The sequence below is a fragment of the Theobroma cacao genome, chromosome 4 (genome assembly GCF_053813885.1).
Source record: "Theobroma cacao isolate CCN51 chromosome 4, ASM5381388v1, whole genome shotgun sequence".
In the NCBI taxonomy this organism is placed as follows: Eukaryota; Viridiplantae; Streptophyta; class Magnoliopsida; order Malvales; family Malvaceae; genus Theobroma; species Theobroma cacao.
In genome coordinates this window covers 21630315-21702403 of record NC_142642.1, presented here as the reverse complement: position 1 = coordinate 21702403, position 72089 = coordinate 21630315, and the positions used below count along the sequence as shown (strand labels likewise).

Below are 72089 nucleotides of genomic sequence, written 5' to 3'. Positions count from 1 at the left end.
TATCCAATGGCTCACCACCTAGCCATAATCCATGACACATATTCCAATTAAATTGTGTTTAACAGTCATAAGCTATTTTAGGCTCGATATATATATGATATGAAATGACAAATGCACGAACAGCCCTCTAGACCCGGTATTGGCCTAAGTCAATTTTTCATCGAATAAATTGGCCAATGAGTCCAATTTCACTCCAAATCAATCCATTTCTCATTTAATACCTTAATTTACCACATACCATTTAAATAAAACGAAATTCAGCATTAGAACCCTCACAGTTCCTAATAGAAAAATTCGGTCATTTGGTGCACTAGCACCGAAAATTTTTCTACATAACCGTTTCACCTTAATTCATCATTTTTCAAGCCATTTTCCTTGAAATAAAAACAATCCCCCATTGATATTCAGCCCTCATGGTTCGACCAACAAGGAACCCTAGAGAAATTGAATATTTCTTTTGTGTTTTTGTTCATAACCATGCTTAACTATCCCTAAACACTAACATAGTCTAAAATCAAATTATTCCAACAACAATTTCTCTTCCATACCCATTTTTCAGAATTGAATTCATCATGATAAGTCAATATTCAACCATGGAAATCAAGAACAAAAGCATGGGTAAGCTAGGTATCAAGGAGAATTAAAGAAATTCTAACTTACCTTGCTTGTTTCCTTGATTTCTTCACTTTTTCTTTGAATTTCCACCTAGGTTTTCTTGTTTTTCCCTTTGTTCTTCCTTTGTTCTTGTTGCTGGTTGCCTCGGCTGAATATGGTGAGAGAATTGGGGATTTAATGGGCTGATTTCTATTGAAAATAATAAAATAATCTAACATGCCATGTGTCACATGCTTATTGGCCCAATTTTTAAACTTTTTGACATTTTCTTCTTAATTTTCCACCACAAATATTCTGGTACTTATCCAATCCTACCACAATTAAAATCCCTTGGTCTTGACAAGTGCTGGGGAAAAAAATTTACCGATTTGCCCTCGAGATGGAAAAATTACGATTTTGCCCCTATACTCCGAAATGTACTAGAATCACATTATTTCTACTTTTGAACCTCAAATAACACTAATATTGATCAATATTAACCAAATGGGGCAAAAATTGTTTTATAAAAATTCCCATTTAGTCCTTTAGTGGCAAAATTACCATTTTGCGCTTGTGCTCAAAAAATATCAGGAATCATAATTTTTCATTGCTAAACATCATTTTATACTTCAATAATCATAATTATATTTCATATAACTATTCTTGATCAAATTTGATCAAATCTTGGCTAAAAATCTCCATATTATCATCAAATGGTAAAATGACCGTTTTGTCCCTAATCGGTGAATTTTCCTGATGGACTCGAAACTGGACCTTAAGCTCCGAATCACTATTCTAAGCCATTCTGTGAGTTTCAATATTTTCAAATTCCTCTTAGAATTTCTATTTGAACTAGTTCAGGACTCGATTTAACTTAGTTATACCACTCGGTACAATACCGTCTTTTAATCGATCTTGACAAGGTCTCACATTGAACACCCACCTCTTACTCGATCCGTTGGGAGGGGAAGAGGTCGTTCCGAACATCGTAAGCTAGATTCTATGGAAGAAGAATCGGCTGCGTCCACCATTAGGGCAACACCTGCTGTTGAGCAAGCTGAGACTTCTCCACATCCTCCACCTCTTTTGCCACCTACTGGTATTCCTGTCATGCCTTCTGAGGCGACTTAGGCATTGACAGCCTTCTTTACCGCTATTGCTGGCCAAGTTCAGGCTGGTCAAGATCCTCCTGCAACTCCTCTAGCTGCTCCTTTAATACCACCACCTCCACCTCCTATTCCACCACTAGTGTTGGATGTCTCTATTTCTAAGAAGCTTAAGGAGGCTAGACAACTTAGTTGCATTTCTTTTACGAGTGAGCTAGACGCAACTGTAGCCAAAAATTGGATTAATCTAGTTTCGAAGACACTTTTGAATATGAGGTTGGATGATGACATGAAGTTGATGGTGGCTACGAGATTATTGGAGAAGAGGGCCTGCATGTGGTGGAATTTAGTAAAATCCTGTTCCACTACTCCTCCGACTTGGTAAGACTTTCTAAGAGAATTTGATGGTCAGTATTTCACTTATTTTCATCAGAAAGAAAAGAAAAGAGAATTTTTTATTTTGAAACAGGGGAACTTAACGGTAGAGGAGTACGAGGCTTATTTTAACGAGCTGAAGTTATATGTGTCGGATTTGGTGAAAACTGAGCAGGAGCAGGCCAGTTATTTCAAGGAAGGGCTTCGTAATGAGATTAGAGAGCGGATGACAGTGAAAGGCAGAGAGCCGCATAAAGAGGTGGTACAGATGGCTTTAAGGATTGAGAAGCTCTCGAATGAAAGCAGGAGAATGCGAGCTGAGTTTGTAAAGAGGAGAAATCCGAGTGTATCTTCCAGTCAGCCACCAAAAAGGGGCAAAGACTCATCTATTTCAGGGAGTACTACCTCTATTTCAGTGACATCTCCCCGACCTCTATTTTCACAAACATAACAAAGGCCTCCGAGATTTAGCAAGTCTGCGATGACTATTTCTAGGAAGAGTTTCGGAGGTACTAATAGATGCAAAATGTGTGGGAAATATCACGTCGGGATGTGTAGGGGGCTTGTACAATGTTTTCATTGTGGTCAGTCTGGTCACATTAGGAGTGATTGCCCACAGTTAGGACGGACTACTGTAACTTCTCCATCTCCACCAGTTCGCATGGATATGTAAAGAAGAGATTCTTCTAGGTTACCATCGAGACAGGGAGTAGCCATACGGTCCGATGTGGAGAGTAACGCCCCGGCACATCCACCCTCTGGACCATAGACTCGTTTTTCGACAAGAGTTTTTGTCGTGACGGAAGACGAGGCACGAGTCCGACCTGGAGCAGTGACAGGTACAATGATTTTATTTGATAAAGATGCATGTGTCTTAATAGATTTTGGCTCGGACAGGTCTTATGTGAGCACGACATTTGCATCATTTTCTGATAGAAACCTATCACCATTAGAGGAAGAAATTGTAGTTCACACCCTTTTGGGAGATAAGTTAGTTAAAGACACTTGTTATAGAGACTGTGGAGAAATGGTTGGTGAGGGAGAATTTATGGGTGACTTGATTCCTCTAGAGATTCGAGATTTTGATTTGATATTGGGTATGGACTGGTTAACTGCACATTGGGCTAACGTGGATTGTTTCAGAAAAGAAGTTGTTTTTCAAACTTCGGAGGGAGCAGAGATTGTTTTTGCAAGGGAATGTTGAGTATTACCATATTGTGTAATCTCGGCCATCAAAGCTTTGAAACTAGTGTAGAAAGGGTATTTGGCTTATTTGTCACACGTGATCAATACTTCAAAGGGGGAACCTAAGTTAGAGGATGTCCCAATAATAACTGAGTTTTCTGATGCATTCCCTGATGAGTTACTAGAACTACCTCTTGATCGAGAGCTCGAGTTCCCTATTGAATTACTTTCGGGTACCACACCTATTTCTATCCTTTCGTATCGAATGGCTCCGATGGAGTTGAAAGAACTTAAAGTCCAGTTGCAAGATTTTGTGGATAAGGGTTTTATTCGCCCTAGTACTTCTCCTTGGGGAGCACCAGTCCTATTTGTAAAGAAGAATGATGGCACTCTTCTATTATGTATCCATTACCATCAGCTGAACCGAGTGACCATCAAGAATAAATACCCTCTACCACAGATCGATGATCTTTTTGATCAGTTACGAGGTGCTATGGTGTTTTCTAAGATTGATTTGAGGTCTGGGTATTATCAGTTAAAGATGAAGGAGCAGGATGTATCCAAGACTGCTTCTAGGACGCGTTATGAGCATTATGAGTTTCTAGTTATGTCGTTTTGTTTGACTAATGCTTCGACAGCTTTTATGGATCTTATGAACAAGGTGTTTCATCCATACATGATAAGTTCGTGATAGTATTGTTAGATGACATCTTGGTTTATTCGAAGAATGATGATGAACATGCTGCTCATTTGCGCATTGTGTTGCAAACTTTACGCTAGAGACAACTCTATGCTAAGTTCTCTAAATGTGAGTTCTGATTAAAGAAAGTGGTTTTCTTGGGACATGTTGTGTTTGGGGATGAAATTTATGTCGATCCCAAGAAGATTGAGGCCATCTTACAATGGGAGCGACAGAAAATGATAATAGAGATTTGTAGTTTTCTTGGCTTAGCCAGTTATTATCCGAGGTTTGTTCAAGGACTCTCGTTGATAGCTGCTCCTTTGACTCGTTTGACTCGTAAAGGAGTCAAGTTTGAGTGGGATGATGTCTGTGAGAGTCAATTTCAAGAGCTGAAGAACCGATTGACCTCTGCTCCCATTTTAACACTTCCTGTTAGTGGAAAAGAATTTGTGGTATACGGTGATGCCTCTAAGTTTGGATTAGGGCACGTATTGATGCAGGATGAAAAAGTAATAGCTTATGCTTCTCGGCAATTGAAGAAACATGAGACGAATTACCTTACCCATGATTTGGAGTTAGTAGCAGTAGTCTTTGCATTGAAGATTTGGAGGCATTACTTATATGGTGAGCATTGTCAGATTTTTACCGACCATAAGAGTTTGAAATACTTGCTCACCCAGAAAGAGCTTAACTTGAGACAGAGACGATGGTTAGAGTTGATTAAGGATTACAACTTAGTGATTGATTATCACCCTGGGAAGGCAAATGTTGTAACAGATGCTTTAAGTCGTAAATCCTCATCTTCGTTAACAACACTTCGAAGTTCTTTTTTTTTTTATATTACTTGAGATGAAATCTCCAAGGGTCCAGTTGAATAATGGCGAGGATGGAACCCTACTTGCTAGTTTCATTGTGAGAGCTTCATTGTTGAATCAAATAAGAAAATTGTTAAAATCGGATGATTGGTTGAAATAGGAAGTTCAAAAGCTACAAGATGGAGAAATTAGTGAGTTTAGACTCAATGATGATGGTACTTTGATGCTTAGAGACCGAATTTGTATCCTTAAGGATAACCAGTTGAGACAAGCGATTTTAGAAAAAGCTCATTCTTCCGCCTATGCTTTACATCCAAGAAGCACCAAGATGTATCGGACTCTCAAGGAAAGTTATTCGTGGCTTGGTATGAAATGAGACGTAGCAGAGTTTGCAGCAAAATGTCTCACATGCCAATAGATTAAGGCGGAACATCAAAAACCATCAGGTACTCTTCAGCTTTTACCTATTTTGGAATAGAAGTGGGAAAACGTGTCTATGGACTTTGTATTGGGTTTGCCGCGAACACAAAGTGGGAAGGATGCTATTTGGGTGATTGTGGATAGATTGAATAAGTCCACCCATTTCTTGGCTATCCATAGCACGTATTCTATTGAGAAACTAGCTAGACATTATATAGATGAGGTTGTGAGATTACATGGAGTTTCAGTTTCTATTGTGACAGATCGAGACCCTTGGTTTACTTCTAGATTTTGGCCAAAATTTTAGGAAGCTCTCGGAACTAATTTGAGATTTAGCATTGCCTTTCATCTGCAGACTGATGGTCAATCTGACAGAACTATTCAGACCTTGGAGGATATGTTACGGGCTTGTGTCATTGACTTTATTAGGAGTTAGGACAGACACTTGCCATTGGTGGAGTTCGCATATAATAATAGTTTTCAGTCTAGCATTGGGATGGCATCATACGAGGCTTTGTATGGAAGAAAATGCCGAACTCCACTCTGTTAGGATGAAGTGGGTGAGAGGAAATTGATTAATGTGAAATTGATTAACTTGACTAATGACAAGATTAAGATTATCCGAGAGCGATTAAAGATAGCTCAAGATAGACAGAAGAGTTATTCTGATAAACGGAGGAAAGATTTGGAATTTGAAGTCGATGATAGAGTTTTTCTTAAGGTTTCTCCTTGGAAAGGTAATAATTTGAAAATTTTAAGTATTAAATCTTATTTGATTACACAATTATGATAATTCGTGGTACTTATTGGATAATGAAAGGTGTGATTTGATTCGTGAAGCGACGAAAGCTCAATCTGAGATATATTGGACCCTTTCGTATTATTGAAAAGATTGGGCCAGTAGCGTATAGATTATAATTACCCCCGAAATTGGATCAGATCCATAATGTCTTCCACGTCTCGATGTTGAAAAAGTATGTTCCCGATCCCTCCTATATTCTAGAGACACCTCCGATTGAGTTACATGAAGATTTGAAGTTCGAGGTGTAACCTGTACGCATTCTAGATCGAAAGGATCGAGTGTTACGGAACAAGAGCATTCCAATGGTTAAAGTGTTACGAAAGAATGCTCGAATGGAGGAGATGACGTGGGAAGTTGAACATCAGATGAGAAACCAATACCCACACCTTTTCTCCAAGTTTGGTAGGTGAAATTTTGAGGTCAAAATTTTATTTTAAGGGGGGCAGTGCTGTCAAGCCCGACCTTATAAAATACTTGCCATGTCATTCATGTGATTAACAATATGCTTGCATACTTGGAAAGCCTCAAAAAATCGTCAAAAGACGGTAGTGTACTGAATGGTACAACTAAGTTGAATTAAGCATCGAACTAGACCAAATAAAGATTTTAAGATAAAATTTAGAATTTTAAATTCCAGAATGATTTAATATGGTGATTCGGAGTTCAAGAATCGACTTGGAGTCAAAATGGAATTTTCATGACGTAAAGGCAAAATGGTCATTTTACCACTCGAGGGTAAAATTGTACTTTTACACCACCCAACACTTGTCATATTCATAGATTTCATCCCTTAACATTTTATATGGTGAATAATTGTAATATTTTATGTGGTGGAGAAAGAAAGCTTAATTGTTAAGTGTAAAATGTGGACCAATGGTATGGTGACAAATGGCATGCTTATATTTGTTTATAATTTACATTAAAAACCAGCACATAAACCCTCCCAACTCATTTCTCTTGGTCGGCCAAAGGAAGAAAAGGGAAGAAAAGAAGAAAAACAAAACCCTAGCTAATAAATTCAAGAGAAATTCACAAAATTTCAAAGAATCAAGTGACAAAAGGTAAGATTTTTCAATTCTAGCTTGAGATCTATCTTTCCTAAGCATTCTTTCTTATTTTCATGGTTGAAATTCGTGATTATATGATGGATCACTTGCTGGCTGAACATATAGAGAGAGGTTTTGATGGTTAATTTAGTTAGATTTCAATATATTCTAGTGTTTTTAGTTAGTTAGTGATGTGTAGCATAAAATGCAAACAAGAAAAATTCATTTTCTTCCATCACCCTCCATTGGGTGAATCTTCCCTATGGTGTGTTGATGGTGGACTTGATTTTATTTCAAGTGATTTGGTTAGAAATTAATGATTTATGGTGCAAAAATCAAGTGGGAAAAACCATAGTGTTCATGCACCCACCATGGCCGAATTTCCCAAGAAGAAATGTGAAGATGATCTTGTTAAATTTTATATTACTTGGCTTGAGTTTGATGATTTGGAGTATTGGGAGGGAAATGGAGTTATTTGGAGTTAAATTGGACATATTGGCTAATTAATCGGGTGATAGATCGAATTAGGCCAATACCGTTTTATTTAGGTACACAATTGAATTTATGTAGAACACCGTGTTTAGACGGTGATCCGAACAATTCGCATTTCATTTCAAGTATTCATATAGAGCCTAGATTAGTTTTATAACGGTTTAGCACCAATGTGGTAAATTGCTTGATTATGCATTATGTTTAGGAGGTGAATCCTCCGGTAAGGGCAAAGACGTTGTACCCGAATACCGAGACTAGGAGACTTCGACTCCCGATATTGTGAGTAACCTTATTTTCGTCTTAATTATCTAAAGTATGTTTTTATCTGATTTTGTAATTTTATGAAAAATGTGTTTAAATGAAATGGTTTTATAAATTGCTTTGAAGTTTAATGATGACTTCGAAATGGAGTAATTAGAGACTACTTACTGTATTGTAAATTATGTTTTGAATTGAATGGCTTATGATAATGTGGGCATGAATGGCTGGATGGGTATTTGTGTTGAAAATGTATAAACTGTTGCTTGCCTTGATAGGCTGGATAATGATAAAATTATCATGTCATGCTGTTGAATTTTTATTGAATTGGTGAGTTATAGATTGGCCACTGCAGTGGCGAGTTTTGTGGGCCAACCTATTAGAGGGGCACGAAATCCAGTTATATTCTTACCTCGGTCGAAGAGACGCGTAGGGTATCTCCTGGGGTAAAGTTTAGAGTTCACTTCACGCCAAACCACCACGTGAAAGTGAATTCAACCAATGCCAAAGAACGACAGTGCTTTTCAATGTAAAATTGTGTTTTGTGCGTATATGACTTTTTAACAACCTTGGCGGACTCGGTTAGATGCCTCGACCAAGGTATCCTTGAGAATGAGTTTTGGCACGAACCAAGTTTTTAAGAGATTCATAAGCCTCGTTGTATATTTTGGATGAAATGTAACTAGCTTAGATGATTTGAAATGTGTTTTGATGTTATGAACCATTTTATGATGATCTATTTTAATCATCTCCATTTACTCGGCTTTAGATATTTTATATAATCTCATCACCCTCCTTTCCACCCATTTCAGGCTCAGGATAGTTTGTAGATAGCTGATATCGTCGAAGGCTACAGTTAGCTTTACTTCCTCAAAAATCGTAAGTTCACAGCCTTCGTTCACTTTTGTCATTTAGGGGCCCACGTGTCATTGTAAATGTAATTACATACATTGACTATCTCTATTATAGTATGTATGAATTTATTTTGCTTTTACCCTACAAAAATTCCTTACAGATAACTCTATAAAAATTCTTTTATAAGAAAATGGAATATTTTATTGAATATTTTTATTATATTCAAATAGTCATAATTTCACTTTAAATGAATGTTTTACATATCTAAACTTATTTTTTATTATGAAATATATGTTTTGCACTAGCATACTACATTATTAGCTGGTTTCAAAATTTTTGAGGAAAAATGACCAAAATACCCCCGATAGACCAAAATTATTTTTTTTATTGTTTTGGTTTGGAAAATAGCTTATAATCTTTTAAAATATGATATTAGCAACTGTTGCTCGTAAGGGAGGTGAGAAAATTGATATTAAGGCCTTGCGAGGTTTTGGCTGGCATTCTGGGTAATGAATGTCTATCGGGACATCGCGACGGTTGTCAAAGGCTCGATGAGAGTATCGGGTCGTGACACTTTGTGACTCACACATTATTTCCCCATTTATATTTTTTGCAGATCAATGCTATCACTTTTGATAGTTGCTAGTGTCACTAAGACGTGATCTGTTTCTTTTTTCGGTAAGTGACCTAGCATGTCAAGCCCTACTCTATAATATATTTGCCATGTCATTCATGCATTTGACAACATGCTTGCATACTTGAATACCTTGAAAAAATTGTAAAAAGTCGGTAATGTACCTAATGGTACAACTAAGTTGATTTAAGCCTCGAACTAGTTCAAATAAAGATTTTAAGATGCAATTGAGAGTTATTGAATCTTAGAATGACTTAATATGGTGATTCGGAGTTCGGGGATTGATTTGGAGTTAAATTAGAATTTTCATAATGTAGGGGTAAAATGGTCATTTGTTCACCCGAGGCCAAATTTGGGATGGTGGATGAAATTTTGATCAAGTTTGACTATTTGGAACATAATTTGAGCTTGAGAAGTGAAAAATTTTAATTCCGACAATTTTTCAAACATAAGGGCAAAAAGGTTATTTCACGTGTCCACAAGAATGTAATTAGAATTTTTAGAATTTTACACCACCTTGACACTTGTCAAACCCATGAAATTCATTTTATACTTTGGATAATTGAGGGATTTTATGTGGTGGAGAAGAAATGCTTAATTATTAAGTTATATGTATGGACCAATCACATGGTGACAAGTGTCAAGTTTAATATTATTATATTTTCCTTTATAAACACAATTAAAACTCTCCCATCTCATTTCTTTGGGCTGGCCAAGGCAAGAACAAAAGGGAAAAAGCATAGAACAAACCCTAGAGAAGAAAATCAAGAGAAAATTTATTGGATTTCAAGGAATTAAGCAAGTAAAGTTAAAATTTCTTAATTCTAGCTTGTGATCTACCTTTCCTATGCATTATTTTTCAATTACCATGGTTAAAATTCAAGATCTCATGAAGGATTCATGGCTGACCGAATTTAGGGAGAGAAGATTTGATGATTTATTTGGTTAGATTTCAAGGTATCTTAGTGTTTTTAGTTGTTGGTGATGTTTAGCATGAAAAACAAGCAAGAAATTTCATGCCCTTCACCCACATTCCTTGGCTGAAATTTTCAAGAGAGAAATTGGATAATGGACTTTGATGAATTTCATGCTATTTAGGTGTTTTAGTTATTTTATGATGTAAGGTGTAAAAATCAAGCATGAAAATTACATGTTCTACACTAAACCTTCAATGGCCGAATTTTACAAGGAAGATATTGATGATGGATTTTTGTGATATTATATATTATTTAACTTGTAATTGATGACTTGGAGTGTTGGAAGTGGAATCAAGTTAATTAGAGTTGAATTGGATGTATTGGCCAATTAACCGGTGTATAGATCAAATTAGGACAATACCATTTTATTTCAATACATAATTGAAGCTACGTAGAACACCATATTTAGATAATAATCCGAACATTTGACATCCCATTTCATGCATTCATATAGAGCCTAAATTAGTTTTATAACGGTTTAGTACAATTATAGTAAATTGCTTGTTGTGCATTATGTTTAGGTGGTGAAACTTCCGATAAGGGTAAGGAGATTATACCCGAAGACCGGGACTAGGAGTATTTCGACTCCCGATATTGTGAGTAACTTATTATTGTCTTAATTATCTAAAGTAGTTTTTATTCGTTTTTGTGATTTTATAAAAAAATGAGTTTAAACGGTAAATCCTTATGTTTTATAAGTAAAATGTGATTAAATGAAATGAGTTTTATAAATCATTTTGAAATTGAGTAATGATTTTAGAAATTTAGTAATTGGAGACTGTTTGATTGTGTTGTAAATTTATGGTTTGAATTGAATGGCTTATGGTGATATTGGCATAAATGGCTGAATTGGAAATTATGTTGAAATTATATGAACTATTTGTTTTGCCTTAACAGGCTAGGTAGTAATATAATTGCCATGTCATGCTGTCGAAACTTTTATTGATTTGGTGGGATATTGATTAGTCACTGTAGTGGCGGGTTTCCATGGACCAACCTATTAGAGAGGGGCACGGTAAACCCGATTATATTTTACCTCAGTATGAGAGGCGGAGGGTATCTCCTGAGGTAAAGCTTTAGAGTTCAATATATGCTAAACCACCACGTGAGGGTGAACTCAGCCAATGCCAAGGAACGACTATGCTTTTAAACGTAAAAATGTGTTTTATGCATATATGAACTTTTCTTTAACAGCCTTGGCAGACTCGGTTGGATGCCCCGGCCAAGGTATCCCCGAGAATGAGTTTTGGCATGAGCCAAATTTTTAAGAATTTCATAAGCCATATTGATTATTTGAGTGAAATGAAATTATTTTATTTAGTTGAAATGAGTTTGAACCGTTATGAATCATTGTACGATGAACTATTTTAAGTTGTTTCCATTTACTCAACTTTAGATGATGTTTGTTTACTCACTGAGTTTATATAAACTCACCAACCTCATTTCCACTCATTCCAGGATCAGGACAGTCCGTAAATAGCTGATTACGTCAATGGTTATTATTAGACTCGCCTCCTCAGAAATTGTAGGTCCACAGCCTTTGTTACCTTTGGTCATTTCGGGGCCCACACGTAATTGTAAATTAAATTACATACTCTGGTTATCTGTGTTACTATATATATGGATTATTTTGCTTTTACGTTACAAAAATTATTTACTCAGAGTTTTATAAATATTGTTTTATAAGAAAACGAAATATTTCATTTAATATTTTTATGTTATTCTATTAGCTACAATTTCACCCTAAATGAATGTTTTAGACATAAAAACTTGTTTTTAGTTATGAAATGTGTATTTTCCCCTATAAATTATATTTTCAATAGGTTTTAAAATTTTTGGAAAAAATGACCAAAATACCCTTGTATGACAAAAAATATTATTTTATTATTGTTTTGATTTGGAAATAGCTTATAATCTTTTAAAATATGATATTTAGTAATTATTGCTCAAAGGGGAGGTGCGAAAACTGATATTAAGCCTTGCGAGGTTTCAGTTGGCATTTAGGGTAATGAATGTCTATCGGGACATCGCGGCTGTTGTCACGGGCTCGAGGAGAGTACCGAGTCGTGACATAGCAGTCCCTTGCAGCCTAGAGGTTGAGTCATGTTCAGTTGACGAGTTTGTCTTTTATTTCGTTTATAAATAATTATTGCATTGGAATGTTAAGCCATTGTGTGGCAAGTTGCTTTTATGTTAATATGTGAGTATTAAGGATGTTAAGCCATGAAATGGCAATTTATTTTTAGGAGATTATGTGAATACTATAATGATGGCCTGCGAGCCTTTATGAACATCTGGATGCCTCCATAAATTTTATGTTAATTGATTTGAGTACATATTTTATGAATGTGAAGCATGTACATCTTTATGTTGAGAAGTCTATAATCGTTTACTTACACCTATGCATCGATGCTTACGTTTACGTTTGTCTGTGCTTATATGTGATTGATGATTGATTAAGGTTAAGAGGCTTGCTTGGGCGTAGTGGGATATATCCATCTAAGTCCATGCGTTGGTCACGATCCCTCTAGAAAATGGGATGTGATAGAGCTAGACAAAGTGATCTTCATGTATGTTGCAACTTTGTCTCTTAGCTTTCTAATGGTTCAAGAATTGCTTCATTTGGAGTTCTAGAGTGGGAGTTATGCTCAAAATACCATGACATGTACAAACAGGATCTGAACTCCTTAAACACCATTCTTCACTCAATTATGCCTTATTCTTATAGAATCATAAAAATATATAAAAACTAATAAATAATAATTAAACTAAGATAAATAAACATAAAGTTAAATTAACTTAATAAAATAAACTAAATAGAAAAATAACTAAAATAACTAAATTCTAATTCAAACTCTAGAACTTTGCTAACTTTTAGAACAATTTGAGATAAAAATAATTCTATTTTAGAGACACCCCAAACTTAAAAATTTTGCTAGTCCTTGAGCAAAAGAAAAGAAAACCAAGAAAATAAAAAACTTAACGAAAAGACTTTTCAAGATATAAAAATTCACCAAGTTATGATTTTCTAATTTTTCCTCAGAAATTATCTCATAATTCCAACTTAGGGTAAAATAAAAATAATCTTCAAATTCATGCATCAATTCTAATGAAAGCTCACTTTCTAATGGACTTCTTGTGTGTGTGCGAATAATCTCTTACAAAGAATATCATGCAATTCAGATTGATTTATACTAAGTCCAAGCATAAATTAGTATTTGTTGGTCCCATTGAACAGCCAGAGGGGCATGAATAGCACTAAAATTTTAATGTCAACTCTTTTTAGCTTGTAAAGCTCTTAATCAACTAGAGGAAGGAAGGTTTAGAACCTGTTTGAATTACAAAACACTAAGTAAGGAAAGGCAGAGAAAACTAGATAATGCAAGAGTATATATAGTGGTTCAGTCTTTTTGTCATATATCCATTACCTTGATCTCCCAATCAAGGATTTTCAACCCAACTTCACTATAGTAGTGGAATTAATAACTTCCACCAAGCTTTTAGAAGGTGAACTTTTAAACCAAGCTCTAATCCCGTACAATATCTTTTAAAGTGCTTCCAACACTTTAACTTCCCAAGAAAAAGGAAGAAAAAAAAGTACAATTGATTACCTTTACAAATATAGAAAGATTACAATCAAGCTCATGCACTTAATCAGAAATAGGAATGAAGAACAGGTGTTTTTTGTGAAGGTTCTTTGCCTTTTTGCTCAAATTGGCTCTTAGTACTTCACTCTCTTACTTCTTTGACTGTTAGACCTTCCTTTTATACATAGGGAGACAAATTTTTCTATTCAAGACAGTTTCTAGCCACTAGAAACAACTCTGATGCCATTTTAGCTATTTTTTTGTCCTTTAGTGTTTAAACACAAAAAGGTAGACAGAGTTTCGTTAACTAGTTACTAGTAGGCTCTAACCGATTAGCCCTTCTCTGACTTGCACTATCTCGTAATGCTATTCATTATGTTAAATGATGAAAGGAGACTCTAACCCATTAAGAAATCTCTTTTTTCATCTTGCAAACTTCCTTTAATTGGTTAATCTTCCCTTTAACTGATTGAAGCTTCACTTCCTTCAACCTTACCGATTAACATCAGCTTTAATCAATTAGAACCTCTTTGAATTTGAATTTCTCCATTTTGGCTCCCTCAACGGTCAAACTTATTTCAAATTTAGATTTTGGCGCTTGGAGGTTCTAAGGTCTTGTGCTATAACCGATTATAACCGATTAGCATCTCTTTGCTTTCAACTTCGAGCACCTTTATATTTAGTTAAGCTTGGTGCTAACTAATTAAGGCTTTTTTATCTTACTTTACCTAGTGCCTAGTTATGCCTTGACTGGTTAAAGCTCCTTGTTCATCAGTTACTAAAGTTCTGTCTTCAATAATCACTTTCTTCTTTTTTTCTTTAACTAATTAACTTTTCTTCAAATTTACGAAGCATCTTGACTTGCCTTTAAATAAAAAATTTGTTTAGGGAATTAAATAATATCCTGCACACTTAAATAGTACAGTTAGACATTAACGAATAAGGAATGTTTTGTCATCATCAAAAACATATGGAGTCAACATATTTCACTTTTTTTGGTGATGACAAAACACTCATAGATTAAAAGTGCAATGTTTTTAAAACAATAAACTCTATGTGCAAATTAAAGGATTACCTTTGTTTGTGCATTGAAAAAAATAAAAAAATTTTTATACGTTTGTGCCTAAATTTCCACAATTATGAACAATATATTATCATCAACAACCACAATAATCCAACAACACATTTTAGTCAATATATTCATTCAATATATTCAGTAACCATAAGCATGCCACAAATCATGAAAGTTAACATAAACCCAAACAACCATAACATAGATATAAAGTCATAAACATGAACCCAAAAAAACATAGCTAATAGCTAAGTTTGTCTTCCCTAATTGATTACTTCTTAGCTAGTTCCTACTCCCTACTCTCTAATCTTTTCTCCTTCTTTTTGTCATTATCAAAAAAGGAAGATCATATTTAGAGGCTGAGGAGGGTGTGGATTCATCAATGCCAAAATGCAATTTAAAAGGTTGGGAAGAGGAGTTGGAGGAGGAATCAAAAGATAAGGATGAGAAAACAGAAGCTGATGAGATGATTTGGAGGGTTTCAGGCTTAAAGAGCTGTTTAACAGTGGTCAAGGCTAGTCTTGTTGATTTTCTTCTGTTATGTTAAATATACTTTGAAAGGACAAAAGGAAATGACCAAAATTCATTTAACTTATAGAGGATCATAGCTCTCACACTCCAAAACAATGTCAAAAGAGTTTGAAAGAGAAAACAAATGATAGAGGTTCTACAATTTGCATTATGGTCCAAATCTATCGATACATGTTTTTTATGTATTGATATATTTGGAAACGTATCGATAGATTCCATCATCTATCGATACATGTTCTTCAAAAAAAACAAAACCTAAAAGTCAAACTCAAATCTATCGATACATTCACAATTGTATCGATAGAATTGAGACAGAATGGTTACTGATCTAGAAGTATTGATACATTTCTAATATGTATCGATACATTTTCTATAGAAGTGCTCACTGTCTTGAAAGTATCGATACATAGACATATGTATCAATACATTTTAAGTAGAATGTCAAAACCCTTGCAAGCAAGTTCAAATGTATCGATACATCTCGATGGGAATTCAAAAATAAAAAGGCAATGTATCGGTACATACACATATGTATCGATACAAAGTGACCGTTGGAGCCTTGAATAAAGAGAAGAATGACTATTTTCACATTAAATGCACTCCCAACTACTCTTCAAGATCCAGCAACTATAAATACGAGCTTCTTCAGCATTTATGAAGGTTAGAAGACATGAAAGCATAGCTCAAGAGAGAAGAATTAGCTAAGTTACATTCAAAACCCATTGTACTCCTCTTAAATTCAAATAGTCTTCTAGTCAAGCATTTATTAAGCTCTCATCTTTTCATTTAACCACTGTACCAAATTTTCATTCAACCTTTAAAAGGCACATTTGCAGTACTTGCTTAAGTGGTTATACCTTAACCAATAGAAAAGGTAAAGTGGTTATGCTTTAACCATAAAAAGGTAATACATTGAATGGTTGTGCTTGATCCACAAAAAGGCAATGTATTATGTTTTGATTAAATAGTGGATTTCAAACTCCTTAGGGAACCTAAGGGAAAGGACGTAGACAAGGAAGCTGAACCTCTATAAAACACTCACATCAATTTCTCTACTATTTCTTTTACTTGAAATTCAATTCACTTTCATTGAACAATAGGTTAATTAAATTGATCATTTTCCAACTCAACATTTGATTTAATGAAAGGAGTTTATTTTCTTAAAAATTAAATGGTCTTTCAAAATTTTCAAAGTTGTCCAATTCACCCTTTTCTTGGACATTTTCACATTGAGCTTATTAATCTAAAATTTGGTATCAGAGCAAGAGCTAATTCTATATGTCTAATAGCCTTGAGTGATCTAAAAAGCAAAGCTTAACTTATCAAAATGTAATCCACTTCAACTGTTCTTGGTGAAGGGCATTCAACTCAAAGACTCTATTTTTCTCAAGTATAAACTATCCCTCTTGGAAGAAAAGAATGGAAATGTTCATTCAATCAGTTGATCTTAATGTTCGGAATGTTATTGTAGATGGCCTCTTTGTTCCCACCAAAGAAGTAAATGGAAAAACCATTATAAAAACTAGAAAGAATGGGATGACAAAGAAACGAAGTTAATACAAACAAATTGCAAAGCAGTCAATACACTTCTATGTTCTCTAAGTGCTAGTGAATTCAATAGAGTATCCATGTGTGAAACCATTAAACAAATTTAGGATACCTTAAAAACAACGTATGAAGGAACAAATCAAGTCAAGGAATTCAAGATAGCACTTCTCACACATGATTATAAGTTATTTGAAATGAAAAAAAATAAGGCCATAAATCAAATGTATAAGAGATTCACACACATAGTTGGAGGATTAAAGGCCCTAGGAAAAGACTTCCCAAATGCTCAAATAGTCAAAAAGATACTTTATAGCCTTCCCAAGTCATGGAGACCAAAAGTGACAACCATAGAAGAAGCAAGAAACCTAAAAAACTTAAAGTTAGAGGAACTTATAGGATTCTTACTTACATAGGAGATGACAATAAAATGTGAGAAGGCTTTAGATGATGAAAAGAATTAGGACAATAAAAGGAAAATAATAGCTTTAAAATCCAAAATTAAAGAAGATGATAAATATGTAAAAATTTAGAGTGATGAAGATGAGGATATAGCCATGCTAGCCAAGAGATTTAGCAAATTATGAGAAAGAGCTATAGGGGTAAAAGAACTCCTAGAAAAGACATGCCAAAAAGGGAACCTAGCAAAGATCACTTAATATGCTATGAGTGCAAAAAAATGGGGCACATTAAATATGAATGTCCAAACAAGAAGAGTGCCTCAAAAAACTTCAAAAAGAAAGCCATGGTGGCCACTTAGAGTGATAGTGATGACTTTTAAGATGAAGAAGATGAAGTTGTAAATCTTTGCTTTAGGCACTTGAGAACTCCAAGGTACATTCTACTTCCAATGATTCAAATTCATACACCTTAGATCAAGATTCATACCCATTTGATGAATTACAAGATACATATGATGACTTAGTATTTGAATTTGAAGAAAAATCATTGAAATACAAGAATATCATATCCAAGCTTAAAGCAAAAAATGAGTTCTTAGTCAAGGCAAAGGTAGACCTAGAAACAATAGTCAAAGACTTAGCGATTGAGAAAATGAGCTAAAAATGATGAATGAAAATTTGCGTGCTACTTTCTCAAAGTTTAACATGAGTCAACAAAAATTAAATGATATGCTAGAAGCACAAAGGGCATTCTTTAACAAAGAAGGAATAGGCTATGATAGGACTCAAAAGAAAAGTCATTTTTAAAATTCCTTTTTAAAGAAAATGTAAAATCTGGATTTTTCATTAACTGCATTTATTGTCATAAAGTAGGACACTTCACTTACACATGTCCTTTGAGAACTACGAATTTTAGAGGCAAAAATATCAAAAGTGTATGGGTTCTAGAAAGAACAAAGCCTCTACATGGTAAGGTAGTAAAATTGGAATGGTTCCGAAAGTAACCAAAGGCACTAACACATATGGACCCAAGAAAATTTTGGTACCCAAGTCAAATGTTTGATTTTGTTTCTTGTAGGAGGAGCTCATTTGCTTGAAGACAAGAACACAAGAAAAAAGAAAGTGGTATCTTGATAGTAGGTGCTCTAGACACATGATAGGAGCCAAGCAGTTCTTCAAGGAATTAAGACCAAAGAAAGAAGGTAATGTAACCTTTGGAGACAACTTAAAAGGTCACGTAAAAGGTATTGGCATAATTGGTAAAAATTCCTTCTCTTAAATTGAAAATGTTCTATATGTAGATGGTTTTAAACATAATTTGTTAAGTGTAAGTCAACTTTGTGATAAGGGTTTTAAAGTCATGTTTGAATCTTTAATGTGTTATGTTGTTGATATTAAAACAAATGAAACCTTATATGTTGGCAATAAACAAGGCAACACATGTCACAACCTAAATTTCGATCCATGACTGACGCATAGGCCCAATGGACATAGCCCACTAAGCCCAAGCAAGCCTATTTACATGATCTGTTCATTACTCCATCAAAATTATTGAAGTCATATTTCATAACTTTGAATCAAAATAATACTAAACATTTCCAACTCATAGTGGCATATCGATCAAGTATATATATATATACATTGTCTATAACATGTATCTTAATAATTTACATCAGGGTTGTCTATACATCTCAAAAAGAAAACTCGATTTCCAGCGGAGTAACCATAGCGAAGGTGCAGTTACTGAATGCCATTGATACATACAAAAGATGGATACAAGTCTACGAGGACACCTCGTCCTAGTTACCGGCTGCCTCTTGATATGAAAACATGAAGTTGAAAATGGTGAGTATAAACCTAGTGAATGAACAAGAAGGGAACAAGCAAACATTAAGGAATGTTTAACGAAATCATGAAGCATTCATTTTTCAAAACAATGTAATTTGTTTTAGTTCTTATTAAAACCCCTCATGTAAACCCCACATGAGTAAATCACTTTATGAGTCCATGCTCAACAAAGGATTTGGAGAGTTAAAACTTTAATAGCATTCATGCGAATCAAGTGCTGCAGCGAGAATGCCTTTCCGTTGCAGCGACACTTAACTTAAATTATCAACTAGCCGAGGGTTTCTCACCAAACCTCCTCATTTTAAACTTAATTCATTTATTCCTTCATGTTGGAAGTCCATGCTCAATTATGGCATCAAAGAAATGGAAAATAGGGTAGCAACCGAACCAAATGAGGAGCAAAACAGAAAGTTTTTCGCTGTAGTGAAATTTTTGGTCACAAAATAGAAAGTTTCTCGCTGTAGGTACAGTAACATTCTCGCTGCAGCAAGATTTTTGACCAACCTTACCCCTCCAACCCGAGAGTTTCTAGTTGCAGCGAGAAACAGAGCAATGAGAAAAAAAGTTTCCTTCCTTTCAAGAAAAAGCCATCCTGTTGAAATGACAAAATCAACATGAAACACATAAAGGTTTCCAAAGTTAAACATGCCAAATTCATATGTATTTCATTACAACCATATGCCATATATATATCAATCATCATACACACCCTCCCATCATCATCAGCTCATATGCATCGGCTTATGCGCACTCCCACTCGCACATAGCCAAGTCAGCATCGACTTATGCACACTCCTACTCGCACATAGCTAGGTCAATATCATTACACAATATTATTCATATATATATATATATCAACATAATATAGTAATACAACAATCCATAACAGCCACATGTCACACATAGAGACAATTTATCAAAGGCTTGTTCCCAAGGCACCCATTTTTAAGAAAGATTGAATAAGTCATTTACATTCCTAAAACTATTTTGAAATGCAAGTTCACTCACCGGTAATTGTTGAATCTTTTAGTCGACTCTAACTTCTCTAATTGTCCAAATGGGACGATGGGGCTTCGTTGGAACCTATTATCACATTAGCATCACCATTAAGTCAAGCCACATACTTATGAATTCTAAAAGCTTTTTCTTAGCTAGCTTCCATTGGCCATTAAATGGCTATCCATTTTCACTATCGTATCACTCAAAAGTGAATTAACAATCTCAATTACAAAGTATTCACAAGTCAAATCTCTAGTCATTCTCAACACTAAAATTTCAACTTTAATTTACTACTCACCTTAATAGCTTTGCAGCTTTGAAATTATTTCCAATAATTCTCCAAACTATTGTAAAGCTTCTTCTTTCTCTCTCTAAAACACCTAACTAGTGAGAGAAAGTATGGAAATAAGATTTTTCGAGGGTTTTAAAGTGAGAAAATGGAAGAGCACAAGGGTTTATGAAAGGGTGCACCAAAAGCATGAAAAGTGGAGCTCTTTTGAGGGAGGTTATGGAGCTTTATATCAAGCTTTCATGGAGGTTGGGAAGTAACATAAAAGAGAAGAAGAATAAGAAGAAAAGCTGTTGGAGAATGTAGAAGTTGCTATAAGAAAAAGATATTTATAGCCCAAGCTTATCCACTCCATTTAAATTACCAAAATGCCCCTCCACAAATTAGCTTATTCTCCTTCAATCTTTTATGAAATCTTTTACTCTTTGACACTGGGATAAGGTCCATAATGGTCTACAAATGCTTAGGTTCATAAAAACTTAAAAATTTTGACTTAAGGTGAAAAATGACCTTTTTGCCCCTACCATGAAAATCATCACCATTTTGATTTTCTTTGTCATTTTACCCTTATTTAATCATCCATTTATGCCTTAGGCCTATTTAGGCTAGAATATTGTTTAAAACTTACTTTTAGGGGCTTACTAAGGAAATGACGAAATTACCTCTGATCAGGGATATCGCATGTACTTCTATCTACGAGTCTATAAAGGTCAAGGTCTCACAACACATATGTTGTTTTCTTGGGTGATTTATCTTATAATAATGTGTGTTTCATGGCTAAAAAGAATAAGGATAGTTGGCAATGTCATAGAAAACTAAGACATGCCAATTTGAACACAATTTTAAAACTAATATGTCTAAATCTTCTAATAGGACTCCCCAAACTAAATTTTGAAAATGATCAACTTTGTGATGCTTGTGCTAAAGGCAAACATAGGAGAAGCTCATTTAAATCTAAAAAGGATGTAAAAACTATTAGAACATTGCAATTACTAAACATAGATCTATTTGGACCAACTAAAACCACTAGTTTAGGTGGAAAGAACTATGGCTTAGTAGTTGTGGATGACCACTAGATTTTCTTGGGTTTTCTTCCTTGCACACAAAGATGAAGCCTTAAAGATTTTCACTTCCTTTTGTAAAAGAGTAGAAAATGAAAAAAGATATAAGATAACAAATGTTAGAAGTGATCAAGGAAAAGAGTTTGAAAATCTAGGTTTGAACAACTCTGTGATGAAAATGGATATAGTCATAACTTTTCAGCCCTAGGACACCACAACAAAATGGAGTAGTGGAAAGAAAAAATAGGACTTTAGAATAAACGGTTGAACCATGCTATGTGAGAATAATTTACCTAGATACTTTTGGGCCGAAGTCGTCAATACCTATTGCTACATCTTAAATAGAGCAATAGTTAGACCAATTTTAAAGAAGACTCCTTATGAACTTTAAAAAGGAAAGAAACCTACCATAAATTGTTTTCATCCATTTAGTTACAAGTGTTACGTCTTAAACAATGAGAAGGATAATTTAGGTAAATTTGATGCTAAAAGTGATGAAGGAATCTTTCTAAGATATTCCTTGACCTCCAAAGCATATAGAGTAAGTAACAAAAAAACATTAGTTGTTGAAGAATCTATTCAAGTGTTGTTTGATTATTCTAACCCTTTTTCTAGAAAGGAACATTATGATGATGAGTAGGTATCCTTTAAGAACAAGTTGAAGGGCTTGATCTCAACATTGAAGGATCCAAAGTAAATGAAGAGGCATCACAAAAAAAAAGAGCAACATGTTGAACCAATAATTGAAGAAGGAGAGCTTAGTTATCCAATGGTTAAAAGAGAAGTTGATGAAAGCAAAATCATTGGTGATCCTAATCAAGGGGTAAAAACTAGGTCTAAAAGTTCAAAATGTTTGTGAATATGTTGATTTTATCTCACAAATGGAACCCAAGAACATTGATGAAGCTTTAGGTGATGATTATTGGATATTAGCCATGCAAGAAGAATTAAACCAATTTGAAAGATGTCAAGTGTGGGAAACAGTTCCTAGGCCAAATAATTACACAATGGTAGGAACAAAATGGGTCTATAGAAACAAAATGAATGAAAATGGAATCATAACTAAAAACAAAGCTAGGTTAGTTGCCAAAAGATATAGTCAAGAGGAAGGTATTGATTATAATGAAACCTATGCCCCGGTAGCTAGACTAGAAGCAATTAGGATGTTGTTAGCCTTTGCACGCTATATGAATTTTTGACTTTATCAAATGGATGTTAAGAGTGCTTTTTTTTAAATAGGTTGATTAATGAGGAAGTATATGTTGAACAACCACCCGGTTTTGAAAGCCCAACTTTTCCAAATCATGTTTTTAGATTAAGAAAAGCATTATTGGATTAAAACAAGCTCCTAGAGCTTGTTATGAAACATTATCAAAATTTTTAATCAAAAATGAATTTAGTAAAGGAAAAATTGATAAAACTCTTTTCATCAAAAGCAAAGGCAAAGACATTTTAATTATGCAAGTTTATGTTGATGATATAATTTTTGGCACTACTAACGAGGTTCTTTGTTAAGAGTTTACTAAACGAACGAAAGGAGAATTTGAGATGAGCATGATGGGTGAACAAAACTATTTTCTTGGACTACAAATTAAGCAAAAAGTAGAAGGTACATTCATAAGTCAAGCCAAATATACAAAAGATATGCTTAAAAAGTTTGGTATGGACAGTTCAAGGACATATCACACACCAATGAGCCCTTCAATCATGATTGACAAGGATGAAAAGGGTATGTCCATTGACCAAAAGCTCTATCGATCTATGATTGGTTCTTTGCATTATCTCAGTGCTAGTAAACCAGATATAAGCTTTAGTGTAGGTTTATGTGCTAGATTTCAATCATCTCCTAAAGAACCACACTTAAATGCTGTCAAAAGAATTTTTAGATGCTTGAAAAAGACATCTAATCTAGGAATTTGGTATCCAAAGAGTTCTATTTTCGATCTGCACTCATACTCGAATGCCAATTTTGGTGGATGTAAGATAGATAGAAAGAGCACATCTAATATTTGTCAATTCCTAGGCAATATGTTGATCTCATGGTTCTCAAAGAAACAAAATAATGTAGCTCAATCCACTACTGAGGCTGAATATATGGCTGTCGGAAGTTATTGTGCGCAAATGTTGTAGATGAAACAACCATGAGAAAATTATGGACTAGCTATGGACAAAATTCCCATAAACTGTGTTAACATTAGTGCCATAAATCTCACAAGAAATCCCATCCATCACTTTAGAACTAAACACATTGAAATAAGGCATCATTTCATTAGAGATCATATTCAAAGAAGAGATGTTGTTCTTGAGTATGTTGGCACAAAAGATCAATTGGCTAATATCTTTACAAAAGCACTTGATAAAGAACATTTCTATAAGATAAAAGTGAACTAGGTTTGATAAACCCAATATAAAAAAAAATGACCTATGGGTACTTAGATGATTGACTACATTCATGTTTAAATCCTTTCGTTGATAGCTTTTGCACTTATTTCAATGACACATCAAAATTTCAAGACTATAAGGATAGTGAACAGATAGAGCATACTATATCATGGGCAAAAAAATTATGGTTGCACAGTACACACTCAATTTTGTTCTATACTTAAAGATTCATCAAGGTGATTTAAACTATGTTGAGGGTGTTAGGTCACAAGAGACCTTATCCATTACTTATACCTATCTTCCCATAAGTGAGAAAAACATGACCAGTGTCAAACGTCTGTCGTTCTATGATTGCATCCTCCACCTTATCGTCTCCCACACTCTTCGCCTTTATGGTACAAATTATTCTACCATCAAGAGTGAAGATTTCTAGTTTTTGTATCGCATCAAACGAAGCCAATGTGTCAACATAGCCAAGTTTATTCTTGATAACATGATCAAAGTCATAACCAAATCTAGGAAGACACTTTTGTATGGCATAGCCATTAGTGCTATTATCGACTTTGTGGGTATCAACACTAGGCGTGATCCACCTAAGCAACATGCGATGCACATAAAGATCAATGAGCATGCCATTAATAAGCTTGGGTTCATGTATGCTAATGACTCTTGGATTCGTAAAGAAACAATCAATGACCTTGAGTTTGTTGAAGATAAGGATCATGAAGGTACATTTGTTGAGCCTAGTGTCACCTCTAATGTTAGTGCCCGTTTGAGTGCTCACCCTAGTGTCAATCCCAATCAAGCTCCTATGTCCACCACCTTTGATAATGAGCAAGCCTATTCTTGATTGTTATTTTTTATGGAATCTGTGGATGCTCATGTCATTTGTAGGTTGGATGCCTTTGAGGCTCAGAACTAGGAGCTCCTTTAATGCTAACAACATCTCAAGGAGCAATTCACCAAGTTTCACGTTTAGCTTTTGATAACTCTATGATATAGAGTTATTTGGGCTTAATTTTGATAATAATTTGGCTAGGTTTTTGTAGTAATGCATAGAAATTAGTAGGTTCTATTTAATTATTTTAAATTAGTTATTTTAGGTGAGTTAATCTAATCTTAGTTAATTTTATGCTTAATTTGGTGTTAATGTAGATAAGATAGGTTGTTATTGATTTATTTGTGCTTTTGTAGGTGTTTGATGAAAGAAGAATTTTAGTAAAAGAATAAGAGCAATTTCGAGGTGCAAACTTCTATTTCATATGTTTCGGTATTTTGGCCATAACGTTCTCTACAGAGCTCCAAATGAAGCAATTCTTAGACCATTGAAAAGCTAAGAGAAAGATCTAAATTTTTATGTTGACCACTTCACTTAGTTCAGTCTGTAGGATGGTCAAAAATCATGTTTAAGTTGACGCACTACAGTAGTCCTAGAGCAATTACGATTCCTGTTAATTAATTTGGCAAAGCTACGACTTACATAGTTTGATGAGGACATCTCAGCTGAAATTGACTTCTTTCTTCACCCAACTTGGCCTAACTTTAAAGCCTATAAAAATAACCTTTCGGAGGACTAAAAAGGAGAAAGAAGAGAAAACACCAGATTAACAGCTGAGAGTCAAGCTATAGAGTCATTAAAGGAATTTGAAGAATTCAAGGAGATTTGGAGATCAAGAATACAATCCTTGGTTTTTTCTATCTTTTTGTTATTCTTTTATTCCCTTGGTTTTAATGTTTAAATTTTATTCAATGATGATGTATGACTCAATGGGGAACTAAATTTTTAATCTAAGATTATGATTAAACTCAATATATAGTCTGAATTATTTATCTCTCCTTCACTTATGTTTGATAGATTTAAGTTATTTATTTTATTCTTTTCTTAATGCTTCTAGTTGAGTGGCCACCAATTAGATTGAATTAGAAACCTAGGTTAAACCTTGACGAAGGAGATTTAGGTAGACTTTGAATAGAATAGCGTATGATCGAATACACTTAGTTAATTAGGTGGTTTGATTTGCATATAGGGTAGACATACACTTATAAGCCATATATAGCCAAAATTAGAGCACAAACTTAATGGATCTTTCTTCAATTTAATTTGCATAGACATATAGTAAATTAATTGGAAGAGGCATTTTTATTAGAAACTCGACAGAGACTTGTAAATAATTTAGGACTCTAGGTTAGCAATTTAATCTATTAAACTAAGTTAAGAGAGAAAGACAATAATCAGATGAAGTCTTGAAGGATATTATAATTTTAGGTGTGGTAGTTAAGTGAGTTTTATTTACTATTTAATTTTAGTTTCAATTTATTAGTTTTGATTTTTCTTTTTTTATTTTAATTGTTTGGATAAAATTAGGGTGTTATAATTTTAATAGTTAACAGTAGGTATTAAACAATTCTCCATGTGAACGATACTCTACTTCATTACTATATTACTTGTTAACGATTCATGCACTTGCGTGAGAAATCAACAACAAGTTTTTGGCGTCATTGCCGGGGAATTAATTTTTAATTCTTTCTTGTGAATATTAATACTAAGCATTCTTAATTTTAATCTAAACTTTTCTTTTCTTTAATTTTCAGGTACTTTTGGTCATTGTACGCGAAGAGCTTGAAATTTGGAAATTGTTCCTTTTGATCCAGAAATCGAAAAACTTTTCATAGACTTCGGAGGAAAAATAAAAAAATTTCTGCTCTAAGTAAAACAATGGCTAATCAACAAGAGGAAGAGACCAAGCCTTTGAGGGGTTACGCAGTCCCACAACTACAAAATCTTTACTCTAGTATCCGAATACCTCCTATTCAAGCCAACAATTTTGAAATTAAGCCATCAATCATTTAGATGATTCAAACTGTTGTTCAGTTTGGGGGTTTGCCTAATGATGATCCGAATGCTCATATTATAAATTTTCTAGAAATCTACGATACATTCAAGGCTAGTGGTGTTACTGATGATGCCATAAGATTGAGGCTTTTCCCTTTTTCATTGAGAGATAATGCAAAGAGTTGGTTGAATTCGCTTCCTGCTGGCTTCATTAATACTTGGGATGATTTGGCTCAAAAATTATTAGCAAAATTCTTCCCACCTACAAAGTCAGCAAAGATGCGAAATGATATTACTTTTTTCATGCAATTTGATTCTGAATCACTATATGAGGCTTGGGAGAGGTATAAAGATTTAATGAGAAGATGTCCTCACCATGGATTACCTAAGTGGCTATAAGTTTAGACTTTTTATAATGGTTTGTTGGGACCTTTTAGAACTACTATTGATGTTACAGCTGGAGGTGCACTTATGAGTAAATCCATTAATGAGGCTTATGATTTGCTCGAAGAGATAACTTTTAATAATTATCAATGGCCATCTGAAAGATAGGGTACAAGAAAACTTGCTAGAATTCATGATTTAGATGTGTTGAACACTGTTTCTACACAATTAGCCTCTCTCACAAAGAAAATAGATAAACTGAGTGTTAATGTTGTTCAGAACTTCTTTATGACATGTGAATTTTGTGGGGAAGGACATTCTAATGACAATTATCCCATCTATTCTGAGTCTTGTCAATTTTTTGGAAATAGGCAACAGAACAATCCCTATTCCAACACTTCTAATCCTGGTTGGAGGAATCATCCTAATTTTTCATGGAATAAAAACCAAGGGTGTTCATCAGCAGCTAAGTCAAACTTTCCTCCCAGATTTCCATCTAGAGTCCCTATTCTAGAGAAAAGGCTTTCAATGGAGGATATGTTCATGTAATTCATGACAAAGACTGATGCCTCCTTTCAAAATCAAGCAGCTTCAATTGGAAATCTTGAGATACAAATGGGCCAACTTGCCAGTGCTTTCAATTCTAGATCTTAAGTATCTTACTATGTGATACTGAACCCAATCCATGAAAAAAAGGTAAGGAACATTGTAAGGCAATCCATCTTTGCAATGGAAAAGAGGTAAGTAAAGAGGTAAGTAGTAAGGATTTAAATTCAAAAATTTTAATTCAATCTGATGAAAAAGAAATTGTAGTTGAAAAATCTGCTGAAGATTCAAAAGAAAAATCACAATTAAAAACTGCTCCAACACCCCACCACCTTTTCCTCAAAGATTTCAAAAAGAAAAACTTGACAAATAATTCCAAAAATTTATTGATGTGTTTAAAAATTACATATTAATATTCCCTTTGTTGAAGCTCTAAAACAAATGCCATGATATGTTAAATTTTTTAAAGACATCCTGTCTAAAAAGTAGAAATTGGGTGAGTTTGAAACGATTGTACTTGCTGAAGAGTGTAGTGCCATTATTCAAAATAGGCTTCCACTAAAGCTTAAAGATCCAAGTAGTTTTACTATTCCATGTACTATTGGTGCTCTTTGTTTTGCTAAAGCTTTATGTGATTTGGGTGCAAGTATAAATTTGATGTTGCTATCCATTTATAAAAATTGAGTTTGGAAGAGATTAAACCAACTTCTCTGACTTTATAATTTGCTGATAGATCCATCACCTATCCTTATGGTATTGTAGAAGATGTTTTAGTAAAAGTTGATAAGTTTATTTTTCCAGTAGATTTTATTATTCTTGATATGGAAGAAGATCATTCTTGGGAGACCATTCTTGAGAACTGCTCGAGCTTTAATTGATGTGGAAAAAGGTGAGCTTACTTTAAGGGTTGAAGACCAACAGGTAACATTTAATATTTTTCGAGCTTTAAAATTTTCCAATGAACATGATGAATGTTTCTCAATTAATGTGGTCAATGACATAACGAATAATGTGTTTATTGAAAATCATCAAGATCCACTAGAAACTTCTTTTAATTCTTCATGTGATATTATTGACGAAAAAGTTCTTGATTATGTTAACCATCTTGATGACTATTCACATCTTCCAAGATCCCAAATTGAATCTTTGGAATTATCAATTACAACTTTACCAATCAAACTTTCCATTGAAGAACCTCCTTCACTTGAGCTTAAACCACTACCTAATCATTTAAGGTATGCTTTTTTGGGAAATTCTTTTACACTACCAGTAATTATTTCTTCTTCTCTTTCAAATGAATAGGAAAATAAACTCCTTCGAGTTTTAAGGGACTACAAAAAAGCAATTGGATGGACCATTGCAGACATCAAAGGAATTAGTCCATCAATTTGCATGCACAAAATTCTTTTAGAAGAAAATCATAAAGCAACAATTGAGCATCAACAAAGGCTAAAGCCGATCATGAAAGTGGTAGTAAAGAAAGAAATTATCAAGTGGCTTGATACAGGCATTATCTATCCTATTTCTAATAGTTCATGGGTAAGTCCAATCAATGTGTCCCTAAAAAGGAGGTATGATGGTAGTTTCTAAAGAAAATAATGAGCTCATTCCTACTAGAACTGTAACTGGATGGAGAGTATGTATGGACTATAGAAAATTAAACAAAGCCACTAGAAAAGATCACTTTCCACTACGTTTTATTGATTAAATGCTTGATGGATTAGCAGGTAACGATTTTTATTGCTTGATGGTTATTCAAATCGCCATTGCTCCTGAAGACCAGGATTTTTATTGCTTGATGGTTATTCTGGTTATAATCAAATCGCCATTGCTCCTGAAGACCAAGAAAAAACCACATTTACTTGTCCTGAAGGAACTTTTGCTTTTCGTAGATTGGCTTTTGGACTTTGTAATGCTCCAACTACTTTCAGAGATGTATGATGGCAATTTTTTTTCTGATATGGTTGAAAAGTTTTTGGCAGTATTTATGGATGATTTTCCAATTTTTGGGGATAATTTTGATGATTGTCTATTTAATCTTGCTAGAGTGCTTAAGCGATGTGAAGAAACTAATTTAGTTTTAAATTGAGAAAAATGTCACTTTATGGTGCAAGAAGGCATAGTCTTAGGCCATCAAGTCTCTAGTAAAGGTTTAGAAGTAGATAAAGCAAAAATTGAAATCATTGAAAAGCTTCCTCCTCCCACCTCTGTTAAGCACATTCGTTGTTTTTTAGGACATGCTGGATTTTATAGGAGATTCATTAGAGATTTTTCTAAAATTTCTAAATCATTGTCTAATTTGTTAGAAAAGGATACCTCTTTTAATTTTGATGATGCTTGCCATGATGCTTTTGTTGAATTGAAAAAGAGATTAATTTCTGCTCCTATTATCATTGTTCCTAATTGGAATCTTCCTTTTGAACTAATGTTTGATGCTAGTGATTATGCAATTGGTGCAATCTTGGGCCAATGAAAAATGAAAAATTTTGCATCCTATTTATTATGCTAGCAGAACATTAAATGAGGCTCAAGCAAATTTCACCACAATCGAAAAGGAGTTGCTTTGTATTGTTTTTGCTTTCGATAAATTTCGCTCCTATCTTGTTGGTACTAAAGTTATTGTTTACATAGATCATGCAACTATTAAATATCTGATCGAGAAAAAAGATGCAAAACCACGTTTGATAAGATGGGCACTTTTGCTTCAAGAATTTGACTTGGAAATCCGAGATAGGAAAGGTACAGAAAATCAAGTGGCTGATCATTTATCGAGATTGGAGAATAATGAGCACATTGGGAATCCAATAGTGATCAATGAAACCTTTCCTGATGAGCAATTGTTTCATATAGAGAAGCAAAAAAATTTGCCATGGTATGCTGATATTGTGAATTATCTAGTGAGTAAACTCTTCCCTCCTGAATTTAATTCTCAACAAAAGAAGAAATTCTTGCGTGATGTCAAATACTACATGTGGGATGAGCCTTTTCTTTACAAGCACTGTGGAGATCAAATCATTCGAAATGTGTTTCTGAAGAAGAATTTGAAAATATTCTTCATCATTACCATTCATCTGATTATGGAAGACATGATGGAGGAAAACGAAATGCTGCAAAGGTTCAACAATCAGGTTTCTACTGGCCTTCTCTTTTTAAAGATGCTCATAATTTTGTTGAAAGATCTGATAGATGTCAAAGAATGGGCAATATATCTAAGAGACATGAGATGCCTTTAAACAACATCTTGGAAGTTGAAATTTTTTATGTTTGGGGAATTGATTTTATGGGTCCATTCATTCCCTCCCTCAATAATGAATACATCTTGGTTGTTGTTGATTATGTCCCTAAATGGGTTAAAGCTATGGCATTGCCAAGAAACGACTCTAAGGTAGTGATAACCTTTCTACACAAGAACATCTTCACACGTTTTGGTACACCTAGAGCCATAATTAGTGATGAAGCGACTCACTTTCGTAATAAAAATTTTAAAGCAATCCTAGCCAAATATGGAGTCAAGTATAAAATAGACACTGCTTATTATCCTTAAACAAGTGGCCAAGCTGAAGTGTCAAATCGAGAAATTAAAAGAATTTTGGAGAAAATTGTTTGTCCTTCTAGAAAAGATTGGTCGAAAAAGTTGGATGATGCTTTGTGGGCATATAGAACTGCATATAAAACTCCAATTGGGATGTCTCCTTATAGATTGGTGTTTGGAAAAACTTGTCATCTTCCAATTGAACTTGAACATAAGGCATATTGGGAAATTAAAAAGCTTAATTTTGATCTTCAAGCGATCGGGGAAAAGCATATTTTTGTAACTCAATGAGATGGATGAATTTCGTCAAGAAGCTTATGAAAGTGCAAGAATCTACAAAGAAAAGACAAAACAATGGCATGACTAGAAAATCATAAACAGAAGTTTTGAACCTAGCCAACATGTTCTCTTATACAATTCTCGTTTGAAATTATTTCCTCGAAAATTTAAATCTCGTTGGTCTGGACCTTTTATTGTGATGAAAGTATATCCTCATGGAGCAATGGAGGTAGCTGATGATAAATCAACCTTCAAGGTAAATGGACAACGACTAAAGTATTATTGGGGAGGTGATTTTGATCTTCAAAGGTCCTCAATCACACTTATCGACACATTTTAAATCAGAGAAAGTCAAGCCAATGACTATAAATCAAGCGCTTCTTGGAAGGCAACCTAAGCATTATAACTGACCTTTTTTTATTTATTTTTACTTATTTTTATTTATTATTTATTAATGTTTTCCTTTTATTATGGAAGAACACATAAAAAATATAATAAAAAAATATTTGGGGGAGTGGGGTATGCCACGGCCCAACGAAGAGCTGTAACGTGGGCCGCTGTGCCCTTCAAGCGAGGCTACAACCTCGCGACTTAGATCAACAAAGGCCTCGGTGCCCACCAATAGGAGGCTGCAGCCCCATGTTTTGGGGTGCCAACCTTGGGCAGCCCTCCATAAAAATTAAAAAAAAAAAAAGAGAGATAGAGAAAAGGGGATAGGCTGTCGCTTCCCCAAGAAGAGGTTAGGCCAAGTGATGGACCACAACGTGGGCTGCAGCACCCCTCAAGAAAGGCCGTGACCTTGCGTATAAAAGTAACAAGGCCACGGCGCCCACTACGGGCAAGCCACGGCTCCTTTTTTTGTGGGCTGCTTGCTTTGGGCAGACCACTACTAAAAAAAAAGAGAGAAGTAAAATGTCACTACCCAAATTCTGGGCCATGACCGGCGCATGGGTCCAATGGACGTAATCCACTAAACCCAAGCAAGCCTATTATTTATCTTACTCATCATACCATCAAATATTATTAAGTCACAAATTGTAACTTTAAACCAAAATAGTAATATACATTGCCAACTCGTACTGGCATTACTCATTTAAAATATACATACATTGCCTACAACATGTATCTTAATAATTTACATCAAGTTTGTCTATCCATAACAAAATAATACTCGACTTCCAACTGAGGGACTCGGATGAATGTACAGCTATCGAATGCCGAGACACCTACCAAAAGATGGACACAGGTCTACAAGGATACCTCGTCCTAGTTACCGGCTGCCTCGAGATCTAAAAACATGAATTTGAAATGGTGAGTATAAACCGAGTGAGTTAACAAGGAAGGGAACAAGCAACAACAAAGGAAAATTTAAAATCATGATGCACTAGTTTCAAAACAATGCAATTTGGTTCATTCCTAATAAAACCCCTTATCGAGCCCTTAAGTGATTAATCATTTGAAAATCATGAACCCATACATAGCGAATCATTTAGAGAATAAAAGCTTCAATATTACACAAGCAAGTCAAATACAACAACGAATCTTCGCTACAGCAAGAATGAATTTTCGTTGCAGCGACGTTGGAATTTAGTTATTAACCGAATGAGGATTTCTCAACTGGCTGAGGGTTTCTCACTAAACCTCCTCATTTTAAACTTAACTCTTTTAATCCTTAATGTTGGAAGTCCATGCTCCCATATGGTAGCAAAGAAGTGAAAGATAGGGCAGCAATTGGACAAGAAAAGAGACCAAAACAGAAAGTTTTTCGCTGCAGCGAGATTCAATCTCGCTGCAACAAAATTTTTACCCTGAAACAGAATGTTTCTCACTGCAGCGAGATTGAATCTCGCTGCAGCGAAATTGCAACCTAAAAAACAGAAAGTTTCTTGCTGCAGCAAGAATGCATTTTGCTGCAGCAAGAAGCTACAGTGTCATTCTCGCTGCAGCGAAAATGCATCCTTGCTACAGCGAGTTTCCAGCCAATGTACCCCTCAAAATCTGAGAGTTTCTCACTGCAGCAAAATACAGGGCATCAATGCAAAATTTACCTTTCTCCCAAAGGAAAAACCACCCTGCCAAAAGGTCGAAACCAACATGAAAACACATAACAATTTCTCAAGGTTTAATATGTCAAGTTTCACATGCATTACAACCATAACCCATTATCCATCAATTTTCTATAACACACATATTTACACATATATATATACATATATACCCATCATCATCATCACACCATCCCATCATCATCATCACCAGCTCATGCGCACTCCCTACTCGCACATGGCTAGGTCATCACCGAGTTATGCGCACTCCCTACTCGCACATAACCGGGTCATCCTCAGCTTATGCGCACTCTCTACTCGCACATAGCCGAGTCAATATAATTACACAACATTATACTCAAGCATATATGTATATCAACATAATGCAGCCATATAGAAATCCATAATAATCACAATTCAAAACATAAACCTTTTCTCAAAAGCTTCTTCCCAAGGCATTCATTTTCATGAAAATTTGTATAAAATCATTCAAACACTTTGTCAAATCCATCATATTCCCAAAATTAGTTTTGAAGGTAGTCCACTCACCAATTGATTGTAGAACCTTTAGTTGACTCAAATTCCCCTAATGATCCAATTGGAATGATGGTGCTTCCTTAAAAATCTAGGATCACATTAACATAAACAATAGATTACTTTACACACTATGAACTCTAAAAGCTATCTCTTTGCTAGTTATCAATTGCCACTTTAAATGGCTATCTATGTTCACTATCTTAATCACTAAAAAGTAATGAACATACTAAACAATAAAACAGCTCATAATTCACAATTACTAGTCATTTTCTGTAGCTAAAATCAAACTTGGTGCATCACTCACCCTAAGGTTCCTTTGTAGTTGGATTCTCTTCCAATAGCTTCCAAATCAATGGAGTGATTCTCTCTTTCTCTCTCTAAAATGCCCAACTAGTGAGAAAAAGTATGAAAACAAGATATTTCAAGGTTTTTGAAGTGAGAAGATGAAATAGCACAAGGGTTTATAGAAGGGTGCACCAAAAGCATGAAAATTGGAGCTAAAGAGAGAAAGTTGTGGAAGTTTGAAAGTCAAGCTTCCATGGAGTTTGAAGAAACGTGAGAGAGAAGAAGGGAAGAAGAAGACCAGCCGTTGCTCTTATCATTTCTTTTAAAATTACGAAAATGCCCCTCCACCAATTAACTTACTCTCCTCCAATCTTTTATGCAATCTTTTTGCTCTTTTAACACTGGGACAATATCCATAATGGTCTAAACATGCTCGGGTTCATAAAAACTTAAAATTTTAACCCGAGGTGAAAAATGACCATTTTGCCCCTATTATGAAAATTGTTGAAACTTCTTGTTTTCTTCGTGTTTTCATTAGCACACGTCATTTATACTATCTTATGCCTATTTAGGCCTTAAAATATCATAAAACTTTCTTCTGGAAGCTTATTAGAGAAAATGACGAAACTACCCCTAGCCCATATTACTACATCTATACTTAGTTACAAGCCTATAGAAGTTGGGGTATCACATAAAAGATAGAGAGAGGCCCCCGTTTCATCTCTTTAGCTCACCTACCCCTTCCCTTTAGTACAATTTTCTGCACTTTCACTCCTCTCTTTTCAACAATTCCTCTCGTCTTTCCTCTCCTTTTCCCCTTTCTATTATTTCCCTTTCATAGTTCTTTTTCCAAGATTAGGTACCCACACTCATTATATTCTCCCCCATTGATTTTCATCACTTATGAACTAAATATCAAGTAAGTTTTAATATTTCTTTTAGGTTTTTTTTCTTTTCTTCTTTTCTTTTTAATATTGATGACTTACCTTATATTATTTAAAATTTGTGATGAATATTGATGAATCTGGAGATATTGTGCTTCATTATTTTATGGGTATGGTAGATTGTTTAGATTTATGTTTTAAATTTCAAACATAAGTTGAAAGTGGAGAATATGGGTAAGTTTCTTGATTTTGAATTTTTTTATGCCTAGTAGTATCATAATATTTTAATTGTAGGATTTTTACTTGATACTATGGACATATTTTCTGATAAGGGAACATATGGGCTACTATTGTTGATAGTTTATTGTGTTTTGTTGGTACTTTTCTTTTCTTTTGGTTGAGAATTAATTGTAGGATATTCGAGAATGACACTCAAATGATCAAGACAAAATTCCAGTGGTTCATTTGATCATACTAGATTTGTGTCAGCTAATGCTATGGCTAGACACGCAAGTTCTCTTGCAAACAAAATTACAATACCCGAACGAGGACTGGATCAAGGGTTGATTACACACCTTGACCTTTAACCAATGATTGATGGTCGCCATTGGAAAAAATTTTATGCTTCACCAGCAGTTGCAAGTATCCCTTTAGTAAGAGAATTTTACGCTAATGCTGTAGAAGATACTAATAATTTTGTTTTTGTGCGAGGAAAACTAGTTCCATTCTCGAGCCATGCCATCAATGAATTTTATGAAACTTCTGATATTGCAAACAATGGTTATGATCAATATTTCGCTAAGCATGAAAATTGGGATGATATCATTAATATACTCTATGAGGAGGGTGCTCAATGGCTATTTTTCAATAATGCACCAGTTTCATTCAAGAGGACTATGATGAAACAAACTTCTAAGATATACTTATATTTTGTGGCTTTCAAATTACTTCTTACCACACATACTAGTGATGTCACAAAAGATCAAGCCATCCTCATTTATTCAATCATGATTGGACGCACAATTGATATTGGTCACATAATTTACAAAGCCATGACTCACATTGCACAATTAAAGCATGAAGGCTTGTGGTTCCCTTCTCTGATTACAACTATGTGCAAACAAGCTGGTGTACATTGGGATGCTAGTGAGGAATTGTTGCCCCTAAACTTCTAATTGATCTTAATCTCATCCTTAGACAATCTCAAACTTCTACTGGGGTTAGTTCTTCTTCTACACATCATCCTCTACCCCCTCGACCAAGACACCAACAATTGTCAATGACCTAGAGAATTGAGAACCTTGAGCAACTAGTTGAGAATCTTGGGCAACAATTTGAGCAACACATGACTTATCAAATCCAATGCAATCAACATATGGATCACGTGTTTTGATCTTATGGTGCTTTTATGGGAATGGATAAGTCTACTCTTCCACCAGCACCTAATCCTCCTAGGGGTACTAAAGAGGCTGAGGACAATAAGGATAATGATGCAGAGGATAATGGTGATGATGAGCCGGATTAAAGCTTCTCCAGATTTATTCAACCATCAAGGGAGTATTCTTTACCTTTTCTTTCTTTTTTCAAACATTGAGGACAATATTTAGTTTAAGTTTGCGGGGGTGAATTTATTTTTCTGGTGATGAATATTCTGTGAAAGTTTTAGATCTAATTTTATTTGCATGTGTATTTATAAATAATTTAGGATTAGTTGGTAAAAGAATTTAATTTTTGTTGAACCTTAGGAATTTAGAAGTAAAGTTGTGCCCATTTTTTCAATGATTTTTTTTATCCAATCTAAAATTTTATCCCCTTTTGAGCCTAATTTCCTTTTCTTTGTTTAACTATATAATAATTGAGCTTAACCTTAAAATTAATTTTCTAATTTTGCAACCCTTACTTCTAAGCATGTATATTGTTTTAGGAAATATAAATTGAGCTAAATGTTGAAAAAGGTGGAAAGGTGATGTGATGTGAAAAAAAAAAGAGAAAAGGTTCAAAATATGAAAACTAACCCAACTACTTACAATACAAAGAAAATAAGTTTGGGGGTGAGAAATTGTGAAAAAAAAAGTATTGATGAAAGAAAAGTTCAAAGGTGAAAGAAAAGTTCAAATGTGGAAGAAAAGGTGTACTAGGAGAAGGAAAATAGAGCTTTATATATAGGTCCTAGAATAATTATGTGCTTAGGGTGATTTGAGCAACATTAATATCCTTTATCATACCTTGACCCTAGTCATAAATTACAAGCTTTATAAAGTCCTATTGATTCCTAGCTTTGTATTAGTCTACATTAGTGGAGTGAGAGATGAAAAGTAAACATATCGAGTTCTAATACTAATTTGAAATTTGTGTTGGCATAAACTCATCCAGATATCATGATATTCTTGGAAAAAGATTCACACACACACACACGGAAATCCATTCGAGAATATGCTTGCATTAAAATTGAAACATGAATTTGAATGGGACCTTTATTTTTCCTTAGAGTAATGATTTATAGACATACTTTTGAGGAAATTATAAAGAATCATCAAGTTAGTGCACTCTATCTCTAACAGTAGTAGTAGTAATAACTGTATTTATTTTAGTTTTCATTAATTGAATTTGATTTTCGTAAGTTAGGTTCTTTTATATGTTTTGGTCGAGGACTAGCAAAATCTTAAGTGTGGGGGTGCGATAACTCTATGATATAGAGTTATTTGGGCTTAATGTTGATAATAATTTGGCTAGGTTTTTGTAGTAATGCATAGAAATTAGTAGGTTTTATTTAATTATTTTAAATTAGTTATTTTAGGTGAGTCAATCTAATCTTAGTTAATTTTATACTTAATTTGGTGTTAATGTAGATAAGATAGGTTGTTATTAATTTATTTGTACTTTTGTAGGTCTTTGATGAAAGAAGAATTTTAGTAAAATAAGGAGAGCAATTACAAGGTGCAGACTTCCAATGCATATGTTTTGATATTTTGGCTATAACTTTCTCTACAAAGCTTAAATGAAGCAATTCTTGGACCATTGAAAAGCTAAGAGAAAGATCTACAACTTTTTTGTTTACCACTTCACCTAGTTCTGTTTGTAAGATGGTTAAAATTCTTGTTGAAATTGACACAATGCAGCAGTCCTAGAGCAATTGCAATTTCTGTTAATTAATTTGGCAAAGCTGGGACTTACATAGTCTGATGAGGACATCTCAGCTGAAATTGACTTCTTTCTTCACCCAACTTGGCTTAACTTCAAAGCCAATAAAAACAACCTTTCGGAGGACTAAAAAGGCAAAAGAAGAGAAAACACTGGATTAACAGCTGAGAGTCAAGCTACAAAGTAATTGAAGAAATTTGAAGAATTCAAGGAGATTTAGAGATCAAGAATACAATCCTTAATTTTTTCTATCTTTTTTATATTCTTTTATTCCCTTGGTTTTAATGTTTAAATTTTATTCAATGATGATGTATGACTCGATGGGGAACTAAATTTTTAATCTAAGATTATAATTGAACTCACTATATAGTCTGAATTATTTATCTCTCTTTTACTTATGTTTGATAAATTTAAGTTGTTTATTTTATTTTGTTCTTAATGCTTCTAGTTGACTAGCCACCAATTAGATTGAATTGGAAACTTAGGTTAAACCTTGACGAAGGAGATTTAGGTAGACCTTGAATAGAATAGTGTATGATCAAATACACTTAGTTGATTAGGTGGTTTGATTTGCATATAGGGTAGACATATACTTATAAGCCATACATAGCCAAAATTAGAGCACAAACTTAATGAATCTTTCTTCAATTCAATTTGCATAGATATATAGTAAATTAATTGGGAGAGGTATTTTTATGAGAAACTCGACAGAGGCTTGTAAATAATTTAGGACTCTAGGTTAGCAATTTAATCCATTAAACTAAGTTAAGAGAGAGAGACAATAATCAAATGAAGTATTGAGGGATATTATATTCTTAGGTCTGGTAGTTAAGTGAGTTTTATTTACTATTTAATTTTAGTTTCAGTTTATTAGTTTTGATTCTTCTTTTTTTATTTTAATTGTTTGTATAAAATTAAAATTAAGGTGTTAAAATTTTTGTAGTTAACAGTAGGAATTAAACAATTCTTTATGGGAACGATACTCTACTTCATTACTATAATATTTGTTAACGATACGTGCACTTGTGTGAGAAATCAACAACAGTTTCCATTGTCTGCTTGAGTCCATCACATGGGACATTGGCCACTCTTTTTCCGTTCCATACCTTGTTGGATTAGATGGTCGCATTCTCTTCATGATCATCATTGCACATTTGCTAATTTTTTTATAATATCTTTTTTCGGATTTCCTTTACTGTTATATCATGGTCTTCAATGACCTAATTTTGGTTGTAACTTGATTTAGGTTACATTATAACTTTGCACAGTTGATTATGCTTCTGATCATTTTGGTTTGTAGCTTTATTACCTGTTTTTCATTCTAATTATGAACAGTTGTTTTCTCTTTTTATTCTCTAATGCCATAAACAATTCTTTATTCACTTGTGTTGCGCTCTCTCTCTTTATCTCTTTATTTTATATAATAAAAAGGGGGAAAAAAGAAAGCAAATCTTTTAACTCACAAATCACATAATTCTTTAAGATTTGGAGTTAAAAAGGAGCATAAATTGAGGGGGAGGACTTAAGTCTAAAACTAACTTTTAGATCCTAAAGAGTCTAGAAAATCAAATTTTAAAAATTTTGCTCATTTGTTTTATCATATCAAAAAGGGGGAGATTGTTAAGTTAGTTATATTTTGAAATGACAAAAAAGAATGACCAAAATTCATTTAACTTGTAGAGGATCAAAGCTCTCACACTCTCAAACAATGTCAAAAGAGTTTGAAAGAGAAAAGAAAAGAAAAAGGCTTTGACAATTGCAATCTGGTCAAAATCTATCGTTACATGTTCTTCATGTATCTATACATTTGGAAAAGTATCTATTGATTCCATCATCTATTGATACATGTTCTTTGACAGAGTCAAAACTCAAAATTCAAACTCAAATCTATCAATACATACACAATTGTATCGATGGTATTAAGGTAGAATGGTTACTAACCTAAAAGTATCGATACATTTTTAATATGGATCTATACATTTTCAACAAAAGTGCTCACTACCTCAAAAGTATCGATACATTTTAAGTAGAATGTCAAAAGCCTTGCAGGTAAGTTTAAATGTATCGATACATGCACAAATGTATCGATACATCTCGATGGGAATTCAAAAATAAAAGTGCAATGTGTTGATACATACATTTCAAACCTATTGTACTCTTTTTAAATTTAAATAGTCTTCTAGTAAAGCATTTATTTAGGTCTCATCTTTTCATTTAACCACTGTACCAAGTTTTCATTCAGCCTTTAAGAGGCACAATTACTGTCCTTATATTCCTCTTTTTGTACTTGCTTAAGTGACTATACCTTAACCAATAAAATAGTTAAAATGGTTGTGCTTTAACCATAAAAAAGTTGAGTACTAAATGGTTATGCATGCTCTAGAAAAGGCAATGTAGTGTGTCTTGATTAAATAGTGGATTTCAAACTCTTTAGTGAACCAAGGGAGAGGACGTAGGCAAGGAAGCCAAACCTTTATAAAACACTTGTGTCAATTTCTCTACTCTTTTGTTGGCTTGAAATTCAATTCACTTTCATTGAATGAGAGGTTAATTAAATTGATCATTTTCAAACTCAGCATTTGATTTAAAGAAAGGAGTTTATTTTCTTAAAAATTAAAAGGTCCTTCAAAATTTTCAAAGTTGTCCAATTCACCTCCCTTTTAGACATTTTCACATTGAGCTTTTTAGTCTAACATCTTCTTTTGAAGGTGGTGGTCTTCGTAGCGATAGTTTTCTTGCCTTTCCTAGAAGGTTTCTTAGAGATTGATCTAATAACTGTTATCTTACCATTCTCCTAAACTTACCATGTTACAGTCTTCTCTTGTTTCATTTGTTCCTATTTGGGCCTCTTGCTCTATCCTTTCTTTTACTTTTTACTGGTCAGCTTCAGCTTCTTTGAGTAATTCAGTAATGCCTTTTGAAACCTCTATCCCCTCAAATTTTGTAGGTAATTTCTCATTTTCTCTTACTGCTACTGATTCTCCTTCCTTCAAATTTTCTTCTTCCACTTCTAGTTTTTTTCTTACTTCTTTTTCCTAATCAATCCTCTCTGTTATTTGTTCTTTGTCTTTTTCCTTTGTAACTTCCACAGTTATTTCTACTCCAAGATTCACTTCTTCATTTTGATCCATGTTGTCATTTTTTACTATTTCTTTCCCAATTTCACCCTCATGGTTAGATGTAAGGATCTTAAACTACTTTGTCACAGTTCTCTTTCTTGAAGCACTTGTAACTGTAGCTTTGTCTTCTAGAGCAAGGGATTTGGTTATCTTTTCTTTGAAAATGAGATCTTCAAGGTGTTGTAGCTTTTCTTTAATTTTAACCATCTATTCAGCTTGTTCTGTCAACTTCCCATCAATTCTCATTAAGAGATTGAACACCATTTCAATTTGAACGGGGGCTTGACTAACTTTTGAGTGAGGTGTAAAGGGATTTTCAATGTTAGAAGGGATTCGAGTGCCTCTAATGGACTTAACGCATTCTCTCCTATCCAACTTGTATCCCATATTTTACACATTACCCAAGAAGATTCCTTGATCTTTGCTTTTCATTAAGTTTACTTGAAACGTGATGCTCAAAATCCCCTTTTCCTTGACAAAAGATGATATGACATTACCATATGGCAGATTTGCTTTATCTCCTTAAAATGTTCCCTTGATTCTTTCAATCATAAACCTAGCTACATTTAATGGGATCTCATTAAAAGCTAACTCCATCAGCCAAAGATCTTAACCACTCACATAACTAAAGCTGCTACTTCTGCCATGTACTGTGGGAGTAATGAAGTAGTGAAAAATTATTAGTTGTGCATTCTTGATATTACTGGCATAACTCATAGATGGGAATTTCTTCTTCTCACTAGTCACTACCTCTCAAATAAAGCTAGGATCATATTTTTTAGGGATTTTAGACTCACTTATCTCAATTTTTGTTTTAAAAAATTCTCTTAAGTCTTTGAGAGTGATTTGGAATTCTCTTCCACTTAGAAATACATTCAGACCATATTTTATGAACTCATGTTGATTGGCTAATTCATTCTTATTCAGGGCAATACTAGAGTAGCATTCCTTAACTAGTGTAGGGCTATATACTCTATCTCCAAAGGTACTCAATTTTTTCAATTTTAATTCATCAAAGAGCATATCACTCTTAATGGCAAGCACTTCATCAAAGCTCGGCCAATCAAAGAACTTTCCATAAGAGATAGTTGCATTTTCTATATTTTTAAATCTATTAGCATGAAGCTTACTTCTAAATCAAGAGGTGGTTAAGGTGTTACCTTTTTCGATGGAAGCTTCTACTGTAATAGTCTTTTTCATTTTCCCTACTGTCTTCCTTTGACTCTTTTCTTTTTTCTCAACGAAAGGACCTTGAGTGATTTTACTCTTTTTCATTAGTGGAATAGGAGAGGAATCTTCATCCATTCTTTTTTTTTTCCTTTGTCCAAGACCTTGTGTGAGAGAGAGGTTTGGGCCATGAATTTTTCAAACATTGTGAACCTAGGGTTTCTCGAGATTTGGGGAGTTGAGGAGATGTTGATTGGTTTTTAAAAAGTCTAAAGATCTGGGGATTTGATTTTCTTGAGGATGGCTTTTCTGAAGAAACTGAAAATTTTTTGAAATGGGTTTAATAATTGGTTAACCCATATTTTGAGTGGGAGGTTTCCAATACCTCCTGCTCTTCATTTTTTTTGTTAAAATTTTCTTGCACTTCAGTTTCCCCATCGACTAGGGTGCTCTAATCAATTAGAGTAGGTCTTGACTGATTACTGTGTTACTAACTTGGAACCTTTCTAACTACTAGACTTCCATTAACTAGTTAAGGGAGATTTTAATTAATTAAAACTTCACTGACTTGGGTTAGCTACCTTAACACAAAAATGTTTTAATTGATCAAGGAGGTCCTTAACTGATTAATTTGAATCTTATCTCCTTTCTAATGTTCCTTTAACTAATCAAAACATTTCCTCATCAATTACACAAAAATGTAAACACAATTATCATGCTATAAATCATCAAAAAGCAAGTCATTTCAGCTTAATTAGACTTCATTAACACCAATAATTTCTAATTCTACAAAATTGATCTTCATTCAAAGTTTTGTGAAAATATCAGTTAATTCTTACAAGGTGTCTGCAAAATCTATTTCAATATCTCCTTTAAGCATGTGATCTATAAAGAAATTATGTCTAATTTCTATGTGCTTAGTTTTAGAGTGTTGAACGGGATTTTTGGTGATATTTATGGCACTCATGTTATCACCATATATAGGAACTTTATGCATAGCCATTTCAAAATCATTTAGTTGTTGCCTAATCCATAGTATTTGTGCACAACAACTACTTAGTGAGATATATTCAACTTCAACAGTTGATAGAGTAACAGAATTTTGTTTCTTACAAGACCAAGACACAATCATATTTTCAAGGGATTGACAAGTACCACTAGTGCTTTTCCAATCAGTTTTGCTACCAGCAAAATCAACATCGAAATATCCAAGAAAATTAAAAAAAGAACCTTTTGGATACCATAGGCTAAGCCTTGAGTATCCAAAAGATATCAAAAAATTCTTTTTACTACAGTCAAATGTGATTCCTTGGGACGTGATAGAAATCTTGCACATAGGCAAACACTAAACAAAATATCAAGTCTGGTTGTAGTTAGATAAAGAAGTGAGCCAATTATACTTTATAGAGTTTTTGGTCCATATCTTTTCCTTTATCATCTTTGTCAACCTTTGTGTAAGGACTCATAGGAGTTCCAATCGATTTCATATTAATCCCACAAATTTTTTTCAGCATTTATTTGGTATATTTCTCTTGGTTGATGAATATTTCTTCCTGACATTACTTGATTTGTAGACTAAGAAAGAACTTTAGCTCTCCCATCATGCTCATTTCAAATTCTCCTTGCATTTTTTTAGCAAACCTCTCACACAACTTTTTGTTAGTAGCACCAAACACAATACCATCAACATATATTTGAACTACAATCAAATCAGTTTCATTTTTCTTAATGAATTGAGTATTATCTACACTCCCCCTAAAGTATCCTTTTTTAATTAAAAATCTAGAAAGTCTTTCATACCAAGCTCTAAGAGCTTGTTTCAATCCATATAAGGCTTTATGCAATTTATACACATGATCAATTTTATTAAGGACTTCAAAATTAGGGGGCTGTTCAACATATACTTCTTCTTGTATTAAGCCATTACAGAATGCACTATTCACGTCCATTTGAAACATTTTTAAATTGATGAAGCATGCATAGGCAAGTAAAGTCTAATAGCTTTTAATCTAGCTATTGGTGCAAATGTTTCATCATAATCAATACCTTCTTCTTGATTGTACCTTTGAGCAACTAACCTTGCCTTGTTTGTCACGACTCGGTACTCCCTTTTTTAGGGGCTGCCTTTAAGATATTGTCACGACCCAAATTTTCGAGCCATGACCGGCGGAAGGGCCTAATAAACGTAGTCTATTAAGCCCAAGCAAGCCTATCGATTTATCCTACTCATGATTCCATCAAATATCGCTAAGTCATATTTCATACTTTTGAATCAAAATGATGATATACATTGCCAACTCGTACTGGAATTACTCCTTAAAATTTACATACAAAGTCTACAACATGTATTCTAATAATTTACATTAAGTTTGTCTATACAAAACAAAATAACATTGGACTTCCAGCGGAGGGACCCGGATGAATGTACAGCTACAAAATGCCGAGACACCTACCAAAAGATGGACACAAGTCTACAAGGACACCTCATCCTAGTTACCGGCTGCCTTGTGATCTGAAAACATGAATTTGAAAATGGTGAGTATAAACTGAGTGAGTGAACAAGGAAGGGAACAAGCATACTATAAGGAATCTTTAATGAAATCATGATGCATTCTTTTTCAAAACAATGCAATTTGTTTCTATTCTTACTAAAAACCCCTCATCAAGCCTTTAAATGATTAATCATTTGAAAATCATTAACCCATACATAACGAACTATTTGAAGAATAAAAGCTTCAATATTACACAAGTAAGTCAAATACGATAACGAATCTTCACTGCAACGGAAAGGCATTCTCGCTGCAGCGTAACTGTAGCGAGAATGAATTTTCGATGCAGCGACGTTGGGATTTAGTTATTAACCGAACGAGGGTTTCTCAATTGGCCGAGGATTTCTCACTAAACCTCCTCATTTTAAACTTAACTCATTTAATCCTTAATGTTTGAAGTCCATGCTCTTATATGGTAGCAAAGAAGTGAAAGATAGGACAGCAATTGAACAAGATAGGAGACCAAAATAGAAAGTTTTTCTGCAGCGAAATTACAACCCAGAAACAGAAAGTTTCTCGCTGTAGCGAGAATGTATTTCGCTGCAGCAAAATTGTAACCCAGAAATATAATGTTTCTCGCTGCAGCAAAATTCAATCTCGCTGCAGCGAAATTACAACCCAGAAACAGAAAGTTTCTCGCTGTAGCGAGAATGTATTTCGCTGCAGTGAGAAGCTATAGTGTTATACTCGCTGCAGTGAAAATGCATCCTTGCTGCAGCGAGTTTTCGGCCAGCCTACCTTTTCAAAACTCGAGAGTTTCTCGCTGCAGCGAAATACAAGGCATCAAATGAAAATTTCCCTTTCTCCTAAAGAAAACCACCCTGCTTGAAATGTTCAAAACCAATATGAAACACATAACAATTTCTCAATGTTTAACATGTCAAGTTTCACATGCATTACAACCATAAACCATTATCCATCAATTTCCTATAACACACATATTCACATATGTATATATATATATACACGCATATACCCATCATCATCATCACACCATCCCATCATCATCATCGCCAGCTCATGTGCACTCCCCACTCGCACATGGCGGGGTCATCATCGGGTTATGCGCACTCCCTACTCGCACATAACCAGGTCATCCTCGACTTATGCGCACTCCCTACTCGCACATAGCCGAGTCAATATAATTACACAGCATTATCTTCAAGCATATATGTATATCAACATAATGCAACCACATAGAAATCCATAATAACCACATATCATAACATAAATCATTTCTCAAGAGCTTGTTCCCAAGACATTCATTTTCATGAAAAATCGTATAAAATCATTCAAACATTTGTCAAATACATTATATACCCAAAATAAGTTTTGAAAGTAGTCCACTCACCAATTGATTGTAGAGCCTTTAAATGACTTCAATTCTCTTAATTGTCCAAACAAGATGTTGGGGCTTCCGTAGAGCCTAGGACCACATTAGCATAATCAATAGGTTAATTTACACTCTATGAACCCTAAAAGCTATCTCTTAGCTAGCTTTCAATTGTCACATTAAATGGCCATCTATATTAACTATCCTAATCACTAAAAGTAATGAACATACTCAACAATAAAACAACTCATAAATCCCAATTAATAGCCATTTTCTGCAGCTAAAAATCAAGCTTAATTCATCACTTACCCTAGGGCTCCTTTGTAGTCAAATTTTCTTCCAATTGCTTCCAAATCAATGGAGTAATTCTTTCTTTCTCTCTCTAAAATGCCCAACTAGTGAGAGAAAGTCTAGAAATAAGCTTTATCAAGGGTTTTGAAGTGAGAGGATGAAAGAATTCAAAGGTTCTAGTCAAAAGGGTTCAAAGGTGTGAAAACTAGAGTTAGAGAGAGAAAATCATTCAAGCTTGAAATCAAGCTTCCATGGAGTTTTGAAGAAACATGAGAGAGGAGAAGAAGAAGAAGACCAGCTGCTAGAACATCTCTAGAAGCTGCTAGAAATTCAAAGATATTTATAGGCAATCTTATCCTTTCCCTTAAAATTACGAAAATGCCCCTCCACCAATTTACTTATTCTCCTCCAATCTTTTATGCAATCTTTTTGCTCTTTTGACACTGGGACAAGATCCATAATGGTCTATACATGTTTGGGTTCATAAAAACTTAGAATTTTAACCCGAGGTGAAAAATGACCATTTTGCCCCTATTATGAAAATTGTTGAAACTTCTAGGTTTCTTCGTGTTTTCACCAGCACACATCATTTATGCAGTCTTATACCAATTTTGACTTTAAAATATCATAAAACTTTCTTCTGGAAGCTTATTAGAGAAAATGACGAAATTACCCCTGGCTCGTATTATTACATCTATGCTTAGTTACAAGCCTATAGAGATTGAGGTCTCACAGATATATTCGGATTTCTCCTTTTAGCAAACTCGACCCGAATCTTCCTATTCTCAGTCGCGAGCTTCTCAGTCCATAGAGCCATCTACATAACCTCTTTATACGGCTCCTTACCTATCACTGTCATATGGTCTTTGATTTCATTTCGGAGCCCTTCCTCAAAGTAATTAGCTTGATCCTGCTCAGTCTTACCAGATCAGGCACATAAGACATTAGCTCGTTAAAACGAGCCTCATACTCCTCTATTGTCAAACTCCCCTATTTCAGACTCAAGAATTCCCTCTTCTTTTCCTTTCGATGAAAATCAGTACAATACTGACCAACGAACTCTCACAAAAAATCTGACTAGGTCGGAGGAGTAGTAAAACGAGACTTCACTGAGTTCTACCAAGTACAGGCCCTTTTCTCAAGCAATCTAGTGGCCACCATCAATTTCATATCATCTTCTAGTCTCATATCATTAAGTTTCTCCGATACCTGAATGATCTAGTCCTTAGCTGCGGTTGCATCCAGACCACCCGTAAAAGAAATGCAACCGAGTTGCCTAACCTTCTTAAGTTTCTTAGAAATAGAGACATCAGGTACTTGTGGTGGAACAAGAGGGGGAGGTGGCACTGAAGGAGCGACCAGAGGAACAGCAGGAAAAACTTGACCAGCCTGAGCCTGACCAGTAATAGCAATGAGAAAAGCTGCCAATGCTTGAACTGCCTTAAGAGGCATAGTAGGAATACCAGTAGGTGGTGGAAGAGGTGGAGGATGTGGAGGAGTCTCAGTATGTTCAGCAGTAGGTGTTGCCTGAAAGGTAAATGCAATCAATTCCCCCTCTATAGGATCTAGCTGACGATGTTGAGAACGGCCTCTTCCCCTCCCGACTGATCTAGAGAGAGCTGGGCATCCACGTCGAGGAGGCATAATGATCTATAAAAAGAAACAGAACAAGTTTAGACAACTTTAGGTTCTATATGCAATTGTATGCATTCAACTCAATCTAATCTAACTTGGGGCCACATTGACACTATAGTTTTTAAAATAACTTTAAAATCAAAAGCTTTGATACCAACTTAATTGTCACAACCCGGTACTCCCTTCGAGCCCGTGACAACCACCGCGATGTCTCAATAGACATTCACTACCCGAAATGTCAACCGAAACCTCACAAGGCTCTTGCATCAATTTTACATCTCCCCTATGAGCAACAGTTACTAAATATCATGTTTTAAGAGAATATAAACTATTTTTAAATCAAAAACAAACAAAAGTAATTTTTGCCACACAGTGGTATTTTGGTCATTTTTACCTGAAAATTTTGAAACCTAGTGAAAGTACAACATACGATCGAAAAATATACATTTTTTATCTAAAAATAATTTTAGTAATTTAAATCATCCATTTAAAATAAAATTTTGGCTAATCAAACTAAATAAAAATAATAAAAATATTACATAAAATATTTCATTTTCTTATAAAACAATATTTATAGAACTCTGTGTAGATAATTTTTGTAGCATAAAAGCAAAATAAATTCATACATATAGTGGCACAGGCAGCCAAGTATACAAAATATTCTACAATGACATGTGGACCCCACAATAACCGTAAATATACAAGACTGTAGACCTTCAATTTTTAAGGATGCAAATCCAAAAGCAACCCTCGACAAAATCGGCTGTTTACAAACTGTCCTGAGCCTTAAATGGATAAAAAGAAAGGGTGAGCTTTTACAAACCCAGTGAGTAAGCAAAATTCATCTATAACATCTAAAGTTGAGTAAATGGAGACAGTTAAATCATCCCATCATAATATTCAAAACTCATTTCAATTCCTATAAAACAATTACATTTCATCAAAATAATCAACAAAGCTTATGATTCTCTTAAAAACTTGGCTTGTGCCGAAACTCATACTCGGTGACACCTTGGCCTGGGCATCTAACCGAGTCTGCCAAGGATGTTAAAACAACATATGCCCATAAAACATGTTTTTACTTTTAAAATATAGCCATTCCTTGGTGTTGGTTGAGTTTCATCCTTATGTGGTAGTTCGGCATGAAGTGAACTCTAAACTTACCTTAGGAGATACCCTCCGCGCCTCTCATGCTAAGGTAAAATATAACGGGGTTTACGGTGCCCCTCTAATAGGCTGATCCACGAAAACTCGCCCACTGCAGTAAGGTAAATACATAACCCACCAAATCAATAAAATTTCGATAGCATAACATGGCTAATTGTAACTTAAAATCTTACTACGCAAGTATATGTATCGAATAGATAGTATATTAGCAAACAGAGTATCGATCCCACAGGGAATTGATATAAAACTTTACTAAGTACTAAAATTAGAACAATTTAATCTTATCCAAATAATCAAAATTAATTAATTAACTAAAACTAAAAATAAAACCAACAAGAAAAATCAAAATAATAATAACTTTAAAAAATATCAAATCAAACAAGCCTAGGATTACAATATCCCTCACACTTTATCTAAATCTTACCTCTCTTCCTTAACTTATTTCAACAGGTTGAATTGCTAACCTAAAGTCCTCAATTATTTATAAAGGTCTCTCGACTCGTCCTATAAAAATATCTATTTTAATCAAAATACTATATCCCTATGTGAATTGAAATTAAAACAGACTCATTAAGTTTAGGTTCTAATCTGGCTACATATGGCCTATAGGTATATCCCTATCCTATACGCAAATCAATTAATATGATCATATGCTATCCCAATTTTAGTCTACTCTAAACTCCCTTTCCAAGTTTGTTTAGGTTCCTAAATCAATTTAATTGGTCGCTAAGCAATTAAAAGCATTAAGAACAAATTTGAATAAACAATTCAAATCCCATTGAAAATAAGTAAGACAGAGATTAAAAACTTAGACTACATGTGAGTTCCATTGCAATCCTAGAAAAAGAAATTTAACTACTCATGATCGTAAAATAAAATAACATTGTATAAAATTCAACCACTGAAAGTATCAAGAAAGATAAAAGCTAAGGAAGAAAACAAAACAATATTTTCCGCCTTGATCTCCAAGTTTCAGCCCAACTTGTAACTTCTTGAATCTCTCAAAGGTTCTCTCGCTAATGTTGTTAAACATATCCTATTTATACTAATAAACTTAACCTAAAGTTCCTTAAGCTGACCTAGGGTTTAATTGGGCTTAAAAGTATAATAAGAGGCCCAAAATTCAATTGTCAATCTTAACAAATTTCCATTCCCGGCATAGTACGTCTAGCTATTTTTTGACTTGATTTTCTCTATCTTCAATGCAGAAATGGGCAAAGTAATCTCATGAAAGTTGTATCTCTGTCTCTTAGCTTTCCACTGATCTAAGAATCGTATCTTTTGGAGTTTTGTAGCTCGAGATATAGCTAAAATACTGAAGTATATGCAAGCAGATTTTGGGTCTGTCTACACCTTACTTTTCAAAATTAAGCCTAATCACCTTTAATCCTACAAAAGAAATAAAAACCAATAAATAATAACCAAATTAACAAGAAAAACATAAAATTAAAATAACTAACTTAAAGTACCCTAATTATAAAAACTACTAAAAAATAAATAAAATAACAATTGAAAATTGAGGACTTAGCTAATATTTAATAACAAAATTGGAGTAAAATAATTCTATAAAATAGAATTATCACTAATATAGTACTATCTAACCTGTCAATGTAAGACAAAACAATTTATATAATTCAGAAAACTACAATTTCAACCATTCATGCTACCACAATTTCATAAGCCATTAATTCAAATCATGTATATATATATATAATACGAATGTATAGCCTCTACTTACTCTATTTCGAAAATCAACATTTAGTTTCAGAATAATTTATAAATTTCATTCATTTAACCAACATTTAAAATGTAAAACATTATAATTTGCAAATTAAGTGCCTTATTCTTTAAAATCCTAAAACAAGTATAAACCACTTTAGATAATTAAGATGAACATCTGATTACTCACAATAGCAGGAGTTTGGAGTGGTAGGAGTACTCCTATTCTCGGTCTTCGGGCACAATATCTTTACCCTTATCAGAGGGCTCACCACCTATACATAATACACGACACGTAATTCAATATATTTGTGCCAAACTGTTATAAAATTATTCCAGGCTCTATATGAATGCATGACATTGAATGAGAATTGTCCGAATAATCACTTAAAGACAGTGTTCTACGTGGGTTCAATTATGATCGAACTAAATTGACATTTGACCTAACTCGCACTATGCCTTGTTTAATTAGCCAAAACATCCAATTCAACTCCAAATATCTTCATTACACTTATAATATTCCAAATACACCAAAGTACCACAATGAGCTTAATTGTGACTTAATTGACCGTAACCGAAATTCATTCCGATTTCGATATCCAACATCATAATTCATCAATTCCTAGCTAAATAACATGAATTACAACCAAATCCATCATCAACATGCCCTATAGAAAATTCGGCCAAATGAGGGTGGTTGAAGAACATGTGATTTTCTTGCTTGTTTTTCCTTCCAAACATCACAAAATGACTAAAAACACTAGGATATTATGAAATCTAGCAAAATTCATCATGAAAACTTCTCTCTCTAGATTTGGCCAGCAAAGGTTCCCTCTTGAAAACTTGAATTTAAGCCATGGAGAATGAAAAAGAATGCATGGGAAAGGTATATCACAAGCTATAATTAAAAAATCTTACCTTTACTTGCTTGATTCCTTGAAATCCAACAATTTCTCTTGGATTTTTCCTTCCTACGATTTGTTCTTCTCTTTTTCTCTTTGTTCCCTTGCTTAGCCGGCAATAAGAGTGTGAAAGTGAGGGTTTTAAGTGAGTTTATATAGGCAATTAAAATACTATTAAAGCTTGACACTTGTCACCTTTTAATTGGTCCATATTTAAAAACTTAATAATCAAGCATTTCATTCCCACCACATATAATCTCTCACTCAAAAAATAATGGGTGAAATTCATGGTTTTGACAAGTGTCACAATGGTGTAAAATTCTAAAATTTCCAATTTCGACCTCATGGAGACCTAAAATGACAATTTTTCCCTTTTGTTCGAAAAAATGTCAAAATTTAAATTTTTCACTTCTCAAATTCAAATAATGCTCTAATTAATCACATTTAGTCAAAATATCATCCAACATTCCAATTTTGCCCTTGGGTGGCAAAATGACCATTTTGCCCCTTCGTTATGAAAATTCTCGAATTAACTTCAAATCAATCCTTGAATTTCGAATCATCATATTAAAACATTCTAAGGTTCAATAACTCTCAAATACATCCTAAAATCTCTATTCAAACTAGTTCGAGGTTTTAATCGACTTAATTGTACCACTAGGTACGACACCGACTTTTAACGATTCTCTGAGGCATCCTAGTATGTAGATATGCTATCAAGTACATGAATGACGTGACAAGTATATAATAGAGTAGGGCTTGACATTGTTCCTTACCACATTTTCGTACTCATCCATCTTGTTCTTGAATACCCATTTTGTACCAACAATTAGATGGTTGGTTGGCCTTGGAACTAAGGTTCAAACCTTGTTCCTTTCAAATTGGCCCAACTCCTCTTGCATGGCTATCATTTAGCTTTATTCGTTTTCAGCTTCCTCAAAGTTTTTTGCCTCCACTTGTGAAATGACTGCAAGATACTCACGAGCCTCTTTTAATCCTCTTCTAGTCTTAACACCTTTTGCGGGATAACCAATTATTTGCTCTTGATGATGATTTCTTACAAATCTCTAGTTCTAGGAAGATCGTTGTGTTGTTCTTCAATTCTTTGTAAATCCTCTAGTGGTGGTACTTCCTCATTTTTCTCCTTTAAGCTTTCTCCTGTGTCTACTTTTTTGTCCAAATTCATCTTCTCCATTTTCCTCTCAATATCATCTACATCATCATCATTAAGCACTACCTTTCTTTGTGTAGCATTAGTCTCATCAAAGGCAATATGAAAAGACTCTTCTATAACTAGAGTTCTTTTGTTAAACACTCTATATGCCTTGGAATTCAATGCATAACCTAAGAAAATGGCCTCATCACTCCTAACATTAAACTTTCCCAATGGGTGTTTTCCATTATTTAAAACAAAATATTTACATCCAAAACTCATTAAGTGAGAAATATTTGGTTTTCTTCCTTTGTAAAGCTCATAAGGGGTTTTAGAAATCATGGCTCTAATGGAAACTCTATTTAAAATGTAAGCTGTTGTGTTCACAACTTCAACCTAAAAATTATTTTGTAAGTTATTTTCACAAAGCATTATTCTTGTCATTTCTTTTGAAGTCCTATTTTTTTTTCAACAACTCCATTTTGCTGAGGGGTTCTAAGATTAAAAAAATTATGGTCAAAACCATTTTCATTGCAAAATATTTCAAAATTTTCACTTTCAAATTCACCACCATGGTCACTTCTAATACTAACAATGGTAAAACCTTTTCCATTTTGAATTTTTTTACAATGTTTAACAAAAGTTGGCAATGCATCATCTTTGTGAGCAAGAAAATATACAATGTATATCTAGAGTAATCATCTACAATAATAAAGCCATATGACTTGCCTCCTAAACTAGCAACAATGATTGGTCCAAACAAGTCAACATGTAATAGTTCAAGTGTGCATAAAATGATTAGGTCTTTTATTATGAGTTTTGATATGGTGTACATACTAGTATGTTCTAGTCTTCTATGCCACAACCAACTATCACATACATCATTGGCAATAAGACATGATTCACTAGACTCAATTTCCTCAAGAAAGATGACATACATATTCTTAATTCTTTTGCTAATGAATGCAACTTTGTTACTATCAATATCAATCACTTGACATCCATGGGAATCAAAGCATACTCTAAAGCCTCTATAAAAAACTTGACTAATGCTTAGTAGGTTATGCCTTAGACCTTTGACAAATAAAACATGCTTGATTTGAGTTTAAGAGATGTTACCAATGGTTCTAATTCCTTGGATAATACCTTTGGAGTCATCACCAAAGGAAGCACTACCACTCTTTCTCCTATCAAGCTTTGAAAATAGCTTCTCATTTTTGATCATGTGTCTTAAGTAGCCACTATCCAAGAACTAAGGTTGCCTTTCATTTTGGTTGAGCTTTAAAACATTGATCTTTTTGCTCTTGCTCAACCTTTGAAACAAATTTTTAGTTTTTCTTTGAAGGTATCTATACTTTGATGGGTCTTTGGGGGTTAGCAATCGCATGGGATCCTTTAGGAAATCAAACCAATTTGGATTTGGGAAGATTTCTACCATTGTGAAAACAATCATAAGGCATATGACTTTTCTTGCGATGTACATAACAATGACATGAAGATGCACTAATTTCTATCTAACATTTGCATTTCTTTTATGCTTTTCATCACTTTTTAATTTTAGTTTTCAAGTTTCTTCCATTAAAACTTTAAGTGCAACATTTTCATCAACAACTCTTTATAATTCTAAATTTTTACTTTCTAGTTCTAACTTCAGAAGTTCAAAGTCAGATTTAGAATACCTGAGTTCTATTTGAAAAATGTTTCTTTGCTAAAAAATGCAACTGAAATCATGCTTGATTTTTTCTAGCTCATCATTTAAAACCATAGCCTTTTTTCTCATAGTTTTATATTTCAATGCAAGTTTTTCAACTTTAGCATATAGGCAATCATATTCATCTTGGAGATCATTGTCACCACCCGGAACCTCCCTCAGGCCCATGACAATCGCCGCGACATCCCGATTTACACTCATTATCCGGAATGCCAACCGAAAACCCGTAAGTCTTACATATCAGTTTCTTTCCTTTCCTGTGAGCAATCATTGTTAAATATCGAGTTTTTAGAGAATATATACTATTTTAGATCAAAAATAATCAAAAAAAAAATTTCGCCACACAGGGGTATTTTGGTCATTTTTTTCTCAAAAATTTCGAAACTGGCTAAAACGTAATATACAAGTACAAAACACATAATTCATATTCAAAATGAGTTTAAAAGTCTAAAATCTTCATTTAAAACGAAATTACGGTTATTTGAATATAATGAGAAAATAAAAGAAATATTAAGGAAAATATTCTATTTTCTTAAAAAACAATATTTATAGAGTTATACGTGAATAATTTTTATAGCGTAAAAGCTAAATAAATTTATACATACTGAAATACAGTAAGTCAAAATATTTAATTTAATTTACAATAACAGGAGGGCCCCCGAATAAACAAAAGTAAAGAGGACTGTGAACCTACGTTTTGGAAAATGCAGATCCAATGGTAGTCCTCGATGAGATCAGCTATCTACAGTCTATACTGAACCTGAAATGGGTGGAAAGGAGTTGGGTGAGATTTTGCAATCCCAATGAGTAAACAGACATTATCATAAATATCTAAAGGCGAGTAAAATGGAGGCAAGTTTAAACAACAAATTTCAACCCATTTCATAATGTTTCCAATTTATTTCTTAAACCATAAAATATTTGTAATTTACCAAAACAGTTGTTAAGGCTTATGTCTTTTATTAAAACAAGGCTCAAGCCAAAACTAATCCTCGGGGATACCTTGGCCGAGGTGTCTAACCGAGTCCGCCAAGGGTGTTAAAATATTCACACGTGAAACATATTTTTTTTTTTTAAAACCAGCCGTTCCTTGGCGTTGGCCGAGTTACACATTCACGTGGGGGTTCGACGTGAAGTGAGCTCTAATACTACCCCGGGAGTTACCCTCCTCGCCTCTACAACCGGAGTAACTATATAACTGGGTTTACCGTGCCCCTCTAATAGGCAGTCCACGGAAACCCGTCACTGCAGTGACTAACCCACCAATTTTAATAAAATTTCGACACTATAACGTGGCTTTTATTTATTTATCCAGCCTGCATAGTAAAATCAACTTACATAAATTTCCCAAAATGCACTCACAAAATATAGTCACATATACTCATTTCTCATAAGCCATTCCTAGGAAAATATATATTTTTCAAGTTAGTTTGCAGCCTCCAATTACTCAATTTCATAATCAATACAATATATTTTTATTTATCACATTTATTCCTAAAACATCAAAAATCCCGTTTTCATTTCATAAAATACATAAAGGGCATTTAAAAATAAACTCTAGATAATTTACAATAATAATAAGTTTACTCACAGTTTGTACAAACTAAAAGCTTTCTAAGCGCCCCGATCACTACTCGTCGGGTACGACTTCTTTGCCTTTTCCGGAAGGCTCTCCTCCTAGACACATTACAAAAATTTACACAATTCATCACATTGATGCTAAATCACTATATAATTAACTTAAATCCTATACTAATGCATGGTATGAAATGCAATAGCCTAAAACGGCTTAAAAGCGGTATTAACCTATTTTTGGCACTTTGCTCGATAAATTGCTAACGCGCTCCATTTTAGCTCTAAATCATCCCATTCTCTCTCCAACATTTCTAACCATTAAATATCAGCCAATAACCTTCTAAAAACAACAAAATCAGCTCACTCCCTTCCTTTAAAAATTCGGCCAAAAATGGGACATTAACTCGGTTAATTTTCTACTTTGTTTTTCTATCACGTTTAATCGTTTTTCATCATTTTCTCTTCATTTCCCTTAGAATAAAATCAATTCATCATCATTGTACAGCATTGAGCATCCAGCCAAGAGTGGGTATTGTGAAAATTTAATGATTTCTTGCCCAATTTAATTTCTAAACACATTTAACTAACGAAAACTATCAATTTAACTAAAAATCAAAACCTAAAAATTTCAATTTCTCTCCCCTATAATTTCGCCCAGACCTTGATATCACTTTTTGATCTCTCTCCTCAAGCATGCTAAATGGAAATAAAGGCATAGGAAAGGTAGAAATCAAGCTAAAATCAAAAAATCTTACCGTTAGACGTGTAAACGGGCGAAAAACACGAATTTCCCTTTGAATTTTCTTGTTTCTCTTTGGTTTTTCTTTTTTTCTTCCTTTCCTCTCTATTTCCTCTCTTGTTCTTCCCTATGGCCGGCCAGCACTCAAAATTTGGGTTTAAATGGGCTGACTTTTCATTAAAATAATATTATTTCATTTTAAAAATGCCACGTGTCACTTTCCCATTGGCCCATTTTTAAAATTTCATCCATTTGTTTCCAAATTTTCACCATACACTTGTCCCACATATCCATAGCTTAGATAAAATTCTCAGACTTATCCAAAGTCTCGGTGGAGTAATTTTTGAAATTTACACTTTTGCCCCCGTAAAGGTAAAAAATTACATTTTTGCCCCAAAAATTGAAAAATTGCCCATAGACATATTTTTCATCCCTTATACTCATACCATTCTCCAATTTGTCAAATTTGATCTAAATTCTCTCAAAATCTCAAATTTTGTATGTGGGTGGTAAAATTACGATTTTGCCCCTACACTCCAGAAATCACCAGAATTAAACTTTTTCACTTCCTATCATTAAATTATACTCCAAATAGTTAATCTTGGTCAAAAATTTCACTCCATGATCAAATTATTATCTTAGGTGGCAAAATGACGATTTTGCCCTTGAATATCAAAATTTCTAGTTTTACCCCAAATGAACCCTCGAACTCCGAACAATCATTTTTAGTCATTTTTGGACTATAAAATATTAAATTTCATCCTACAATTCCTATTTGAGCTAGTTCGAGGTTAAATCAATTTAAGTGTACCGTTAGGTACAATATCAGGTTTCGTCTATTCTTAGGTGCTTTTCTAGCGTAATAACATGCTACTCAATGCATGTATGTCATGACATGTATTTATAGGGTCGGGTTTTACAATCATCATAAGAAATATCACAAGAATTAGATGTTACCTTAATTTCTTCTTCTCTTGCCATCAAGAAAAAATTTTCTTTTTCTTCCTTTGACCTTGAAGAGTCACTGTCAGACCATGTTGCCGCCACCATTACTCTCTTTAGTTTCTTCATCCTTTTTGAAAGTTCTTCCTTGAGCAGTGGACATTCAGATTTGAAATGTCTTAGTTTTTTGCATTCAAAACAAACCACTTCATCCTTCTTATTCTGATCACTCTTAAACTTGTTTTTCCATGGAAGACTTTGACTTTTCTTGAAATTCTTTCTTCTAAATCTTCTACTTTTTTACCTCATGAGTTTCTCAAAACTTCTAGCCATCATAGCCAACTCTTCATTATCATCACTAGAAAGATTTTCCAACTCTTCCTCAAATGTGATGATTTTCAAGGCTAAGTTTTCTTTTTATCTGTGGATTCTCTCTTTTCTTCCTCTTCTTATTCTTTTAGCTTAAGTTCATACGTGAGAAGAAAGCCACAAATTTCATCAAGAGTGATTGTTTTTAAGTCTTTAGTCTCATGGATGGTAGTGACTTGAGGTTTCAAACTTTTGGAAAACATCTAAGCAATCTTTTGACTAGCTCATGTTCAAGAATAGTTTTGCCAAGTTGATTGAGCTTGTTTGTAATGTTGGCGAACCTATCAAACATGTTGGAAATATCTTCACTTAGTTCCATTTTGAACATTTCATAGTTATGGGTGAGTAAGGTAATTTTGGACTCTTCAACTTGAGAAGTCCCTTCATGGATGACTCTAAGTTTTTCCCAAATCTCCTTGACTGTGGTACAACTAGAGATTTTATTAAATTCAATAGGGGTTAACGCACAATGCAGAGTGTTGATAGCTTTAAAATTAGTTCGAACCTTTTTAACTTCAACTTCAATCCATTTTGCCCTTGGTTTGGAAATTTTCTCTCTTGTGATAAAACTAAGTGATGTGGGAATATAAGGTCCTCCTGTAATCACATTTCACATCTCAAAATCAAGAGCTCTAATATAAATAGACATCTTAGTGCTCTAATAGGCATAATTTGATCTACCAAATAGAGAAAGCCTATTTGTGGGTTGACTTTTAACAACAATAGACTTTTGTAAAGCCATGCAGATCTCCCCTAAGGATGTTAAGCCTTAAATTTGAGGGTTCAACTTTGATACCACTTGTTGGTCCCGTTCAAGTGCTAAAGGGGATGAATAACACTAAAAATTTTAAGGTTAGCTCTCTTTAGCTTGTTGAGCTCTTAATCAACTAAAGGAAGAAAGGTCTAGAACTTGTTTTAATTACAAGACACCAAGTAAAGAAAGGTAGAGAGAAATGGATAATGCAAAAGTATTTATAATGGTTCGGTTCTGTAACGATCGCTCCTCGATCACTACCGGTGTCTAAGTCTTGTGAGAGAACCCTCCAAGTCCCGAACAAGCCTTATTCTAAACTTTTGTTGTAACAATGAACCCATTCCACCGATCTATTTAATTACTTGAACCATATATCTCTTATGTAACATAACTCGAACAATAGCCATAATAAATCAACTCAACTTTTATTCAACATAATTGTAAAAGTACATCAAGGTCTTTAATATCCAACCATACATTTACATTAACACTATTTATAATCAAATTATGCTATGTAGGACTCGACCTCTAGCAGCGGAGTGACTCAGAAGAAAATGTTATGAGATACCTTAACCTATTCACAGTGGACCATAAGTGCCGATGATTGCATGCTAGGTCAATCACTATCTGCAAAAGAAAGATAAGGAGGTGAGTCTCATAGACTTAGTGATCATCGGCTCTGTGAGCAAGGCGTAGATGGGAAACAACATAAAGCAAATAAATTTGAATGATAAAATCGGAATAAGAATAATAATCTTAGAAAAATTAAATCACAAGTAGAGTGTTTGTGCCTTGTAAAAATAATGTTATAAAATTATAATGCAATATTTCACTTGGCAAAATGATGCCAGATACAAGTGCAGTAAAACAAAGTTCAATCATCGAAAACATCAATTTCCATCAAAATAAGAAAAACAGTATAAAAGTATGCACGCTCCCAAAATGTGTGGCATGAAAAGAAATCAATGTGTACAGCCACATAAACCAACTCATGATTGTCAAGTAAGCACTAAAAGCTTTTATTCAAACAAGGGGAGCTGTAGAGAAGCCTAACTCTCCACCATACAAAAGAGTACGCATCGAAAAACTCACAAGGCTCTCGAGTAAGTAAGCATAGTAATCACCCGTGGACCCACTTCCACGTAATAAAATCCAGAAGCCTTGCTCCACCGGATTCCCATAGCCATGGTAGTCTCGACGATGTTGGCTGACATTGGGAAAATCAAGCTATCGCAACTATGAATATCACTTGTGGCCTAGCCACATATAACAACCCGCGGCCTTGTCATGTATAATCATAGACCATGGCCCCAACCAAGTCTAATAGCCCGTCAGCGACCTAAAGGTTTTCTAGCTAGAGCTCACTTGTGGACAAGGGTCACACTATCCCAATGTGACATTCAGCCTACTCTCGACACTCTCAGTTTGTCAAAACAGTTTTTAAAACCAAATCCATGTTTTTCGAGACTTTTGTTTAAATCAGTTGAAAATAAGGTCCAATAACCATTCAAATTGATTTTCACATTAAAAAGGCATGGTGTAAACACTTTGTACAAAGATAAGAATAAAACTGGTGCTCAAAACTTGCATTTTAAATCATTTAACAAATGCATTTGGCTATGCACATCACACAAAAATACAAAGTACAGATTTTGATGCAAATATCGTAAAAAGGTTTGTTTCTCGGTTTTTAAAACACCTTACATATATAGCTTATCTATAGATATATCCAAGACAACTTTTAAAACAACTTGCATCCATAATTTCCTCTGGTTTCTACTAGCTAATGCTTTCCATAAATCGCATTTAAAATAATTCGACATGTCTATTAATCGTATAGCAATATATATATAGTATGGAAATTCGGTAATTGACACCCCCTACTCACCTTACAATAGCGGGATACTACGTCGCTATTGATTCAGGTGCATATCTAGCTAATTCTACTTGCTAATCACCCATTACCTCCTCCAGTATGCCACCCCGATAAATCTTCTTCACTTACATAACTTCTTAGCAACAATTCAAACTCAATATATTTAATTATACTCATATACGGGCAGCACATCAATCAATAAATCCTTAACCTAATTTCACAGTTTCCATCAACATGATTCACAATCATTCAACATACTATCAACCAACCAAAGCTTACACATCACAATGTAGTCACATTGCATGCTTACCTTTCGGTTTTAGCTTGAGCTCCATATATAATCCACCATTCATCACATTCTCGGTCACCATTGTTGCCACAAGCATAAACAATTAGAGCACATCTCATTTTACTTATCTATATGTGATTTCAAGTCTAAAATACGTACCTATTGCTTATCTAGCTCCAAAATCACCATGCATTCCAAGATTGACCCACATGCATGCATCTATTTCTTTCAAATCTTTGAGGACCTTTGCTGCCACAAACATTCTCACACAATTACCAACTCATTTTCTCAAGAAATCACAACTAAAATCAAAGTTCTACTTGTTACCATGATTATTATTATTTTCATCCATTATTTGGTATAGATTTTGAACTTGCAAATTTTCCCTTCAAAATCTTTTAAAAGTTCTTTCTATCTCTAGATCGAAAGGAATAAGATTCAAGTTTTTCCTTCACATACAAAGACCAAAGATGTCTGAAAACAAGAAAATAAATAAAATAAGGTTTAAGTTAAGACTAAATTTGCTTGATGTTAGTATTAATAAAAATTCTAGAAAATAATTCCTCGGCAACAGTACCAAAAACTTGCCAATTAAAATTCTACCTATGCAAATATACATATTGAACAAATAGTATATTAAGAAATAGAGTATTGATCCCTCAGAGAATTATTCTAAAAATTTCACTAAGTACTAAAATTGAAACAATTTAGTTTTATTCAAATAATCAAAATTTTAATAGCTAATTAAACTAAAACTAAACTAATTAACACTAATAATCAAAGCAAAAAGATAATTAAATAAAGATCAAATTCGAGAAGCCTAGGATTAAAATGTCTCTCACACTTCATTTAAATCTTACTTCTCTTTCTTAACTTATTTAATGGGTTGAATTGCTAACCTAGAGTCCTCAATTCTTTATAATGCTCTCCTGAGTCTCTTATAAAAATATCTACTTAAACAAAGACACTATATTCCTATGTGAATTGAAATTAAAATAAACTCATTAAGTTCAGGATCTAATACTGGCAACATATGACAAAGAGGTATATTCCTATCCTATATACAAATCAATTTATTCATCTAAGCAAATAGATATGATCACATGCTATTCCAATTTTAGTCTATAGTAAACTCCCTTTCCCAAGTTTGCACCCGAGCATTTGGCTCATTGGTTGGTGCATGATCCCCCTGCCTAAAGAGTAGGGTTCAAATCCCCCCTCCCCCAATGAAAAACAAAAAAACTCCCTTTCCCAAGTTTGTGTAGGTTTCTAGATCAATTTAATTGGTGATCAGGCAATTAAAAGCATTAAGAGCAAATTGGAATAAACAATTAAATCCCATTGAAAATAAGGAAAAAAGAGATTAAATATTTAAACTATATTTGAGTTCAATTGCAATCCTAGAAAAATAAATTTAGCTAGTCATAATTGCAAAAGTAAATAAAAACATATGAAGTTTAGCCATCAAGAGTAACAAGAATAATAAAAACTAAGGAAGAAGAAAATAAATATATTTGTAGCTTTGATCTTCAATCTTCAACCTTAACTTCTAGCTTCTTGAAAATCTCTCAGGATTTCTCCTCAATGTGTCTATATCTAACTTCTCCTTAAGCTAACTACTTATAACCTAACTTAACCTAATTTTACCTAAACTAAAATACTTTGGCCTAAAAACTCTTAATTTGGGCTTAGAATAAATGTAGAGCCCAATAGGAACTTAACCAGCCCTTACCCTACTCTTTCCACTTTGTTTCTTCAAGTTTTCTAACTTGACATCAGAGCACACCCCATATAAGCCGCAACGCTCCTTTTGCTTCATGCCTTCTTCTTGTCGACTATTGCACTCCATCAACTTTGACTGCAATTTTCTCTATCTTCAAGGTAGAACTAGGAAAAGTGATCTTACAAAAGGTGTAGCTATGTTTCTTAGCTTTCCAATGGTCCAAGAATCGCATTATTTGAAGCTCTAAAGTGGAAGTTATGCTAAAAATACCACGACATATACAAATAGAATCTAAACTCCTCAAACACCATTCTTCACCTATAAAGCCTCATTCTTCTAATCCTACAAAAACATAAACTAATAAATAATAACTAAACTAAGATAAATAAACATAAAACTAATTTAATTTAATAAAAATATAAATAAACTAAATAGAAAAATAACTAAATTCTAACCAAACTTAAGAATTTTGCTAACTTTTAAGAACAATTTGAGATAAAAATAATTCTATTTTATAAAATTATCAATTATACAATTTGCTTCAAACATTATAAAAGGCAAAGTTATATTTGGAATACACACTAACCTAAATACTACATTCCTAGAATACTATTAGTAATAAAACATAAAAAATGAGCTTTTACTTTTACTAGAAAACTGTTTCCAATTAGATTATGTTACAGTATGACTATCAGCAAAAATCAAAGTTAAACACTCGACAAAGTTGGTTTATATTTACCTAAATCTATTTTCACACATGATCAACTATATGTTGCTCTTTTAAGAGTTATTTCACATCAAGGATTACAAATCTTGGTTACAGATGATAATGGACAACCTTTAACTGAAACAATAAATATTGTATACAAAGAAATATTTGATAATTTACCTTGAAGCATATACCATAACTTCTTTATATTTTTTTCCTTTACTCCGATGCATTTGTTTCAATTAATCTAAACCTCAATAATGATTTGTTATTTCTTATAGCAATATGATCGAATAGATCGATGAAGCGTTGTCTTTTCTACACTTATCAAACAAGAAGATGAACTAAAGATGAAAGTATTACATATTTATCAACTACCGTCTTCACAATCAAAGTTATTTCTAAGCTATAACGTTTAAGTTGCTCAAACAAAGGTAAATAATTTTTCCTTATACAATACAGTGCTCACAAGTTTTTCAATAGAGCATACTCTATCCTTTTTTTTTTCATAATTGATAGCATACTATATCATTTACCATACAGATTGACTATTACACTCTTCCTGATCATCAATATATACTTTAATATTAATAATGTAGTTAATTGTGCAATTCTGATAACATCAACAACATAATTAAAATTAATAAGTTAACAATTTGTTCAACTATATTCTTCTAACAACATCAAATAGATGATTAAACTTCTATTCAAAATAATGATAAACCTTCATATAATATTTCCAACAATGCCTACAAAATAACGATGTCCCAGCACAACACGTGGGAAGCAATCTAGTGATTTATTATTTTTAAGACTTGTAAGGCATAAAATCTCTCTGTTTAATTGATTATATTTTCATCGATTATTCCTGAATTTATAAATATTTCATCCTTATTTTTGTTTTCCCTCCTTGATTGTTCATTGAGCTGATGATTACTGAGTCTGTGAGACTCATTCACAGATATTATTGTGCAGATAAATAAATGGTTGGGGACATCGTTGGCAAGGATATCTTCTGCAACTGTGTAGGTAAATGGCATCTCCTAACTTTCCCTTTTGTCACTATATTGTCTAGTTGTCTATTCGTTTTCAATTTAAAGAAGTGTTGTATTTAAAACTAATTTGGGCCTTGGCCCCTCAATGTTATGATGTTAAATTTGGAGTATTATTATTTAAAACGTGATATATAAGTACTCAGTAAGTTCTATTATGAAATTTTATGTGTGTTGAAGAATTCAAGTTGCATCTTAAGACATTATTATTATTATTATTATTATTATTATTATTATTATTATTATGGTTGTCATGTTTAAAGAAATGTTTGAACTATGGATAGTGAATTGAATATAAGAATTTTAATTAGTAAATTAAATGAAACATAAAAGGCTTGCCAAGTTGTTGCCTGCATGACTTGTGCGCTAGTAGTGGCTGTAGGAGTGGGTCGTTACATAATGCGTCGGTGTTCCATCGGTTTTTCCCACAATGAATTTATTCGGAAATCATTCAATAATCTGTCAGAATCGTTGACAAAATTTTACCGAAAAAGTTTTTTCTATCAGTAAAACCTGCTTTTTTTGTAGTGATTATAAATTAATGTTCCTACAATTCTATTTTTAAGGTCCTAGTCGCGTAACTAATTAAGACACAGACCCATAGATGGCAAGGAGCATCATCTACTAAAAAACTCTCTGGATGCCTGAATGCAGGCTTGGAAGACTGTATCTCCGTTGCTATCTTATCTAGACACTGTAAATATGCTGCAACGAAAACGTGTCTGATTTTTCTTAACTAGCTTTCCATCGTAAAGCAAGCACAAAAGAACAGCGTTACATGACAGACCATCACTGGCAATAGCAGCAAGTACCTCTGTTTCATCTGAAACCGAAACTTAAAGAAAATATTTTCCAGAAATAACAAAAATATTGTCAATATTCTTACCAAACTTTACTCGTCAGTAGGCTAACACTTTCAACAACCATTGCAAGTTGAAACAGATTTTTTTGTGTCATTATTTGATAGAGATTTTGATATTTATAACCCTGTACCAAACCAAAGCTAACTCTATTTACCTTACATAATGTCTCAAAACCACATTGCCCACCATGGCTGAAGAATTTATTTGAATGTTGGCATTACAGGGCAACTTTCATTATCAAATTGTGGAATTAGTCATTGTGCCAAATTAAGTCTACTGTAAGAAGGTGCAAGTCTTAAATGATCAATTTAATAAGTTTAGACTTTATAAAGTTCTGGACATATTGCCTATTAAAATGAATTAATTTTAAACTAAAAAAGGAGAAATAAAATGCAATTAAATTAGTGGTGCGTATATACCAGCATAACCAAAGCAAACCAATTTTAGCACAATGAGCCTTCCTAGTTACCAGGAGTAAGCAACTTTACTGTGCCTTTTTGTCAAAAATAAATGACTGCTAATATTTCTAACACATGCAAGCATGTGTATTTTAAAAGTTTCTCAAAAATTAAATATACATTCTAATCAACACAAGATTTATATCCACAATTAAGATAGTAGCTGAGTTTATCCCTCGGTGAATTGCGTTCTTTATACGATTTGGCTTGACTCATGAGCTTAATTAAAGATTAAGCATTAATGTGACTTTATTAAAGCAACCCAAACTACAAGCATTAATGATTTAATTAATTAGATGACTTTATGATTAATTTGGGATTGGAGAAAGTAAACAAATGATAATAGGTTTAATTAAACTTTAGTTCATTTATACTTCTTGTTAGTGGTTAATCTAATACAGCTTCAGCAATATCTCGTTTAGAAATGCTCAAGTTATCCAATATATATGAGAAAGACATGTAAAGAAGAAAGAAACAAAAAAGGAAAATGGATGCATGGTTTTGTTGGTTTCCTTTTGAAAGGTAAGGGATGCATGGTTTTGACTTAAGGATCTAAATTTTAGTGACCTACGAATTAAGCCTCAGGGTAGATTGGAGTGTGAACCAAAATTCTAACAAAGTTGTATGCTAGCTAGTTCATGTTACGTATAAGTTTCTAGCCACGAAGTTTGAATTTTTAGCAAATCAAATTGGTTATACTACAGTATATTCATTCAATTAGCTCATTTCTTAGTTTACAAGAAATATAACTCTTCCACTTTAGGAGTATATATGCAGGTAGAGGTGACCATTGCCATAAAACCTAATTTCGTCAATGTGAAAGTTACCTCTTAAAAGGATCATGCAAATTGAAGAGTACTACTTGTATCACAAAGTCAAAGATCCCTTCATATTTTTCGAATTTTGAGTTTATGTTGGATGATCAATATCGTAAAGTCAAAATTTAACATTTTTTCCATGAAACAAAGTAATAAATAAATAATAACATCTTTGCAAACTCAGAAATTAGGTTATCGGTCCATACATCCTCTAAAATACCCATGACATGATACTACTATAAATATCAGATTCAAAGATTAGAAAAATTGAGATAATAATTCCAATTCAATGGAGCTTGTTCTCTCCCTCTGCCTTGTTTTTCTACTGGCCTCGAAAGCTGCAGGTTCAAATGTAAGTCTCTTCCCCTTTTTCTATCACACAAAAAGCACATACATACATAAACAAATGTTATATATGTCAAGAAGAATAAATATTTAAGCTAACCAGGAGTAACAAGCTGCAGGATGTGCAGGACTGGTTAAACCATGGTGGAAATCTGCTTAACAGGAGATTCGCAGACAATGAAACCAAGATAAGCCCTGGAACGGTTTCCAGGCTACGCTTGAAGTGGACATTTAATGCAGGCAGAGATATTACTGCAACACCAGCAATTTTCGGTGGAACCCTTTATTTCCCTAGCTGGAACGGATATCTTTATGCTGTCAAAGCATCGGATGGATCTCTTGTTTGGAAGCAAAATTTGCAACAGTTGACTGGCCTTAAGTCTACTGTAGCTATATCCAATGTCAATGTAACAGTGTCAAGAACAACTCCAGCCATAGCAGATGATTTACTTATCTTGGGACTCAGTGGACCTGCTTATGTTGTTGCAGTTAAACGATCCAATGGGCAACTTGTTTGGTCTACCCAGCTTGATAAAAATTCACATGGTGTTATCACCATGTCTGGAACTTATTACAAGGGGTCAGTCATTTTCGCTTCATCTCCATTAAATTAACTGCTGAACTTTCCTCTATACATTGCCAAGCTAAGCTCTTTGATATCTTAAATGATCACTTGGATTGAACAAAACAAATGTAACAAGCTAATATTATATCTCCTAATGTATATATAAGTTAGATTGTCTTTTTTTTGAAAGAAAAAAATTAGGCAACTAAAATCATAAAATTTGCAGCAATTTAAGCAGAAACATGAGTCATTATTTAAGTTAGTTACATCTTACAATGTACATAGGCAATTTTTTTAACTGCTCTCACTACTAATATGTTGCTTCTAAAAATAAACTAAACATAAAATATTTGAACTTATGCTACGCAATCTGTCATTAAGAGATATGGTGAGAGGTCCAGAAAGTCCAACATAACTAAGAAACACAAGTCTTGGTCAGCGGAAAGCAAACTGTTCTGAATCCAACAAGACTGGTTTCTAAATGAGCAAAACTGATCCCCTATGGCAGCAATGCAGCAAAGATAGCCATAATTCAACAGCTCTAGGCAACCACAAAAGCTGTGGCCAAAGTAAGAAGAGAGAACGCATTTCTAAAATTCTATCAGTATAGAAATGTAGGGCTATATCTTCAACAAGGAATCTCTAAACAATTAAGTAACGCTAACAAAAGACATATTTGATTAAGAAGTTTGCAATCAAAGTATTTTTTTCATTACTCATTTAGGTTGCCTTATTGTATGACTCCTTACTCTTTGTAAATTTGTAGTCTTTGTGTGGTAAGTTTTCACTTTGGGTTTGATGCGTCTTGGGAAAAGGTGACCTTTCCTAAAATATTCAATGATAAGTAGACCTATATTTCGATAATTTAAGTGAGCAAAAAAAACACATTTTTCGATAATTTAACATCAGTTGCATTCAATTTTATTAACTCAGGCATTTCTATGTTGGCACATCCTCACTAGAGTCCACCGTGAGCATTGAGGAATGCTGCATCTTCCGTGGAAGCTTTGTCAAACTAAACGCCCGAACTGGCAAAATCTTGTGGCAAACTTATATGTTGCCTGACAATTTTGGCAAGCGTGGAGGGTATGCTGGAGCAGCCATTTGGGGAAGCAGCCCATCAATCGATGTACGCCGAAACCATGTCTACATTGGCACAGGGAACCTCTACTCAGCACCTAAAAATGTAACAGACTGTCAGGAGAGACAGAACAATCAAACAGACATACCTACTCATCCTGACGAGTGTGTTGAGCCTGAAAACCTCTCAGATTCAATCCTTGCCCTTGACTTGGATACTGGAAAGATCAAGTGGTTCCATCAGTTAGGGGGCTATGATGTCTGGACTTTTGCATGCATCAATCCCTCAAACCCAAGTTGTCCTCCTGGTCCAAACCGTGATGCTGATTTTGGGGAAGCACCAATGATGCTAAGCACATATGTCAATAGGACTAAGCGTGATCTTGTTGTTGCTGCTCAAAAAAGTGGATTTGCTTGGGCTTTGGAGCGTGACAATGGCAACATTATTTGGTACACTGTAAGATGTCTTCAACTCTCTAGATTAACAAAACAGATAATTATACCTTTCAAAAAAAAAAAAACAAAACAGATAATTCTGTATTAAGTTGCCATATGAATGAATAAACCTTCCTATACTGAAATTCAACTATTTTGGTAGTGAATAGAACCTTGATGTTCAATTGGTAATTTGGTATACTTAGGAAGCTGGACCTGGTGGCCTCGTTGGAGGAGGAATATGGGGGGCAGCGACTGATGAAAAGAGGGTCTACACCAACATAGCTAACTCTGATGGCAAGAATTTCACTCTGAAGCCATCCACAAAGATCACAACTGCAGGCGGATGGGTCGCAATGGATGCTAAAAATGGTCAAATCCTTTGGTCAACAGCTGACCCTAGCAATGGTACTGCCAGTGGCCCTGTTACCGTTGCAAACGGTGTCCTATTTGGTTGTTCTACATATAGACACGGACCCATATATGCAATGAATTCCTACACTGGAAAAATCCTGTGGTCATATAACACAGGGGCCACCATATACGGTGGGTTGTCAGTTAGCAATGGATGCATTTACATAGGCCATGGATACAAGGTTAGTCTTGGATTTTCTAATCCACGCTTCACTGCTGGAACGTCACTCTTTGCCTTTTGTGTCTCTTGATCCTCCCCGGAAAGTTAAATACCAATAAGTAAGGCATTTGTAATCATGAATAAAACTGCTATTTCTCTATCTAGTATTTATAGGCTCCTTAATCCTGATAGAGAAGGAAATTAATATCAGCATTTTGTAACAGCAAGAATCACCTTGTAATACTCAATTTGTAGCATACTGGGTTCATTTCAAACTGTTTAGAAGAAAAAGAACTGAAAAATATTGGTGATCTTTTAGGTTCTCCGCCATCATGGCTTTACTAGAGTAAAAATTCTTCAGACAAGTTCACCTTCGTTACTTCCAACTCTGTTTTAGCATAATTACATGTTGAGGTTTAAAGGTTTGGGCTAAGGCCTTAATTATCAATATTGAAACACCAAAAGAGAAAATTGTGAGAGATAACTTTCTTCATAAGTCCAATCTAAAAATATCATTCATTATAATTTTAATTATTTTCAGTCAATTTTTGGCATGACTTGACAATGATGCTTTTTGTTGTATTTAAATGTGGTACATCCACATAACATGCAACTTTATTAATTATTTGTGGATGATTAACTAATATTCATTAATTAATGTTAGATATTATTTTGATATTCCTTAATTGAATAAATAATAATAAATGTTTGAGATAGAATATAAATTTAAATTTAATTTGTTTAAATTTAAATTATCTATCCATTATATTTAAATTTAATTTTTTTAAATTTAAATAAAGATTAATTACATTTAAATTTAATTTGCTTAAATTTAAATATGATATCCTATATTTATATCCCTAATACGTCTATAAATAGTGAATAGACGTACTAGTTTCAACACACAACCAAAGAGTGAATGTGAGTTCTTTTGTAAGTCAGAAAAACCAAAGCTCTTTTTCTCTTTTTTTCTTTCTCTTCATTCTTGAGGCACCATCAAAGACCAAAGGGTTTTGGAACGTGTAATTCTTATGGAGGACTCTAGTCGACACTTCATAACAATGAGAGTGAAGAAATTATTGTGTGCACAAAGGAAGATTTGTAAGGTAAGCTTATTCGATTAGAAAAGGAGTGAAATATTTATCTAAGAAGGTAAGCCCACCTACCAACAGTGGTGTCAAAGCAAGTTTTGGCTTGCTTTCATCTTTTTAATTTTTGTATATTTTGACAGAGTGTTTTGATTATGATTTTATTTAATTTTGGGTTTTGGAACGTGTAATTCCTTGTGGAGGACTCTAGTAGCCACTCCATAACAATGAGAGTGAAGAAATTATTATGTGCACGAAGGAGAATTTGTAAGGCCAGCTTCCTCAATCAGAAAGGGAGTGAATTATTTATCTGAAAAGGTAAGCCCACCTACCAACAATGGTATCAAAGCAGATTTTGGCTTACTTTCATCCTTTTAATTTGTGTATATTTTGAAAGAGTGTTTTGATAATGATTTTATTTAATTTAAATTATAGGTATTGATTTATTATATATAAATTTGTAATAGTTGTTGAAACTGATATGGGGAAGGAGTTGGTTTTAATTTAGTGCAAACAGGTGCATTGGTCTAAGGCCACGTGGTGCCTAATGGATGGTAGCAAAATAAAAAAAAATAAAAGAAAATGTAACTAGCAAGATTCAAATTTGCACTAAGAAAGTCATTGAGACTTTGAAAATATTCTTCAACCACTACACCAAAGAAACAAT

At 33.8% G+C, this 72089-nt stretch overlaps 1 protein-coding gene and 1 non-coding gene across 2 annotated transcripts; one reads left to right on the top strand and one right to left on the bottom strand.

The window, feature by feature from the left end:
• Positions 1-27065: 27065 nt before the first annotated feature.
• LOC148763166 (small nucleolar RNA R71) lies at positions 27066-27172 on the bottom strand. The gene has a single exon (XR_016026116.1). It is a non-coding gene; the product is annotated as a small nucleolar RNA R71 (small nucleolar RNA).
• A 40452-nt stretch (positions 27173-67624) lies between these two features.
• Positions 67625-70647, top strand: LOC18507256 (uncharacterized). The gene is made up of 4 exons (XM_007099646.3): positions 67625-67687; positions 67800-68260; positions 69179-69782; positions 69967-70647. The coding sequence occupies exons 1-4, from the start codon at positions 67625-67627 to the stop codon at positions 70423-70425; spliced, it is 1587 nt and encodes a 528-aa protein (XP_007099708.1). The 3' UTR covers positions 70426-70647.
• The last annotated feature ends 1442 nt before the right edge of the window (positions 70648-72089 follow it).

What these genes read in the sequence shown, in the direction of transcription:
- LOC18507256 (XM_007099646.3), top strand. Translation starts at nt 67,625, where the DNA reads ATGGAGCTTGTTCTCTCCCTCTGCCTTGTTTTTCTACTGGCCTCGAAA. An exon ending in CGAAAGCTGCAGGTTCAAAT is followed by an intron (nt 67,688 to 67,799) that starts GTAAGTCTCTTC and finishes AACAAGCTGCAG; the next exon opens with GATGTGCAGGACTGGTTAAA. An exon ending in GCAACATTATTTGGTACACT is followed by an intron (nt 69,783 to 69,966) that starts GTAAGATGTCTT and finishes TGGTATACTTAG; the next exon opens with GAAGCTGGACCTGGTGGCCT.